At 32.7% G+C, this 72,089-nt stretch overlaps 1 protein-coding gene across 1 annotated transcript; it reads left to right on the top strand.

Annotated features, from left to right (window-relative positions):
- The first annotated feature begins 16,192 nt into the window (after positions 1–16,192).
- LOC126891802 (double-stranded RNA-specific editase Adar-like) lies at positions 16,193–60,984 on the top strand. The gene is made up of 3 exons (XM_050661081.1): positions 16,193–16,758; positions 25,990–26,607; positions 59,872–60,984. The coding sequence occupies exons 1-3, from the start codon at positions 16,218–16,220 to the stop codon at positions 60,849–60,851; spliced, it is 2,139 nt and encodes a 712-aa protein (XP_050517038.1). The 5' UTR covers positions 16,193–16,217; the 3' UTR covers positions 60,852–60,984.
- The last annotated feature ends 11,105 nt before the right edge of the window (positions 60,985–72,089 follow it).

Below are 72,089 nucleotides of genomic sequence, written 5' to 3'. Positions count from 1 at the left end.
ATATGTCTTCTGTCTTGGTATGCAAAATTGTGGTACCAGGGGAGTTTATCTATCTGACCTACAATTTTAGGATAAAATGAATTATTTCGATTTTTCCCCTGCCATTCTTGCTTCCACCGATTCCAGATGGAATGCTTGATGTCTGGTAGAAAGTTGGAATAGTGAAGAGTGATATCAGCAGCTACATTTAAGGTTCTACCTATATTAGCTAGTTTATCAGCCACCATGTTCCCTTTAATATTCGAGTGTCCTGGAATCCATGCCAGACTAATATTAACGTTATTTTCTTTCGCTTCAATGATGCCTCTCTTGGTCATGAACGATAAATGTTCTGTTTCCATAGAATAGGTTGATCTGCCTATTTTCTGTAAGGCACTTTTAGAGTCCGAGCAGATGATTGCTTGTTTAATCCCATTTTTCAAAATAATTTGGAGGGCATGATTAATTGCGACAATCTCAGCCGTACATATTTGGGTATACTTAGGTAGTTTACTGGTATAAGAATAGTTGATCTCTCGGCTAAAGACACCAAAGCCTGCTGATCCTTCATCATCAACCGAGCCGTCCGTGAAGAATTTGGTGTGACTAGGTTTATTTAGAATTATTTTTTGGAGTTGAACTGAGGCAAGTTCATCTGAACGATTAGATTGGATATTTATGATTGGAATTGTTGATAATTGATGGTCTAGTTCAAAGTTATGGCATGGGTATAAGTCACTTAAATATAAGTTGGGATAAGTACTTTTAAATTTGTTTTTTAAAAGCACTAGAAATGGAATACTTCTGTTTTTCCAATGATTTTGGTTCCTTTGAATTGCCAAGTCTAACAGGTCGAGAGCGGAAATAATTGGGTTGCCAATTAACATTAAATTTTTTAATATAAATTTAGAGCTAAGCCATTCCCATCTAGATTTAAGCGAGATCTGACCACTTTCACTTAAGAGAGCATGAATTGGGGTAGATTTCATGCATCCAGTTATAATTCGGATACTTTTGTATTTTAGTTTCTCCAATCTTTTAATTAAGGAAGTTGGACAATCGAAAATTACCTGGCAGCCAAAGTCCAGATGGCTCTGAATCAGACCATTGTGTACAATTTGTAAGGTTTTTGGATCACTTCTCCAATAAGTCCCACAAAGAGCTCTCATCACATTCAGGCCACGATTTACTTTTAGTTCTATTGAGTTTACATACGAATTCCACTTTAAGTTTTTTTGAATATTTACCCCCAGGTATTTGACTGAATCCACCCAACCAATATTCTGGTTACAAAATATTACGTTAGGGGGAGAGATTTTCGTGTTTCCTTTTGTAAATAATATTGCAGAAGATTTGTTCTTAGACAGATTTAAATTGTGGTCTAGCAACCATGATTCCATCTGAATCAATAATTTATTTACATTAATTACCAATTCATTAATATCACTCCCTCTAATCAGAAGAACCAAATCGTCTGCATACTGAATTAGTTTGCATGAAGAGGGGATTAAATTATACAGGGAAAGACAATATAGGTTGAAGAGGATAGGGCTTAATGGGGAACCTTGGGGTAGTCCCAGACCTGATTTTCTTGGGCCATGGGTTTGTCCCAGTTTGTCTTTGACAAATAGCTCTCTATCATTTAGAAGGCAGAAAATCAAATTAGCCAGTTGGGTTGGAATGTTATACTTTAATAATTTGGAATACAAGAGTGATATATTGACATTATCATAAGCAGAAGAGATATCTAGAAATATGCCAACAGTGTATTGATTTTGAGCGAAGCCTATTTGAATTGTTGAGGTGAGGTATGTAAGGCATTCCGTACAACCTCTACCCCTTCTAAATCCTAGTTGTAGTGGATTAAAAATCTTATTATGTTCCACAATCCACTCTATTCTATTCTTTATAAGAGTTTCGAGCATTTTGCCTACACATGAAGAAAGAGCTATTGGTCTAAAGTTTAACGGATTATTACAATCTTTATCTTTTTTGATTATAGGTAAAATTACTGATTGTTTCCACTGAACAGGAACTATACCCGTTCTAAGACTTTCATTGAAAAGTTGAATTAATAACAAAGATCCAACAACGGGAAGATTTTTTAACATTGAGTAGGAAATCTGATCCAAACCAGGAGCCGAGTCAGATTTAATTGAGAGGGAGTTCTGATACTCGTCGAGAGCAAATGGCGGTTCTAGGGCTTGAGGAGATCTAACCAATACTTTATTGACAGCGGAAAGGGGGGTTAAGCAACATAGAATTTCGTGGGATATAGGAGTAGAGGGCAATTGTGTATATATTGATGGTTTCGAAGCCGATACCTTATTAATTTTCTCCCACACAACTTTTAGAGGAGTGTTTCTATTTAATTTACTGCAAAATAGTCTGAAACTATTTTTACGTTTTGATTTTAGGAATTTTCTTGATTTGGCTATATTCTTTTTAGCCTCGATATAGTTTTCCATTGAGGGGATATTTTTAAATTTTTTTAAGGCAGACACTCTCGCAGAGACGACTTCAGCACATGAGTCATCCCACCATGGAATGTGGTATTTGGAATTATTAGGAGGGTGAAGCCAAGGTATTGTTTCATCAGCTACCGATGATATGGAGTTAGTAAAAAATTCGTAATCTTCCCTGGGAGAAGCTAAGAAAATGCTGTTTAAATTGTTATGATAAGTAGACCAATCAGCTTTCTTTAGATTTCTTCTTTTACATGAATGCGGGGGAGATTGAGGACATACACCTATCTGACATATTATGGGGAAGTGGTCACTAGTTCCAGTATCTGAAATAGTGGACCACTTGCCCACACTGGCTGCCACATCGACTGATGCCATTGTTAGATCTACTACCGACTTACTGCCTCCTGGGGCCACCAGTCTAGTTGGGGACCCATCATTGAGAAATACTAGCTCAAGTTCCTCCAAAGAATCAAAAATAATCCTACCATTGTGACTGTCTCTAGAACTACCCCATGCCTTATGATTACAATTTAGATCACCCATGATTAAAAATGGCTTATTAAGTAATTTAACAAGGGAAAACCAGTTGGATTTGGAGATAGAGTTGTCTTGTGGACAGTATATATTAAGAATATTCAAATTAAAGTTAGGGAGAAATGTGAGTTGGAATTGGACATCATGATTGAAGCCTGGATTGGCAATTTGAATTTCCCTATAATCAATATTATTTTTGATAAGAGTAATTAATCCGCCATAGCCATCCTCTCGATCTTTTCTGATTATTTGATACCCTCTACATCTTATAACATGTTGGTTTGAGAGCCAAGATTCGCTAATAAGGATTATATCTGGGTTAAGGTTTTTTATAAGGATTTTTAGATTGTCAGAATTAGTGTTATACGAACGTATATTCCACTGAATAATAGTTATCGGAGTGTTAGGATTCATTATAAAGAGTATGTTTGCTAAACCAAGGAGTCAAAAGATCTCGAATCCTCAGGCTCGAGATCCTCTATTCCCCTCCGACCCTGGTTTACATTTGTATTGAAAGGTGATACACTTTTGTTTATGCTAGTCTTTAGATCTGCCATATTGTAAGGAATGGAGTATGATTTTGAGTTTATTAAGTCCCCAATGAAGGTCATGACGAGCTCCCTGTGAGATTGGTTCAGCATAGACATGGCCTGATTGAAATCCAAATGAAGTTGGGATAAAGATTGTGAGTTAGTGATTTGAGAATCAGAGTGAGCAGGATTGAATTTTGAAGTCGAAGGCTCATTTATTCTTCTACCTGATGGATTAATAAGTAGTCTTTGGTGGGAGATTTTATCATAACCTGTATTTTCTTGTATTGAAGGTCTTCTTCTTTTTGGTGGAGATTGAGTGACTTGACTAAAAGGTTTTGAATATTGAGCTGAGGCTGCAGACCTCCTCTCCTGTGGTAAGATGCCATTAGAATTATTCTGATCGCTATGTAAGGGGGGGAAATCGTTTATGTTTAAAGATGAAATATTATGGATCCTAGGAACCTGCTGACTTGCCTCATAGAAAGATAGATTAGAAAAGGACATTAGATCCTTAATATCTTTTTGTCTGACTCTCTCTCTCTACAATTACGACTATTTGATTCATGGTCAGAAGATTTGCAGAAAATGCAATATTTTGTACACGTATTAGATGAAGAATCCTCATGAGAAGTTCCGCATCTAGCACATTTCTTTTTTCCTCTACATTGGTTCGTAGAATGGCCATAAAGTAAGCAATTTCCACATTGAAGAACAGGGCTGATGAATGGTGTGACCCTCATTGGTAGTTGATATATGGAAATTTCTTTAGGAATAGTTTTTCCTGAAAAAGTTATGCTAATAGTTCCCGTGGAGACAAATTCAACCTTTGAATCCACTTGTACTCTCCGGTTCATTCGCTTTACACTTAATATCTTACATAAAGCCAAGTTGGTTTCTGATGCCTCCTTTATTTCTTCCTCTGTGAATCTTTTATTAACTCCCCTTACTATACCCCTACAAGAAATCTGATGAAATGGAATGAACACGTCATACCCTAGGGCTTCCCAATCTTTCCTCACAACGAAATCGTTGGCTGCTTTTCTAGTGGCAAATAATACCCCTATCCTGTTTTTACCTTTTCTACTGATTTTCGTGATGTCTTTAATTTTTAAAACAGAAATAGATTTAGCTATACTTAACACGTGGTAATCTCCAATATTTTTATCCTGACCCTGGACAAATACTTCATAAGGACCTATGTCGGTCTCCGAAAATAGTATTTGTTTTTTTCCTTTAAGACTTTTCTGAATAATTGGAGGTTGAGATTGACATTCATGTTGGTTGATTTTATTAGGAGGGTCAGGTGGTGGAGGAGGATCGGGAGGAACTTCTTCCTCCATCTTATGCGGCAGATTGACGAATTTAAAATCTATGCCAGTCGATGCAAATTAGAAATTAACAGGGAAATATAGATAGTTTTGGCCCTTACCCTTTGGATGAGTCGTCCGTTCACCTCGAACGATAATCACAGATTTGTCTATTTTAAGTTTTCTTCCAAAAAATCAAATGTCAAACACAACAAAATTCACAACAGATATTCACTGCGAAAAGAAGCCGAGGCTGTTCATCCCAGCGGACCTCGACTTCTTATCAACGATAAATAAAAAATTAACAAGAATTAGCAACTGTTTTCACACTAAATTAGGTTTGATAAGGTTTTTTTAGCAAAAATTAAAAACTGTCAACTGTGACGTTTTTCTATTTTTATATTTTTCCAACAAACATAATTAATGAAAACGTAAAAAATGACATTGACAATCATGGGGTTAAGTTAATAATTTCAAACACGCCATGTCTTGTTGCGTGTTTAAGGGTGGCTTCAAAAGAAATATGGATAATGCCTCCTTGATGCTGAGTTCTGTTGGAGAACTTGCATGACCAATGATTGAGAAGTCCTTAGGACTAATCGGGTGGTCAGAATCAGTAATATGTTGGAATACTGCTGAATTTGGAACTGTTCTTGATCGTCTTCCTAAGTGAGGAGTGATACCTAAGTGTTCGCAACATCTGACATTAAAGTGACGTCGAGTCTTCCCGACGTACGTAGCTGCACAGCTACTACATTCGAATTGGTATATAATGTTAGATGCGAGATCACTAGGAATCATGTCTTTCACATGGAAACGAGATCCTATCCTTTCCAAAGTCGTGAAAGCAAATCTTAATTCTATAGAGGGAAATGCTTTTTTAATTATTCTACGGATGTTGCGTCGGATTTGTAAGCTGTGGTAACCACCATATGGAAGTTTGATATAGATCTTTTCTTTGATTTCTTCTACTTTGTTGTTTGGTTGGAATTTGTTATTGAAAAAACGTCTGATGTATCTTTCTAAGAAGTTCAACGAAAAACCATTTTTACTTAAGATCATCTTTATGTTTTCTAATTCTTCATGTAGGAATTGCCAGGTTGAACAGATAGTGAAAGCGCGGTGGACAAGTATATTGATTAAACTTGTTTTGTATTTGTTGGGAATGAAGCTATCTGCGTTTATATACAGGCCGGTGAAGGTTGGTTTTCTGTATATTGAAGTGGAAAAACCTGAAGGTGATCTGAATATGTTAATTCCTAAGAAGGGCAGATTTCCATTGATTTCAATTTCACTAGTAAATTTCATATTGTGGTGTTTCTGGTTGAGATAATCTAAAAAATGTTGAATGTGATCGGTATGTTTGAAGATGAGAAAAATATCATCCACGTATCGTTTATAAAGAAGTGGCTTAAAATCAATTGGACAGTCAGCTAACCATGTTTTCTCATGGTGACATAGAAAAGTGTTCGCGAAAACTGGTCCTAAAGGAGAGCCCATTGCAACGCCATCTATTTGTCTATACACTTTTCCGTCAAAAAATCTTTTTTCTGCCAAAGAATGTCTATTCAGTTTTAAAATTATTCAAAAGCATCCGCTCAAGAAGCTTATTATTGTGACGATGATTAAAGTAATAATTGAAACGTCACCATGAATTTTAATTTAGTTATGGGTTTTATCTTTAAGTTTATTATTTTTATAAATGATTTATCAAATTTTTGAACTAGTGTTCTGCTAGCTTGATTATCAAGTTAGCACAACATGGAATAATTTTAAAGAAGAAGAGGAATACATTTTTTCTTGGAACATTAAATTTGCATTTAATTCAGAGAATACTTTGGCTTTCAATTATAACTGATTTATCAAATTTTTGAACTACCCTTCTGCTAGCTTGATAATCAAGCTAGCAGAACATGCAATAACTTTTAAAGCAGAAGAGGAATAAATTTTTTCTTGAAACATTAAATTTGCATTTAATTCAGAGAATACTTTGGCATTCAATTATAAATCATTTATCAATTTTTGAACTACTGCTCTGCTAGCTTGATTATAAGTTACTTTTAAAGAAGAAGAGCAATAAATTTTTTCTTGGAACATTAATTTTGCATTTAATTCAGAGAATATTTTGGCATTCAATTATAAATTATTTATCAATTTTTGAACTACTGTTCTGCTAGCTTGATTATCAAGTTAGCAGAACATGCTATAACTTTTAAAGAAGAGGAGCAATAAATTTTTCTTGGAACATTAAATTAGCATTTAATTCAGAGAATTCTTTGGCATTCAATTATAAATGATTTATCAAATTTTTGAACTACTGTTCTGCTAGCTTGATTATCTAGTCAGCAGAACATGCTATAACTTTTAAAGAAGAGGAGCAATACATTTTTTCTTGGAACATTAAATTAGCATTTAATTCAGAGAATTCTTTGGCATTCTAAATAAAAATTCTAATAAAGCATAAATGATTTATCAAATTTTTGAACTACTGTTCTGCTAGCTTGATTATCAAGTTAACAGAACATGCTATAACTTTTAAAGAAGAGGAGCAATAAATTTTTTCTTGGAACATTAAATTAGCATTTAATTCAGAGAATTCTTTGGCATTCCATTATAAATGATTTATCAAATTTTTTAACTAGTGTTCTGTTAGCTTGATTATCAAGTTAGCAGAACACGCGATAACTTTTAAAGAAGAAGAGCAGTAAATTTTTTCTTGGAACATTAAATTAGCATTTAATTTACACTTAATTATGATATAAGAATAACTGTGTTCTGCTGACTTTGTTCTGCTAACTTGATGGACGTAATAAGAAAATCCCAAAATAGAGAAGACTTTGCAGAAGTCATCGCCAACCTTCGCTAAGAAGACGACACCCAAAGAAGAAGAAGTCGGAGCGACAGTTACTCGAGCGCGTCAGAAAATCACATAAGGACAAACCTTGTACCCTGCAGATGTACCTCTGCCATATATTGGCTCTTAATACAGGGCAGTTCGTTAAGGGGGGTCCGAAAAAATCTATCCTTATAAAACTCAAAATCGTCGAATTAAGATAAGGTAAGTTAAGTAAAAATGCAAAACAGTGTATATTTCAATAATCTTACAAGATTTGAGCGGAGCGTAAGGAAATGGGTGAGTCACAAAGATTCACAAAAAAAAGCGAATATTTTGCGAAATGAACGTCAGATTGAAAAACTGAAAAATACGTGTTCAATACCAATACCAAAACGATCACCCACGAAGGGGTGGGGGTAACTTTAAAATTTTAAATAGGAACCCGGCTATATTTCGCGAAATGAACATCAGATCAAAAAATTGAAAAATACGTGTTCAATTTTTTTAAACATCTATCGAATGACATCAAACACGACCATTTTTTATTGCAGATTTGGACTCCTTATGTAAAAATAAGTAACTTTTATTCTATACATTTTTTCGAATTATAGATAGATGGCGCTATAATCGAAAAAAAAACGATTGTTGGAAATCTAAAATTAAATTAAAAAATGGAAAGTCCACTCTAAAATGGAAAACTTAACTTAACTTTTTTTGGTTTTAGGACCTACTCTTCACAACCCAATAGGTCCCCATACCGCTCGAGTAACTTCAAATTTAGCATACTTGCCTGCCTTACTATCAAGATGTAGGGAAATTAAAAAGTTATTAAACTGATCTTACTCGTAAATACAATTTTACTAACAATTAATTTGGTACAGGAAAGTTGCTAGGGTAAAAAAAATCACTAAGGTAGATTTTAAAAATTGGTAGTTTGTTTAATTTAATAATTAATTCATGCATACTAATTACATTTATTAGTAGCTATGGTAAAATATGTTTTGTAACATAATTTAAAGTTATTAAATTCAAATAAGTTTTACTAGCATAGTAGTGCAATAACTGAAGGTTTTCATCTCCGATTTCGTTGAACCTTAATCGATTTTCATGAAAATTGGTGAGTAGTTAGAGGATACCTCAAAGAACAAAAATGACATGATATCAACTTGCGCTTTTACCCTGGGGTGGATGCCACCCCTTCCCGGGTGTGAAAATTATTTTGCTAAAAATAATACCACTAATCGATAAAGGGACAAATTATTAATATAAATCAATACTTTTTGAGTTATTAAAGATCGAAGATTTGATTTTTTCGTAAAAAAATGCATGTTTAAAAGCTGTTTTTCACGTATATATCAAAACTATAAGCTTTTACAAAAAAGTTATTATTACTAAAATTTAAGATAATAAAATGTTTAATACACTCATCATTTGAAGAACTAAACTAATGTTAATTCAAAGTGAGTTATCTCTTCTTCTTCTTCTTCTCCTTATACTTGTTGTATATCTGTCGATCTGTTAATTCCGACGTTGAAGTATTTCTTGAGAGGTAGACTGCCAGCTATCTCTCCATCTTTTTGGTGGTCTCCCCGGTGAACGCTTGCCAGCTGGTTTTCCTTCTAGAGCAATTCTTGGTAGTCTGTGCTCCTCCATTCTTTTTACATGACTGAACCATTCTCTTCGTCTTTGCCTGCCCCATCTGACTACATCTTGTACGCCACATTGTTCCCTGATGATGTTGTTTCGTATTCTATCTCTTCTTGTCTTCCCTGCTATTGCTCTTAGTGCCTTCATTTCGGCTGTTCGTAGCATGCTTTTGGTTTTATTTGTGTCTTCTCTTGATTCAATGCCATATGTCGTAACAGGTCTGATGCAAGTTTTATAAATTCTAACTTTGCTGTCCATTCTCATATATTATGGGTTATTCCAGACCACATCTCTCAAACATCCGGACAAGACAGCGGGCTTGTTAATTTGTCCTGTTAGGTCTCTGGCTGGGTCATAATAACTTGATAACTCTACGCCTAGATATTTGAACTGGTTCAGCTGTTCTATGGGTTTCCCCTCTACCACTAGCTTGCATATAATTGGGTCTTTCGCAATGGTAATGCATTTTGTTTTCTGCGTGGATATGTTCATGTTGAGTCGTCGACATGCTTGATAGAATCGATAAAGTTGTCTTTGTAGGTCATTCTCGTCCTCTGCAATCAGGGCTGCGTCATCCGCATAGCACACTATACTGATTCTACTGTGGCCGAGTCTGTATCCTAGTTGTAGCGATTCCACATCTTCTATTATTTCATCCAAAATGAGTTATGGGAAATTTAATGTATATTTTTTTCGACGAGTACTCCAATCTAAGTATTCAATCTTAAATAACGGGAAAACTATGCATTTTATAAAATATACCTACTAAACACTTGTCAAAGTACTTCGAAATACCTATCAAATGAGCTCCAGAAGAAGTTAATAGCATTAAAATTACGCAAGTTATGATGAAAATAAGAGAACCGTATTAAATTTTTTAGGAAAAAGTGAAAAATAACACATACGCCATTTCCACAAAAATTAAAATTTATAGTAATTGTTACTATAATTTCTTTATATTAGCATAAGTAATGATTTCAACAATTTTGACCGGTTTAGAATGCATATTTTTGAAAAAAGGTATAATTTAAAAATAATCAGAATTTTTAAAATTATCGTAATTTTCATTTTCTTTGGATAATCACTCCAAAAATACTCAATGTACGTAAAGTATGATATATAGCCAAATTTTAGTTTTTTCTGTATTGAATGTTTTAGTTTTATGTAGGGTAAACAATAACCGAGATAGAAACGTTTAAAGTTTAAATTTTGCTTCGAGAACCATGCAACCGGGGCCATTTAACCTTTTATTTTTAAAAAAGTAAAGGGTTTTAAGATTAAATTTAACACAGTTTAATAGCTCTTGGAATTATGTTTCAAAGGGTTTTCAGGTGAACCTGATGTCGTTAAAATTAACGGAGTTATTTAAAGAAACACAATAACATTTTTTTGGAAAACATTTTAAAAGATAAATTTTGAAATATTTTTGGAGCATAAATTTTAATGCGATCAACTTGTTCGGGGCTCAGTTGATAGATATTTCTAAGTACTTTGACAAATGTTTAATAAGGTTATGTTATAAAATGCATCATTTTCCGATTTTCCCGTTATTTAAGCTTGATTACTTAGATTTGGGTACTCGCCGAAAAAAATATACATTCAATTACCTATAACTCACTTTTAGTTAACACTAACAGGTTTTTCTAGTAAGAAGTAACAATAATTTTTTTGTTAAAACTTATAGTTTTTGAGTTATTTATCAAAAATCGATTAAAAACATGCATTTTTCTCACGAAAAATTAAAATTTTTGATCTTTAATAACTCAAAAAATTCTCACTCCCGAGTAGGGGTGGCATCCACCCCCAAGGTGAAAGCGCAAGTTGGCACCATGTCACCTTTGTTCCTTGAAACATCCTCTAACCACTCACCAATTTTCATGCAAATCGATAGAGGTTCAACGAAATCGGAGGTAATAGCTCATATCCACCTTCAGTGACTGTGTATGTTTCACAAACCTGATTATAATTTTTATACTTCTTTACGATCGAGGGTGAAATTTTATAATTCCCTGGCGCATGCGCAGACAGACAGTATGTAGTTCGTTGCTAATCTTTCAAATTATATATGTATCAGCGCAAATAAGTCATTAAAAGAATATATTAATGTTTTTAGTAAATGTATTATTTATTATAATTTTTGTGTCTTTGGATTTGTCTTCCTCGGGAATAAAATATTTTATAATAATAGTAAGTATATTTACTTTAAATTTTAAAGTATTTTTATACTTCACTTGGTCTATTAAATTTGTCAGTATGTATGAGAAATCTTGTAACCTGTCAAAGCAAAGGGAGTATAGCTCAGTGGTAGAGCGTTCGACCGGAGATCGAGAGGTCCCCGGTTCAACTCCGTGTGTTATCTAACTTTTTTTTTACTTTTAGTATTGTTTTAATAAAAATTTTTGGAAAGTAGTAAGTAAAAATTAGTTTAATCTTTAAATACAAATAACCTGTTGAAATTATATATATTTCGTTAAAATCATATAATAGAAGTATAACTTCTTACGTGCGTACAAAGTACACACACATTCTTTTTTTTTAAATAGCTACAAAACGAAACATGCTAGGTACACAAAAAACCTTATATAAAAAATGTTTGTAATATTTATTACATAATGCAATACTAATTTTGTATTTTCAAATAGTGATCCCACTGTATATTATATGTCAAAGATATTATTATAATTATTTAAAAATGACACTGTGCTAGAAAACTTTGAAATGTCGTTTAAATTTTTATTAGCTTGAAAACCTAATCCACAGCCCTTTGAATATTGTCATTTTTCTCAATAAAAGTGTAAATATTTCAAAAATTATTAATTTTAGCACTATAAAATATACAACCTCTCCATATTTTTATAAAATATACTCAAAAATGATTTAATATATGTATTAGGATGCTCCATTTAAAAAACAAAACTTTGATTCATACCGTCATTCAGACTGACTCTGTATAATCTAAAATAATTTTAAATTATAGACATCTTTGTCATCTTTGTCATCTTTGACAAGTGAAAACTCCTTTAGGGACGTTGTGCGATTTTTGGATAGGGGAAAAGCATTGAATTCGCGACCGCCATTGCGACCGTCATCGCGACCGTCGTCGCTTATGCTATATATTATTTGTATGTATATATAAATTGTATAGAAGTATTTAAATTTAAAATAAATGTAAAACCTATTTTAGGATGGGGAAAAAAGATTTATTTCGCGACCGTCATAGCGACCGTCATCTCTTCGACGAAATAAATTTTGTACGTATCTATATTATGTGTAACTATACATAAATTGTATAGAAGTATTTAAATTTAAAATAAATGTAAAACCTATTTTTCGATAGGGAAAAAGGATTTATTTCGCAACCGTCATCGCGACTGTCATCTCTCCGGCGAAATAAATTTTGTACGTATATGTATTGAAGTGAAAACTTCTTCAGGGACGTTGTGCACTTTTTGGATGGGAAAAAGTATTAAATTTGCGACCGTCATCGCTTCGAAGAAATAAATTTTTGAAGTGGAAACTTCTTGAGGGTCGTTGTGCACTTTTTGGATGGGGAAAAATTATTAAATTAGCGACCGTTATCGTTTCGACGAAATAAATTTTTTAAGTGAAAATTTCTTTAGGGACGTTGTTCACTTTTTAGATAGGGAAAAAGTATTGAATTAGCGAACGTCATCGCGACCGTCATCGCTTCGGCAAAATAAATTTTTAAAGTGAAAACTTCTTTTGGGGACGTTGTGCACTTTTTAGATGGGGAAGAAGTATTGAATTAGCGACCGTCATCGCTTCGGCGAAATAAATTTTTGAAGTGAAAACTTCTTTAGGGACGTTGTGCACTTTTTAGATGGGGAAAAATTATTAAATTTGGAAGGGGAGAAAGTAATAAATAAGCATCCGTCATCGCTTCGATGAAATAAACATTTGAAGTAAAAACTTCTTTAGGGACGTTGTGCTGTTTTTGGATGGAAAAAAGTATTAAATTATCGACCGTCATCGCGACCGTCATCGCTTCGATGAAATAAATTCGTGAAGTGAAAACTTCTTGGGGGACGTAGTTCACTTTTTGGATGGGGGAAAAGTATTGAATTATGGACCGTCATCGCTTCGACGAAATAAATATTTGAAGTGAAACTTCTTTAGGGACGTTGTGCACTTTTTCGATGGAAAAAAGCATTAAATTAGCGACCGTCATCGCTTCGATGAAATCAATTTTGGAAGTGGGAACTTCTTGAGGGACGTTGTGCACTTTCTGGATGGAGAAAAATATAAATTAGCGACCTTTATCGCTTCGATGAAATAAATTTTTGAAGTGAAAACTTCTATAGGGACGTTGTGCACTTTTTGGATGGGGAAAAATTATTAAATTAGCGATCGTCATCGCTTCGACGAAATACATTTTTGAAGTGAAAACTTCTTTAGGAACGTTGTGCACTTTTTGGATGGGGGAAAAGTATTGAATTAGGGACCGTCATCGCTTCGACGAAATAAATATTTGAAGTGAAACTTATTTAGGGATGTTGTGCACTTTTTCGATGTAAAAAAGTATTAAATTAGCGACCGTCATCGCTTCGAATTAAATTTAAAAATAGAAAAGCACCTGGTCCTGATAAGATAAATAATGAACTGCTAAAATATGGAGGAAGAACACTACTCAAATGGCTCCTAAAATTATTTGTCGATATAATAAATATCGGAGTAGTACCAGCGGAATGGAAGGAAAGTCTTCTGCTACCGATACTCAAAAAGGGAGACTCGAAAAATCCTGAAAATTATAGAGGCATTAGTCTGATGAACAGCACATTAAAATTGTTGACGGCAGTCATAAAAGATAAAATCGAGGAAAAAGCGAATATGGCAGATGAACAGCAAGGCTTCCGGAAGAACCGTAGCACAATAGATGCCATTTTTATTATCAGGCAAATAGTAGAAAAGTCTATTGAATATGGAAAACCAGCATACATGTGCTTTGTAGATTTAAAAAGTGCTTTTGACAGGGTGAGGCGAAATGATATCTTAAATTTATTACAAGCTGAACAAATAGACCACCAGATAATAAGGCTAATTAAGGAAATTAACAAGAACAACAAGACCAGAGTTATAATGTCAACAGGAGAAACAGAACGCATAGAACTAAAAGGAGGAATCCGCCAAGGAGACTCGCTCAGCCCATTGTTATTCAATATGATGATGAATCAAATAATTCACGAAGTCAGAAAACGACATGGATACCACATGGGAGCGCATAAAATCACGATACTATGCTATGCCGATGATGCAGTACTAATTGCTGATAACGAGGATGACCTACAAAGGCAGCTCCACACTTTAAATCTCACAGCAAATAAATTTAATATGAGAATATCGGTAGAAAAAACTAAATGTATAGTGATAAGTGAAGAGCCGCGTAGATGCAAGTTAGAAATAGACGGCAAAATTGTAGAACAAGTAATGAAATTTAATTACCTAGGAGTAGAGATCACTAGTGACAGGAATATAAGAACAGAGACCACAACACAAGCAACAAAAGCGGCAAGAGTAAGTGGTTGCCTCCGAGAAACCATATGGAGAAACAAATATCTGACCACGGAAAGCAAAATAAAAGTATACAAGACAACAGTAAGACCTATCCTAACATATGCAGCGGAGACAAGGACCGATACAAGAAAGACGAAACAACAAATCAACAATATCGAAATAAAAGTATTAAGATCAATAGCGGGCATATCATTAAGATACAGACAAAGCAACAGAAGTATACGAGAACGTTTCAAAATTCAAAATATTAACAGGTGGATAAAAACAAGAAAGAAAAACTGGAACGAACATGTAAATCGAATGGAACCAGATAGATTAGCGAACATCTGTAAAAACAACAAGCCGTATAGCAGAAGACCCGTTGGAAGGCCGCCGAAAAGGTGGAAAGACAATGTACAGTCAACAACAACTGAAACGGAATAAGAGGCAGACAAGCAGGAGTAATCCTAGTCGCGCGAAGAAGAAGAAGAAGAAGAAGATCGCTTCGATGAAATCAATTTTTGAAGTGGAAACTTCTTGAGGGACGTTTTGCACTTTTTGGATGGGGAAAATATTATATTAGCGAACCTTCATCGCTTCGAAGAAATAAATTTTTGAAGTGAAAACTTCTTGGGGGACGTTGTGCACTTTTTGGATAAGGAACAATTATTAAATTAGCAACCGTCATCGCTTCGACGAAATAAATTTTTTAAGTGAAAACTTTTAGAGGGACATTGTGCACTTTTTGTATGGAGGAAAAGTATTGAATTAGGGCCGTAATCGCTTCAACGAAATAAATATTTGAAGTGAAACTTATTTAGGGACGTTGTGCACTTTTTCGATGTAAAAAAGTATTAAATTAGCGACAATCATCGCTTCGACGAAATACATTTTTGAATTGAAAATTTCTTTAGGGACGTTGTGCACTTCTTGGATGGGGGAAAAGTATTGAATTTGCGACCGTCATCATTTCGCTGAAATAAATTTTGTACATATATAAATTATGTGTATGTATACATAAATAGCACAGGGCATACGCATCGCGTATATCGTATATGATATAGGTATAGCACTTCTTTTAAGATGGGGTAAAAGCATTGAGCTCGTAATTTATATACTATAAGAAGTTTTCACTTCTGTCGGCACTCCCACGAGTGCCTTTAATTTTTTTTATATATCCCATATTTTAGCCGTAATCAAAGAAAACCAGAGGTTTAGCGCACCCTGTATTGCGTCAATATTGCATATCAATAATGTTGACCGTGTAAGGTACGCTTTACATAATATTATGTTTATCGCGATGTAGACATTTTTTTAAACTAAACAAGATCGTGACAAATTTCAATCAGGCATGTGCGTCGGTGTACTCCGCTCTAAGTAGATGACACACTCTTAAGTATGTATGTGGTCTGAGTCAGCTGTCTGCTCAGTACAGTACCAGTACAGTACAGTAACTGCGATTTGTCTGTCTAGGCTAGGAATTACAGGAACTATGAATCCAGTTAAAATGCTCGAGTTACTTAAAGGTGAGCTCGAATTTACAATTACCGAATATCCTTCGGTAACAGTATGTTTAGAAGTCGATGACAATAAGTACCACAGCACAGCAAAATCCAAAGCTATTGCCAATCGCGACGCTGCAATTTTAGCTATAAAGTATTGGCATCAATGCGACTATTCACTTGTGAAGCATTCATTTGATAGATCTCCAAGAATCTTACGAAAGCATTATCCGGACCTTAAGTTTACTGATGTTTCCAATGGAGAAAATTCCTTGGTTTATTTAAATATAGGGGATAAAGTGTTTACGGGATATGGAGCAGACCCGAAGTTGGCGAAAAAAGGTGCGTGCATTATGGGTATGCGTTATCTACTTACTTCAAAGGTTGAAAGTTTTTTGTCCAAACGTTTAGAAGACATTAAAGTAGACGACGCTTTTGAAGGTAAGAAATATTTTAAATACATCTCTGTCTGTGTCTCCTCTGTCTCTCTTTCTTTTTCTCTCTCTTTCCCTCTCTCTCTCTTCTAAGCCAAATGTGTAAGATTGCTGACCGGCCGGATCAACACATCTTTCTTTTTTATCCTCTAATCCTCTGAATAAACTGTGTATAGTTCCTTCCATTTCCATTCTTTTCGAATTCTTGCTGTTTTTTGACCTCGCTCCATCTTTGTCCAATTTTTGTCGTGTTTTCTCTTCTTCTTTTTGTGTAGGTAGACATGACTATATTATGTTTTTCAATATGACTTCAGTAACAGTAAGTTGTCATTCCATCGTTGTTGTGGTGTTCCTACCGATCGTCTTCGTCTTCCTAGTGGGGAACCGTCTCCCGCCGTCCTTGCTACTCTATTTGTTGTCATTCGGCTTATGTGGTTGTTTCATTCCTCTCTTCTGTTTCTTACCCAGTTATTAATATTCTCCACCTTGCATCTGGTCATATATCTCAGCTCTGTCCCATAATGTCTTACCATCGATTTTTCAAAGGGTTTTCATCTCTGCTGTTTCTAGCATTATTTTTATCCTTTCAGGTCGTGTTTCTGCCACTTATGTCAATAATATTATTAGACTGATGATGACTGTTTTGTAAATTCTGCCTTTCCTTTTTTGTGCGATATTTGTATTTCTCCATATTGTTTCAATCAGATAATATGCGGCACTGTTTGATTTATTCACTTTTCACTTGATCTTCCACTTCTGTTTCGAGCTTTCCGTAGCTCTATAGTGTGAAACTCCATGACTTGTTCTAGGTATTATCTGAACCTCCAGCTCTAATTTACATCTTACTAGATTTGCTGTTATAACCATTAGCTCGATCAAAGAACAATCTGACCCCCAAAAAAAATAAAGGAAGGATGAAAATTTGGGAATCGGTAGTTGAAATTGTCTATTATTATATAAGAAAACGTTTACAATTCTACATCCCCTCCATTTTACAAAAATGGAGGGGAATACCCCCCTCTCGAAGGTGAAAAATAAACATTCAAAATAAGACCGGAATTGGATAAAATGACTAATTCTAAGCAACTTTTGTTCTATAGAGATTTTTCCCTAAGTCAATATTTTTCGAGTTATTTGCAAGTGAATATGTTCATTTTTAACAGAAAAAAACATGTTTTTGGACGGGTTTTCGGAGATAACTCAAAAAGTAAGTATTTCAGCGAAAAAAATATTCTTAGCAAAAATATAGCTTATAAAAAACTGAAAAAATGGTGTATACATGAGGTCTGTAGACGCAGTAGAAGCAGAGTTGTAGCTAATGAAAAGTAGGTTCTTCTTCATCAGATTCCAAATCGAATATTTCAATGTGAAATAACCTAAAAACGGAGCTCTTTTCTGGGAAAATTCATTTCAACTTTTTTAAAGTGTTTAAAAAAGGTTTATTTTTGTTTTTTAAAAAAACTTATAACATTAAAAGTAAGTGAGTTACGCTCAAAATATTGTTGGTCCCTTTTATTTTTTGGTAAAAAAATCGCGAAAATGACCCCCTAATTAGCATCACAAATAAATTTTATCATTACCACTTCACGAGTTACTTTGGTATGTATTATATATATGATCTGTAAGTTTCATCGGTTCAAAGTGCTTATTTTTGAAAAAGCTGTAGTTAAAATGGCTTGAACGAGTAACTAATCACGAGCTTAGGCAAATTTTGAACAGCCATAGCATAACCAATTTTTGTCTAACAAGAAAACAAAAGAGAAAATATTCAGAAAAGCAAAACATACACTTTATTACCCTTTAAGATTTTTGGTATTACTAATAACTTTTAAGTTAATTCCATGAACAATTCCATTTTTTTTCAAAATAAAAAATGTTTTATTTTAAACCCATTTTTTTTTCAAAAAGGAGCACTTTGAACCAATGAAACTTATAGATAATATAAATAATACATAAGTAAAGTAACTTGTGAAGCGGTAACGATTAATTTTATTTGGGAGCTAATTAGGGGGTGATTTTCGCGATTTTTGTACCAAAAAATAAAAGGGACCAACAATATTTTGAGCGTAACTCACTTATTTTTAATGTTAGAAGTTCTTTAAGAAACAAAAATAAACCTTTTTTTTTAACACTTTAAAAAGGTTATACTGAATTTTCCCCGAAAAATGCCCTGTTTTTGGTTATTTCACATTGAAATGTTCGATTTGGAATTTGACGAAGAAGAACCTACTTTTCATTAGCTACAACTCTGCTTCTACTGGATCTGCAAACATCACGCGTACACCATTTTTTTTTCAGTTTTTTATAAGCTATATTTTCACTAAGAATATTTTTTTCGCTAGAATACTTACTTTTTGAGTTATCTGCGAAAAACCGTCAAAAAACATGTTTTTTTGTTAAAAATGAACATATTCACTCGCAAATAACTCGAAAAGTATTGACTTAGTGAAAAAACTCTATGGAACAAAAGTTGCTTAGAATTAGTCATTTTATCCAATTCCGGGCCTATTTTGAACGTACATTTTTTCACTCCCGAGAAAATATTTTTCACCCCATATTTTCCAATGCTTGTTAAATGGAGGGGATGTAGAATTGTAAACTTTTTCTTATATAATAATAGACAATTTCAACTGCCTATTTCCAAATTTTCAACCTTCCTTTATTTTTTTGGAGGTTTTCGTAAAATTTTGTGTTTCCTGATCGGGCTACATGCATTTGGTCTTTTTGGGGAAATTAAGAATGTTAAATTTTCTAGCGGTCATATTAAATTGATGCAGCATATGTATGTTGTAAATCATCTTCACTTTGAGAGATTAGTATTGCGTCGTCTGTATATACATACACCAGTTTTTTTATAATTTATATTTAATATATATATGACCTCATACATACACCAGTTTTTTTATAATTTTTTCATAGGTTATATTTTTGTAAAGAATATTTTTTTTCGATAAAATACTTACTTTTTGAGTTATTTACGAAAAAACCGCCGAAAAACGTGTTTTTTTTGTTGAGAAATGAACATATTCACTCGCAAATAACTCAAAAATATTGACTTATTGTACCCCGTCAAAATAGCCCCGTCGAAAAAGCTTCAACCAAATAGCCCCAACATAATATCCCGCACACAAAACAGTTCCGACAAAATAGCCTGCAGACAAAATAGCCGCGGAACAATAGCTTGCCCACAAAATAGCCCCGACAAAATAGTCTCGACAAAACAGCTCCCTTCAGAATTCATCATGAAATTAATAATCCCTTAAAAATACATTTTTTCGGAAATGGTAATTATTTATCCTCTATTCAGATGTTTATCTTAACCACATAAAATAAAAATGGTCTTTTCAGAAAACTCGAACTCTCTGTCTTGTGTTAGAACAAATCAGGAAAAAAATTCCTGGTTTTTCCTCGTGATTTACTATGGAATCACACGAGAATTTTACTGTCACCATTGCGTGTGGTTGTCTTTTTAAAGACGGATCACATGCTATGATTTTTTTCATGTTTTTTTTCACGATTTCATGTAATCGAATGAAATGTCTTTCAATAAAGTCGTCCCAGGAACGCAACTCATAAATATTGGCAATATAATTTCAAAGTTTTTTACAACTTAGTAAATCTAAGGATTTTATTTTTGCTGATAGTTTGCACCATTTTAGTTACGAATGTACTTTAAACCTATTTTCTAACAATCAAGACTCTAGTACCTTATATCTACATGATTTTTACTATGATTTTAAGAATGCAAACTATTTTGGTCTTAATAATTTTTTAGCAAGTGTGCAGTGGGAACAATGTTTCTCAAATAATATTAATGATTCAGTTAACAATTTTTGTGAAATCATGGCTATGGGAATTGCTCTTTTTGTACCTTTGAAAAAATATATATCTAGCAGTTTTCCTAAATGGTTTTCACCAGAATTGCGATACATAACATCTCAAAAGAGAAAAATGCATAAAACTTACAGTAAATCACAATTACATTCAGATTACCTAAGATTTTGTCAACTACGTACAGAATGCAAACGAGTCAGAGAAGTATGTTGGTCTCAGTATATATCTCATGTAAATAATGAGTTCAAAACTAATCCTAGGTACTTTTGGAAGTATGTGCGCGACTTAAAGTCTAATCACTCACTACCACACTCAATGCAGTATAATGAAGAGTCAGAGCCGTGCGGTACACATTTTCAATATGATGCAAGTCTTTGAAATGCCGCCCCATATAGAGGGTGTTTTTAAATAAGTATCACAAACTTTAATGAGTAATTTTAAATGAAAAAATAATGACAGCTTGCTCGATAAACATAATATGTAAGCAAATGCTTCGTTTCCGAGATACGGGATGTTGAAATTTTGATTACAAGCTGACGATTTATTTGTTGCTCTAAAACCGGTTGAGATATGCAAATTAAATTTGGTGGGTTATAAGAGGTAGTTATTGTGCATTTTTTGACATACAATTAAGAATTTTATACGCACCATTGGCGCGCATTTATAGAAAAAAATAGTACGCCACTGAGATATTTCAAATTAAAAATAATTTTTGAATTCCTTGTTTAATTTGTGACAAAAATATATGTTCCGTTCTTTTCATACAACGCACCGTTTTTATGCAAAAAATATCTTAACGCTTACAAAGTTATGAGTTTTTAGAAGGGAAAATCGATGAATCAAAGAATTAAGAGCATAGGCGCAAATTTGCTTGCAATGCTTTTTTAAACGCATTCATTTCTTTTCGAATCCTGAAAAAACTATTAAATATTTTTTTAAAATTTAAACGCAGATTGAATGACTGAAAGACAGAAACCGAGGGCCGAAAGTCCCTTAGAATAAACAAGTGTTTCTTTGGAATAAGATATTTGAAATTAAAAAGTTGACTGAATTTTCTCTTTTTTTTTGCACCCCTGTAACTTGTTCAAATATACATTATAGAGGTTTTCATGGACTTCCGGCCCTCGGTAATAAGGTAGTCTTTTATTCTGCTTTTAAATTTTTCAAAAATACTAATTAGTTTTCTCAGGATTCGAAAAAAAATGAATGCATTTAAACAGCATTACAAGCAAATTTTGCGCCTAGCCACTTAACGGCAATGTCTAAAGCCGGCTGCGGCCGGCTTTACTTCGGCGTCGTTCAATGTTGCCGAATTCGACCTAATCGGCAAACATTTTGATCGTGTGTGATCGTGCATCCAACGAAATAGTACAATTTTACCGCAGACAGACAGCCTATCTTCTGCAGTACTGCAGAATTGATATCATCGACGATTTTGTCGAACGACACCGTAGTACCGTGACTGGCCGGATTAAAATATAGATGAACAAATTCATTTTAAATTTAGCTCCATCTGTTAAGAGCTCGTCCACAGATTTTTCTTAATCAAATAAACGCTTTTCCTCCTGGCTCTAATTTTCTTTTTCAGCTGGAAATTCGGAACTTATATCAAGATTTTCTGCAATTTTATTAAATTTTCATTTGTTCATTAGCCATATTGTCTCTAACTTTTCAGTTTTTCTATAGTTTCTGACAACATTTTTACACAATCTGACACTCTAATTTTTGATTGTACTGATTATGCCGCCCCCTTGTAATGCCGCCTGATGCGACTGCCTCGCCGCATCATAGCACGGCACGGCCCTGTGAAGAGTTGGCAGAAAATGGCCAAGACATTGTGAACCTTTTTAAGGAATACTTTCAGACAGTCTACACTCCTGGAGACCAAAATAGTTCTGTGGATAATTTAGTTTTACCTGTAAATTGTTCACAAAATATTGACTTTGCAGACATTTCTATACAAGAAATTTATAATAAAATTTTGCGTTTACCTAGTAAAACTACATTAGGTCCTGATGGAATACCCAATATTCTACTTAACAGGTGTATCTGTACTCTTACAAAACCATTGCATGTTTTATATAATTTGTCCCTAACAACATCTGTTTTTCCTGATTACTGGAAAAATAGTTATATTATGCCTATTTACAAGAACGGAGATAAAAGCAATATTAAGAACTATAGAAGTGTTTGCATACAGTCATCTATTCCCAAACTTTTTGACAGATTGGTTTGTGGTCAGTTAAGTTGGTTATGTCGAAATTTAATAAATAAGAATCAGCATGGGTTTTTTTCGGGTCGATCTACTATTACCAATTTAGTTTTATATCAGAATAGATTAATAAATGCTATGGAAGACTTTAAATAAATTGATACAGTGTATACAGACTTTTCTAAAGCTTTTGATCGAGTTGACCATAGCATTTTCCTTAAGAGGCTCATCGATATTGGTTTTGGCATGACCACAGTCACCTGGGTCAAGAGTTTTCTGTCTGGCCACCAACAGAAGGTTAAGGTTGGATCCTTTCTGTCAAACTCTATTGCAGTTACATCGGGCGTTCCTCAGGGCGGGCACTGCTCACCGATTTTCTTTGATCTGTTTGTGAATTCTATTTTCGACTGCTTTGAAAACAGTGATGGTTTAGCTTTTGCTGACGATTTTAAAATATCAAAGATAATTTCTAGTCCTTAAGACCAACACCTTCTGCAGGAAGACCTGGATAGATTGACACATTGGTGTACAGTAAACAAACTCAACCTAAATGTCTCAAAATGCTGTTACATTAGTTTTTTCAAAGGTAATAAGAAGATCAATACTTCATATAAAATAAATAATGAAGATCTGAAATATGTTTCAAAAGTTAAAGATTTAGGAGTGATTTTTGACGAAAGTTTGAGTTTTGTTGAACACATTAATTACGTAACAGTTCAGTCTTCAAAAATGTTAGGATTTATTTTGAGACACTGTAGTAATTTTTCAGTTGACACTGTAAGAGGAGTTTATTGTTCTTTGGTGCGATCTAAACTTGAATATGGCTCTATAGTATGGTCTCCATATCATGCAGTTCATAATATGACTGTTGAAAAAATTCAACACAAATTTTTGAGGTTCTGTGCATTTAAATTAGCTGAAACTATTGTAGATCACGATTATTCATTAATAGAAAACAGTTTAAAACTTAATACATTGGAAAATAGACGTAATCAAGTAGGATTAGTATTTTTGTACATATAAGTTAATAAATGGAAATTTAGATTGCTGTGGTCTATTAGGCAAGCCGCACACCAAAGAAACATGAAACGAAAAACATGAAACATGAAACGAAAAACATGTTTCATGAAAAGAAAACACTGCTAAACAAATCTCAAAGTCCGCCTATCAATAAAACGAGTGTGATTCATGCTAATGACACATTTTTATATTCGGAGAGTCTCATAAATGGCCGTACGTATATTTGTTTAGCAGTGGTTTATTTCCATGAAACGTAATTTACGTTTCATGTTTCTTTGATGTGCGGCCTGGCTTACAGTGTATTAATGTTGATATACAAACTAGAAATCGAAGAGGTGATTTTATAACATTTTATATTCCTTTCCATCGCACAAGTTATGGCCAAAATTCACCTATAGATCGTTACTGTAAACTTATAAATGACAAACACATTGAAATTTTTGATATATCTTTGAATATGTTTAAAAATAATTTAAATAGAGTATTTATTTAAACTTTTTTTGTTAGTTCTAAGGTTACAAGTACCTACCTATTCTTATTCTAATACTTGTTTTCTAATTATAATGTTGTTAAAGTATTATTAGTACATATTTAGCTCGTAAACTTATTATTGTTAATTGTATAACTTTTAATGGGGTAATCTCGTCAATAAATAAATACTAAAGTCTTTTATTTTAAAATGTATAATATATAGCCCGTCCGCTATAACTTTTCCCATGCGGTACGATTCATTTTCAGTAGTAATAACCCAAGGACATTGATAATTGTTCGAAAAATTTTTATAACATATTTCGAAAGCTTGTTGCTTGGAAACAGACCGACGCCGTAGGCGGAGGTCTGTTGCCTGTAAGCAACAAGCTTGAGAAAGTTGTTAAAAAAATTTTGAGCATTTATCAATGTTCGAGGGTTATTCGGATAGAAAATTTTTTGCTGGTTATGAAAAAAAAAAATACAGAGCAGAAACAATTTATTTAAATGTGCAATTAACAATTCTTCCACCGTCCGATTTCCATCTAATTCATATTTCCTATCATTGCAAAAGTCCATAAACGCTTTCCATACAAATTTTTTACTGTAAACAGTATTCTTTGGTATATTTGATTCGATAATTTCATTAATATTCTCATCAGTATTACAACCAAATCGTGACATTTTGAAATATTGAATATTTGAAATGTCAAAATCGAAATGAAACGAAATGTAGGTATCCATAGCTACATGATTGAGTGAAAACAGCCCATGGGATCTGTTTTCAGTATAATGTTGGTTTTATTGGTTGTATTCAATCAGATGACCACAAATTAATTGATTTCATTGGATTTCTAACTGAGCAAAAAATTTTCAATCAAATTAAGTCAAAACAGAAGTGAAACGTACGCCGATGTGTGTAGTATATAGTATACAGTATACAAAGTGTATATACATATCGACGTTCGTTTCAATTTATGTTTTGACTTAATTTGATTGAAGATGAATCGTACCGCTTGGGGAAAGTTATAGCGGACGGACTATATTTGTGTCTGAATTGCGGATAAGAATGAGTCAGATTAAATTAAATTATTAGAAGAATTTTTTTACTAAGCAACAACATTTTTGTTTATTTTATTAATATATTGTACATATTTTGACAACGACGTCCGAAGTGGAAGTCGAAACGTTAATAAAATCATTTTTTTAAGTTAAACTGAGGCTTATTTCCCAATAATTATAATAGTGATTTAAAATGAATAGTACTCCGTTAAAAGGTAAAACATTTTATTGGGGGCGTTTTCGTTGGGGCTGTTTTAGCCAGGGCTGTATTGACCGGGGCCATTTTGTGTGCGATCTATTTTGTCGGGGCTATTTTGTTTACGGGCTATTTTGTATCCGGGCTATTTTGACGGGCTTTTTTGACGGGGCTGTTTGGACCGAGCCGTTTTGACGGGTCACGTTGACTTAGCGAAAAAACTCTGTAGAACAAAAGTTGCTTAGAATTAGCCAATTTATCCACTTCCGGACTTATTTTGAACGTATTGAAACTTACCTTCAGGTCACAAGCGCACAATAATTTGTTTCTTTGGCATGTTAGCTATATTTATGATGTATGCCAAATTCCATGTCAATCCAAGCAGTTCTTTAAAATTTGGAGTAAAAATTGAGTAAATGGACCATAATATTTGTTTTCTTTTTCAGTAATACGATTACTTAATTGTAGTCTCAATTCTACAGTGGTAAGGAAGAACTTATATACAATGTGCCTTGAAGTTGATAATCAGCAATACTATGGCTCAGGGAAATCAAAACGTTTTGCACAATTTGAAGCAGCGATGGAAGCACTTAAAGATATTCTCCCATTATATGGCACAAGCACTTCCAAATTTGTCGCACAAAATAATACCTTGAAAAAGGCACTAGGAAGATCTCGCAGATTGGAAGATAACATTATAAACACAAATCTAAATTGTCACAAAAGTGTTCTTCAAGAATTTAATAATTTATATTACGGATCAACTTTTACCTGTACCAAGTCAACGAATTCGACAGATAATTCACAATGTAGATTTACAGCATCAGTGAGAGTAAATGATCAGGTTTATACAGGAACTGGACCTAATAAACAATTAGCAAAACGATCTGCTGCTGTTGCTGCCTTAGGTAAACTTGAGGACATTATTCCATCGGAGATGGGGAATCATCTGCTCCTTCAAAAAGACCAGCGCTTTTCTGATTTAATTGGGCGCTTAGTTAACGATAAATTTAACACCATAATGGTCAACGATAAAGTCCACATGAAACGAAAAATTTTAGCAGGTAGACATATCATTATTTAGTCTAGGCGCCAGAGGAGTCACCGTGTCCTTTTCAATTCTGATGGACAAACTTAATGGTTTCTTATGGATTTTTGGCTGCTGATTACGAATTTCGAGGGTGGATTTCGATCTGAGTGTCAAAAAAATTGTTATAAACAATGTAATTGTTTATAAGGCTCTGACTCATAAACTAAAAGAGATAAAAAAATGTTTCAAATAAAATTAGTTCCTTAATAAAAACGAAGAACAAAACGTTTACTAAGCTCAAATGCAACAATTAGAACTCAAGATATTGTAAAATTAATACACAACGCAAATTGCAAAATAATTGAAGCTTTATCGATCGTAACTCGGCTCCTACGCATGCAAATGAGCCTTAGAAGCTCTCATTTTAAAGCTTAATTAATAGACTTCGAAACAAAGTTTGTTAAATTACCTTATCTTCATTTACACGTTTGAAATTATAATATTCTTAAAAAAATTGTACATTAATTTGTTTATAAGGGTTTCAAGCAAATTTGAGCAAAAACATTTATACTTTAATTACCAATATGATATAAAAACTCAAAAGGAATAATTTGAGCTTATGAAAATGTTCGTAAGTTTATTTTTGGCCAAGATATCGACATTTTAATGGCACGCTATGAGGCGCAAGATCGGCTCATAGTCAACTAAGTGACGAAATTCTTAGCCATAATATCGATATCTTGGCCAAAAAAAAACTTACGAACATTTTCATAAGCTTAAATTGTTTCTTTTGAGTTCTTCTATCATTATTGTTAATTAAAGTATAAATGTTTATAGGTCAAATTTGCTTGAAACCCTTATAACAGATTAATGTGCAATTTTTTAAAGAAAATTATAACTACAAACGGGTATATCTTTGAAACAAATGAAGATAAAGTAATTTAACAAACGTTGTTTGGAAGCCTAATAGTTAAACTTTAATATGAGACCAATAAGGCTAATTTGCATGCGTAGAAGCCGAGTTACGATCGATAAAGCTTCGAAAAATACTTTTACTGCACTGATTTTACAATATCTTGACTTTTAATTGTTGGATTTAAGTTTAGTAAAAGTGTTTTTCTTCGTTTTTTATTAAGGAACAGATTTTATTTGAAACATTTTTTTATCTCTGTTGTTTATTAGCAATTGTTTATTAACAATTAAAACAATTAAATTGTTTATAACCATTGTTTGACCACTTGGATCGAAATCCACCCTCGAAATTCGTAATCAGCAGTAAAAAAATCCATAAGAAACCGTTAAGTTTGTCCATCAGAATTGAAAAAGGACACGGTGACCTCTATTTGACAGAGAGAGAGAGAGAGAGAGAGAGGAGAGAGAGAGAGAGAGAGAGAGAGAGAGAGAGAGAGAGAGAAGAGAGAGAGAGAGAGAGAAGAGAGAGAGAGAGAGAGAGAGAGAGAGAGAGTGAGAGAGAGAGAGGTGAGAGAGAGAGAGAGAGAGAGAGAGAGAGAACAGAAGGCTACATTGCATGTCAGCGTTGAACATTCTGGACTCTTACAATACTAATTGCGACGTACTGGAACAGCATTATCAGCAATTGTAATAAAAAAATATGAAAAAACAATTTTTAAGAAACGCTTTTCTTTAGTTATGAGTAGGGTTACCATACGTCCGGATTTCGTCCGGACAGTCCGGATTTGAAAGACATGTCCGGATTGGCGTCCGGATATGAGAAATGTCCTGATTTTTTCTTTCCTAAAAAAATGGAAAATACTAGGCCAAACGGTGGGAAATTTCATTCTGCGCAGCACCTTAGGTCAATCGCAATCATGCGATGCTTAGGTCTAAAGTATGTTAAAACATAGGTGTATATGTATTTAAAACTGGTAGAGATTTTCGATGTTAGTTGCATATTGTAGCGAAACAGCTGTACTTTTAATTGTGCCATATGCATTTCGCATATATTTACAATGTAGAGGTAGCAACACAGTCAAATTCACATTTTACATTTCTACAACCCCTTGGACTAGCCCTGTCCGGATTTGGCCTTAATAAATTATGGTAACCTTAGTTATGAGTGACTAAAATTAAAAAAATTATAATTAAAAATAATCAACAAAGACAATTATAAAAAAATCAACTGAAAAGCAAAAAATAAAAAAAAATTGAAAAAATCTAACACATTCGTCCAAAGAAAAGCGTGGCGCGTCTCATCGAATAAACGGTTGTCGCCCCACGCTTTTCTTTAAAGAATGTGTTAGATTTTTTCAATTTTTTTTTATTTTTTGCTTTTCAGTTGATTTTTTTATAATTATCTTTGTTGATTATTTTTTTAATTATAATTTTTAATTTTAGTCACTCGTAACTAAAGAAAAGCGTTTCTTAAAAATTGTTTTTTCATATTTTTTTATTTTTTACTTTTTAGTCTTACACTTTTCAAACATTAGAATATATCGTCATGTTTATTAAATATGTATAAAACATATGATGTACTAACATGAAAAGTAGTCGGAATCAGCAAAAAATTTGAAATTTTATTGTTTATTTATGAAGCATAACGTAAACAATTAACGTAAAAAGTGAAATTATGTATAGTTCATATCATTAGCTACAATCCGTAAAAGTTTCAAGTTTTTACATTGTAAAAAACTAGAGAATTTAAGCATTTTCCACGAAAATCGTCTTTTTCTTATTTAACAATTAATAAACATAAAAAAAAATTATTGACTATTCGTGTATTGTTCCCGCTAATGCATATGTCTGAAAATTTTCACTCATTTGCATTGGAGAAAAGGCAGTCAAATTAACGTCTAAAGATTTGACGCAAACTATTGAACTAAATAAAAGCGTTTAAAAATTATAAAAGCTCATGTAAAAACCAATCTTATTTCAGTCCCTCGCAATTTTTACAGAATGGATCGATTTGCTTGCAAATTTGAGAATAAGTAGTGGATAGTCCAAGGATCAAAATCTATATGATGCCGAAAGGCGCTTTTACCATGGGAGTGGTTGCCACCCCATCTCGGGGGTGGAAATCTTTTATTATATTTTAACCACAAAAGTTGATAAAAACATTCACTCCAAGCAAAAAATGTTCTATTCATTTTTTTGATAAAATTAATTGTTTTCGATTTATTCGCTATCGAAAGTGTTAATTTTATATCGAAAAAATCAATGTTTTTCGATAGGTATACTCATTTACGATTCACTCAATTTTTGCCGTAGATAAAATTTTTTCACACCAAGTTCTTGGAAATTAAATAACCTACAATTTCATATTAAAAGATTTTTTCGTATCTCTAATGCTAATCTTTCTATTTTGAAGAAAATGGCATTTTTCTCCAAACTACAAAAATTCGTTATTCGCTTTTAACTCCAGTTTTTTTAAAACTATTCATTCTAAGCCAGTCAAACTTCTAGAATCTATTAATAATACCTAAATAAAGAAGAATAAATAAGGCCAATGACTAACAACACCGTTAACTTACAGTATTACGCTTCCAATTGGATTTCTCCTTTTTTTAATATTATTTTGATTTTTTAACCGTAAATTTTTTATTTTTTATCTTAGAAAGTTTGGTAAAAAAGAATTTTGTAGGATTTTACAAGATCTATAAGTCTATTAATATTACATCTTTTTAAAATCCTCAGTCGAAAAATGAGATGACTTTGAAAGGGTTGGTAAAGGTGGTTTTTGCATGTTATTACCGTGCAATTTTTACCGTAGAAAAATTTTTTGCAAATCAAGTTGTTGGAAATGAAATAAGCTAAAATTTCATATTTAAACATTTTTTCGTATCTCTGATGCTCTAATCTTTCTATTCTGAAGGAAAGTCCGTTTTTTTCAAACTGTAAAAATTCGTTATTCGCTTTTAACTCTATTTTTTAAAAACTAATAATTGTAAGCCGGTCAAACTTCTGCAACATACACAAGTAAAGAAGACCAAATAAGATGAATGACTAATTTAAATTAGGGTGGTGATTAGGGGGTTGCTTCCGATAACTTTTTTAATGAAAAAATTGAGACTGACATTGTTTTCATTATCTATAAGTCACTTAATTTTTGAGCTAGAGACGTTTTTTTTTTATTTCTGGAGATAGATATTTTTAAATACTTTAAATTAGTTTGAACGAGTTATCCTCGAAAAATGCATAGTTTTCCCGTCTTTTGACTTTGAAACTACAATATTTAGCGTTTGACGAAGAAGAGCTAACATAATATAATAAAGTACGGCTCGATTACTAATGGTCTTATAGAAAATTAAAAAAATGTTTTGTTTATTTTTTCAAAAGGTATATAAGTAAATTTATTTTGATAAAACGAAAACTTTTGGAGTTATTAGCCGAAAACTTATTAAAAACATTGATTTTTTTTCGATATCAAACTAACATTTTCGATTGCGAATAAATCGAAAACTATTAAATTTATCAAAAAATGTATACAACATTATTTGCTAAGAATTAATGTTTTACCAACTTTTGCGGTCAAAATATAATAAAAAATTTCCACCCCCGAGATGGGGTGGCAACCACCCCCATGGTAAAAGCGCCTTTCGGCATCATATAGATTTTGATCCTTGGACTATCCACTACTTATTCTCAAATTTTCAAGCAAATCGATCTATTCTGTAAAAATTGCGAGGTTTTGTCCTATTTTAAGCTTCATTACTTGGACTATAATAAACGTTATATTTTAAAGTCTGATAAAAATCTCATAATTAAAGTCTGATTTAAGTGTAGGTATAATAAAAGTCTGACTAAATAGGAAAATAAAGTCTGATTTTTATTTAATTGAATTCTAACTAAAAAATCTTTGCTAGTCGAAATAAAAGTTTTAAATTGTAAGTTCAGTTTTAAAAAAAGTGTTTTCTCAAAGAACATTAATAATTATTCGCGAAAGCCTGCTTGGTTGCTTCTGATCTCTTGTCTAGCTCTGGTTTCAGTCTGTTCAATATACAGGGTGTTTGGTAAAGGTCGATTTAAGCTAACTTACCTTAGTACAAAAGTTGATAATAACCTAAATAAAGGGTGTCAAAGTTAAACATTTATTTTATTTATTTTTAAATACTTACTGACAGGCATGGGCATGGGACAACAATACGAAATTTGGTAAGTGGTGCTGGTATTGTACAATCTACTATATTATGTTAAACAAACGTTTCTGGTTACTACCAGAGGCGTACGACGGGGGAACGTGAATGGTTGACCCTTCCCAAATTCTACGCCACTGGCTGAATTGCTATTTTAGTGCAATTTTTTGATTCTCCATTACTTTCTATGTAAAAAACATACTCTCCACATACAATGAAGAGTATATTATTTGCATAAAAAGTATTGGAGAATCTAAAAATTATGCTAAAATAGCAGTTTCATCAGTGGCGTAGAGTTCGGGAAGGGTCAACCATTCATTTTCCCCTGTCGTACGCCTCTGGTAGTAGTCATAAACGATTATTTAACATAATTAAGTAGGGTGTGCAGTGCCTACACTTTCTGCCAAGTATCACACGGATATATCATGTTATTTTAAAGTATTCTTTTTTTTTAATTAAATAATTTATTCTTTATTTAGAACTTTAAGACCTATGTCTTTCAGGTACTATAAAACTATTTGACATATCCTTATGGTACTAGGCAGAAAGTGTAGGTACTATACACCCTACTAAATTATGTTAAATAATCGTTTGTGGTTAATACCAGAGACGTTCGACAGGGGAAAGTGAATGGTTGACTCTTCCCAAATTCTACGCCACTGGCGGAATTGCTATTTTAGTACAATTATTTGATTCTCCAATACTTTCTATGCAAATAATATACTCTTCATTCGTAACGATAAAGTCATTAGTTTTCTAGATATTTGAAGTTAAAAATGAAAAGGCACACTTATTTTGATTAATGTATGCTCCTTCGTTTTTAGCTTCAAATATCTCGAAAACTAATGGCTTTATCGTTACGAATGAAGAGTGTGTTATTTACATAGAAAGTATTGGAGAATCATAAAATTGCACTAAAATAGAAATTCCGGCAGTGGCGTAGAATTTGGGAAGGGTCAACCATTCACGTTCCCCCGTCGTACGCCTCTCGTAGAAGCCGGAAACGTTCGTTTAATATAATTTAGTAGGGTGTATAGTACCAGCACCACTTACCAAATTTCGTGTTGTTGTCCCATGCCTGTCAGGAAATATTCAAAAATAAATAAAATAAAAGTTTAACTTTGACACCCTGTTTTTCGGTTATTATCAACTTTTGTACTAAGGTAAGATAGCTTAAATAGACCTATTTTAACCTCAGAATTCTAAGGTTAAGCTATGGCCCATTCTTTACCAAACATCCTGTATATGATCTCGGACATTATTTTAGTTGTGGCGCTCAGTTAGCAGTTCAGCAGTGGTATTGCTCGCGAATTCTAGCATCTACTTAGACCGCCCTTTTTTGGCATCTTACTGGTTACACCCACACATACATTCCATTCTTTTGGTAGCTCGTCGGCTCATATTATTGTGAATGAGTTTGTGTAACATTTCTACTGATTAGCTTGCATCAGCCTTTATTAAATCTATCGGAAGCTTTTCCCTACAGCGGCTTTGAAAGTTTTTAGTTTAAGTGTGTTTTGTATTTTTTCTCTTTGTAATTTTACCTCAGTGGCCCTGGTCACATCCTAAAAATATTACAGATAGTAATAGAATTGAGGATGGTTGATGATTTCTGACCATATGACATCCAGATAAAAGCCTGAAGTACCTTTTCAAGTGGATATTTGCCCACGAGACGAATGGGATAGAGGGAACTCTCGACCCAGACTGCAGGGTTACACCTGGTATACGGACGGGTCTAAAACTGCACAAGGTTCGAGCACAGAAATATTCTGTAGTGGTGGAAATTTCAATATTTCTATTCTACTGGGGAATATACCTTCGTATTTCAGGCAGAGATTTTTGCAATCTGCAGTCTGCAAGAGAAAACAACCTGAGGGCCTTCGAACTGCAGCCGGTTAAAATATGCACAGATAGTCCAGCAGTCATTGGGCTCTTGTAAGCCCTAAGGTAAACTCTAGGCTAGTGTGGGAATGTCGACAAGAACTTGACAGACTGGCGCAACATAACAGTGTTATACTATGGGTTCCAGGTCATCGGGGCATATACGACAATGAAAGAGCTGATGCACTTGCCAGAACAACATCAGCTACAAAATACCTGGGTCAAAAAGTGGCAAAAACCTCCGGTCAAACACATGACAAGATCTATATCGGACGGACATGTGCTAGTAGGGCTGAATTACTGCTGAAAACAAGCAGGAATCAGCTCAGAGTCATAACAGGTTTCCTCACTGGACATGCGTCAGTTAAGGGTCACCTGCATACAATGGGGCTGTTTCATGGAGACTTGAGCTGCAGACTCTGTAACAGAGAACCTGAAACAGTCAACCATATTTTGCATGACTGTGAGGCATTGGATCGAAGGCGGCAAACACTTTTAGGAGACATGGAAGTGACTCCAAATATATATGGCACCCGCCCACTAGACCTTTATAAGCTGGTACAGGGTTCCAGAATTCTGGATTGGGTTTCATAAAGGAATGGAAGATGTACAATAAGCTTCGGTACGACCGATTTACAACAGACGGCTTCCAGGAAAAAAAACAAAAAAATAGAATCGAAACATCTGATAAGACTTTGGTTCAACAACAGATGCAATTTTCATTATAAGACAGTTGTTGAAAAAAATACAGGGATAAGACACAAACGCTCATATGGAATTAATTGATCTGGAGGAAGCTAGCTTAAACATGGTTTACACATTTATTATTATATTCGAAGTTGCTGGACCGTCATTCAGTATGGTTTAGCTTTTAACCCTTAAGTACTAACATCTTAAATCAATGGCGTAAACACTAACTAACCGCCTGGCCTGACAGACGGGTTTAACATTTTAGTGCTAATTTTTGTTTTTGTTAAACATTTTAATGCAAAAAATTATCTCGATGACTTACTGAAAGTATTGATTAACTAAAAAACACAGTAATTAATCTCGTTTTTCTGTATTTATTAAAATAAAAGACATTATAACAAGAATGGAAGGATTGTTTGTGTAATTTTTTACTCCTGACAAAAAGTGTGATAAAAATTAAACAAATTAAAGAATCTTAATAAAAATTTATAATCGAGTTAAACAAATAGTAAGAAAAAGAAAATAATAAGGTTTTTAAAAAATGTTAAAACAAAAAAAACCGACAGGTACTACACTTAGTACAGTGTAGCAATGGTAGTCAGTGACAACATTTTCATCACAAATTGATTCCACTTCGCTTATGTCGTCTTCTACCCCATAAAACCCTTTCAAAAGAGTTTCCTCAGGGTATTTATTCCCTTATTTGATGTTTTTTGACGAACTGGGGCACATTATGTGTAATGATGAACTGGGCACAAACACTAACGCCCCGTTTATTAGACGGAAATCACACTTTGAGCCTAAATATCTTTCGAATAAAAACCTGCAGCAACTTGCCGAATTCAGTACTACGAACAACCCAACTTGAAAAGTCATAAACGGGTGACCTTCAAAATTTTCTAGGAATAGAAATATCCCACTTTCGATAAGCGATGCCGTCTGAGAGACGGGGTGTTAGTACTTAAGGGTTAAATCACGATTTAAATTTTTATAATATTTAAGGACATGTTTTCTTTTAATTTTATCAGTCAAAATTCCCATCAAATCATGTCCAGCAAAATATTAATATTTTTTCAATTTATTGTTGATAAATTAATTTTGTAATATGTATATTAACTGGCAGAATAATTAAGTATTTTAGTTGACAAGTTAACAATAGACGCAATAAAAATTAGAATGTTATTAAAATTTGATGGCCAATAAATTATTAGTTTCTCCACTTCAATTCCTCGAAAACAAATCTATGCAGAAGGTTATTTGAAGTAACTCGATACTTTAAGCGATAAGCGATTATTCATTAATAGTGCTATGTGAAAAATATAGTAGAATCAACGGTAGAATGATTCACAAGGAGTCATGGAATTTATTTCTTTTATTTATGGACCATTTATTTACATTCCACAGATTGTGCAGGAAAGGGGACAGGTTAGTACTGACCTATATGGGCTATATGAAATACAAGAAGAAATGAATGAACATTGGGGTATGATACCTATATTAATTATTCTTTTTTCCGTGAATCCTTATAGTCTAAAAACATCCATTATTATTCCTCTTCATAAGGGTGGTGAAAAATTTGATGCCTGCATCTATAGACCTATTGCCTTACTACCGGTACTCTCCAAAATTATTGAGAGACTCATTAAAACTCGACTTATGTCCTTTATCGTTGATAACAACATTTTATCACAAAATCAGTTCGGCTTTTTAATTAATAAATGTACCACTGATGCCATGTTTTCTGTACTACATGAGGTTTACCAAGCACTAAACAATAATCTTTATACTGCCACTGTTTTCTGTGACCCTGCCAAAGCTTTTGATTGTGTAAATCACGACATCTTGATTAAGAAACTAAATTTCTATGGAATTCGAGGTATTTCTTTGAATTGGTTCCAATCCTACTTGAATAATAGGAAACAACTAGTTAGAGCAAATGATAGTCTCTAGCCTCAAAAACATTATATGTGGGGTACCACAAGGTTCAGTATTGGATGGAAAAATTTTTTGTTGTTGCTGATGATACCAGTATCATTTGGAGCAACTCAACTATTGCGTCTCTTCATGAAACTATAACTTCGGATCTACTGACGATAAAGACCTGTTGTTCTGAAGCTATTTCCTTGTGGCATTTTTATAATTAATTATTTATATGGGAAATAAGCCACAATTAAAATGAAAAAAATAATTTTATTAACGTTTCGACGCCCAAATCGGGTGCCGTTGTCAAAATACAAAATATTACTAGAATAAACAAAAGTGTTGTTGCTAAGCAAAAAAATTCTTCTAATAATTTATTTAATCTGACTCATTTATATTGGCAATTCATACATATATTATACATTTTAAAGTAGAAGACTTTAAAATGATATTGCCAATATTTATGAGTTGCGTTCCTGGGACGACTTACTGAAAGATAGTTCATTCGATTACATGAAATCAACCCTAACTCAAGAATATCCGTCACAAAAAAATTATAGCATGTGATCTGTCTTTAAAAAGACAACCAAATGCAACGACAGTAAAATTCTCGCGTTAGAGACTTCATAGTAAATCACAAGGGAAAACCAGGAAAAAACCTTGTGATACTATCCCGACATCGTAAGTATTTGGTCTTACATTTAATTTACTCTCAAAAAATAATACCAAATTCTGACTTGTAACAGGTTTAAATTATAAATATATTAATAATACTAGATATATATATATATATATATATATATATATATATATATATATATATATATATATATATAAGTAATATGTACTAAAATATAAAATATGTACTAGCTCGATATTATTGACTTACTAATCTTGGTATTTTCTTTCTATTGACTTCCTCTTTCAGTATGGGTAACCACATCCTACTGCATTCTATCGAGGAATTTGCGACACAATTGGTTTCATTTAGCATAATTAGAGCCGCTTCTTTGATTTTTCTCTTTTTACTATCTGATTCTTTCAGGACTATACTTGAATCTGTCAACTGAACTCTATGCTCATTATCCTATGCGTGTTGACATATTTGAGATCTATCAAATTCTCTATTTTTAATATAAGATTGATGTTCACTTATTCTAACGTCTAATGGTCTTGATGTCTCACCTAAATAAAATTGTTCGCATTCACAAGGTATTTTATAAATGCAATTCTTTGTTCTTTCTTGATCATTGTTAGGTTTAGTTTTAGATAGAATAGATGTCAATGTGTTTGTTGTTTTGAATGTTGTTGAAATGTTGAATTTATTTCCTATTGTTTTAAGTTTCTCGGATAGTCCTTTTATATATGGTATTGATATTTTCCTCGTATTATTTCTTGTGAATGTTGTAGGATCCCGTTCTAAGTTGTTCTGTTCCATTCGATCCAATCTTGACAACTCCTTATTTATAAACGATAAAGGATAATCATTTTTTAATAAAACAGATGTTAATAATTGTTTTTCTGCTAAAAAGGAATTTTCGTTAGAACAAGTAATTTTGGCTCTATCATATAAGGATTTAATGATTCCTTTTTAACGTTGATGTTGTGATTTGACTTGTAATTGAGATATCTGTTGGTGTGTGTGTTGGTTTTCTATACACTTGAGTCTTATATCCAATATCCTTCTTTGAGATATAAAAATATATATATAAAAATATACGAAACGTTAATAAAATTATTTTTTTCATTTTAATTGTGGCTTATTTCCCATATAAATAATTAATGATAAAGACCTGGTCTGACTCTAATTTAACTTTAATACTCTCTTTTAACGTAGATAAAACAGTAGCATTATCCTATAAAGGAGCTCTTCAACATTTGCCTCTTAATAACAGCCAGATCAGTACCGTTGATTCTGTAAAACTTCTCGGTATTTTTTTAGACAGCAACCTCAAATGGTTCCTTCATATCGATTCGTTAAGTAAGAAACTCGCCTCAGCTTGCTATGCAATAAGATCTGTCTCAAGGGAATTCAATTTAGCATTTTCTAAAATAACATATTTTTCGTTGTTCGAGTATCATCTTCGAAAAGGTCTTCCTTTTTGTGGGTTCTAGTACAGCTGCTCAATTTTATATTATTTTTAAATTGCAAAAAAGAGCAATAAGATGTCTGTTTGGCCTCAGAAGATCTACTACACATTGCAGAAGCTTCTTCAGAGATCACGGAATTTTAATACTTCCATCTTTATACATTATATTCTAGAAACGGTTTGTTTAATTCGTAAACACCTTCATGTCTTTCCAGCAAGACCCAATCATCTTTAGTCCACCAGAAATTCAATCTTTGATATTTATTTACCGATCCCATCCACTGAGTTAGTAAAGAAATCTATATTATATTCCGCAAAAAAAACTTTACAACCATCTCCCTTTACAACTTAAATCTGCAACATCGTTCCCAAAGTTCCGTAAAATGACAAAAGCCTATCTATCTAAAATATTAAAGACCATATTATTCAATAAGAAAATTGGGTTTCATACGCAGTAGCTTAAACTTATCAGTCCCTAATATTGTATTTTATTTGTTGTAAGTATGTTCAATTTGCAATTTATACATATAAATTTTGCAATAAATTCTTTTTGTCTTTGCTTTTATTTCTTATACAGGGTGTCCAGAAACTCTACCGACAAACGAAGACAGCAGATTCCTCAGATAATTTTAAGACAATTTAACCCAATTCACCTAGTCCGAAAATGTTTCTTAAGGGAGCTAGAGCTCTTTGAAGATGGCGTCATGTAAAATTAGTTTTTCTTAAATACCTCCAGAACGCTTCTATTTAGAAAAACGAAAATTGGTACGCATATTTATTTTCCAGAGATCAATCGATTCTATCCATTGCGAATTTCTAGTACCGGTCATAGGCGTCCGTTTTGGGTAGGGCAACGGGTATTTTATCGCATAACTTTTTTGTCTTTAACTTTTATGCATTTTTGATACTGGATTATTAAATTGTGAGGTATTCTAGTACTAAAAGGTACTCTTGCTTTATGGTAGGGGAGCCCAAGCGGGGATTTTTGCAGTTACTTGAGCGCGTCAGATTAGCATATGGGAGAAACCTGGTACCATGCAGATGTACCTCTACCATATATTGGCTCTTAACACAGGGGAGTTCGTTAAGGGGGGCCCGAAAAAAAAAATCTATCCTTAAAAAAACTCGAAATTGTCAGATTAAGATAAGGTAAGTTAAGTACATGCAAAAGAGTGTATATTTCAAAAATCTGACGATTTGAGCCGGGCGTAAGGAAATGGGTGAGTCCCAAAGTTTCACAAGAAAAAAAACGAATATTTCGCGAAATGAATGACAGATCGAAAAACTAAAAAATATGTGCCCAATATTTTTTAAAAATCTATCGAATGATACCAAACACGACTTCCCACGGAGAGGGGTGGGGGGTAAATTTAATATTTTAAATACGAATCCCGCGATATTTCGCGAAATGAACATCAGATCGAAAAACTGTAAAATACACTTATTCAATATTTTTTAAAAATCTATCGAATGGTACTAAACACGACCCTCCATGGATGTGTGGTGGGGGGTTACTTTAAAATCTTAAATAGGAGCCCTCATTTTTTATTGCAGATTTGGATTCCTTACGTAAAAATAAGTAACTTTTATTCGAAACATTTTTTCGAATTATGGACAGATGGCGTTATAATCGGAAAAAACGATTGTTGGAAATGGAAAATTAAATTAAAAAATGGCAAGCGCCCACTAAAATGGAAAACTTTACTTAACTTTTTTTGGTTTTAGGACCTACTCTTCACAACCCAATAGGTGCCCAAAGCGCTCGAGTGACTGCACATTTAGCATACTTAGCTCCCCTACCATTAAATCGGTAGGACACACCGTTTTCTAGAAAAATCGATTTGAAAGTTTTTCGTTTTTGGAATTTGAAAAAAAAAGAACTTTTCAACAAAAAACGAAGTATTTTACCAACATAAAGTAAGAGTAGCTTTTAGTACTCGAATACCTCATTATTTAATAATCTAGTGCCAAAAATTCTCAAAAATTAAAGACAAAAAAGTTATGCTATGTAAAATAACTGTTGACCTACCCAAAACGGACGCCTATGGCCAGTACTAGAAATTTGCAATTAATGAAATCGATTTGTCTCTGGAATATAAATAAATGTACCAGTTTTCGTCTTTCTAAACAGTTTTTTTTAACTTTTTTTTTTAAATTCAAAAAGCGAAAAATTTTCTAATCGATTTTTCTAGAAAACGGTTTGTCATACCGACTTAAAACAAGAGTACCTTTTAGTACTACAATACCTCACAATTTAATAATTTAGTATCAAAAATGCATAATAGTTAAAGATAAAAAAGTTATGCGATAAAATAACCGTTGCCCTACCCAAAACTGACGCCTATGATCGGTACTAGAAATTCGTAATGGATGGATTAGATTTATATCTGGAAGATAAATGTGCGTACCAATTTTTGTTTTTCTAAATAGAAGCGTTTAAGCGTTAGAAGTACTAGAATACTTCAAAATTTCATAATCCAGTGTCAGAAATGCATAAAAGTTAAAGATAAAAAGTTATGCGATAAAATAACCGTTGCCCTACCCAAAACGGACGCCTATGATCGGTACTAGAAATATGCAATGAATGGATTAGATTTATATCTTGTAGATAAATACGCGTACCAATTTTTGTTTTTCTAGATTGAAGCGTTCTGGAGGTATTTAAGAAAAACTAATTGCAAGACGCCATCTTTAAAGAGCTCTAGCTCCCTTAGGAAGCATTGTCGGACTAAGTGAATTGGTTTAAATTATCTTAAAATTATCTGAAGAATCTCCTGTCTTCGTTTGTCGGTAGAGTTTCTGGACACCCTGTATACTAATATTGACGATTTATCTAATTTTAGTAAATTATAATTGTTATAAGTTATTGATATTATTTTTGTTTTGAGTGTATGCAAGCTTTGTCCATAAAAGTAAAAATTTTCAGTGACAATAAAGCATATTTCTATTCTATTCTATTCTATAGAAATAAGATTTTTGTCGGGATCCAACTAGGTTGCAAATGGGATTTTGGGGTATAGTAGGCGCGCGAATCGGTTGGAAAATTTACACCGAATATAACAAAATTTAGTTTGGCAACACTGTGTGAATGTTGATGTTAACATATCCCTTCTAAGATAAACAGAACTGTAATTTAGTCCAGACAAATTAATAAGTTTTTTTGCCAACAAAAATGAGATGTTTTAAGCAAATAATTTTGAATTCGTTCCGCTAATGAATTTGCTTTTTGTTATTAACGTAGAAAAATCGTTAAATTTCTCTTGCACAATCATTATCGTCCATTTATCGTCTGATTATTTTAACTGTCCTACTAATATCCGTCGACTAATTCAAAATAATTAATGGGGTGTTAAAATATATTATCTTTAGCGGCTTCTGGAGTGTCTTAGACATATCGAATTTCATTGATAAAATGCGCATTCCCACCGATTTGCGTTTCGACTATCCTATAGCTATACCTAATACACACATTATAAATACAAAAATATCCGACACAGTTCGGAGGCATATAATAGTTATTAACAAATAAGGATAAAAAATGACAGTTCTTTGTTTAAATTGCTACAGTTAGTACAATAGAGTAATTTAGTATATTCAGAGTAATTATCTTTTAGTAGATGAGCAAAGGTTTAGAATAGCAGTTTTTGAATTTTTACCCGATCATTTGTTGCTTCTAAAATTGCAAAATAAGGCTAAAATTTCGAAAATGAAAAATTAGCTGTAACTCTTGCAAAAATTAACTTAGGACATTGATATTGCATAAAAAGTTGAGTTAACTAATTCTTATGCACAAACAATTTCAAGGCGATTTGTCAATTAGTTTAAATTTTATTCAATTTGTTGATTCCACAGAGCTTTTTTGCATTGGTATTTCTCAAAAAATAATAATGATAGAGCTATTCTGCGGGAACCGCATAAAGAATAAGACTCATATTTTCAATGTACATGTTAAAAAAAAACTAAATCAAAGTATTTTATCTTTTTTATCTAAATCAAAGTAATTTTTACAATTGTAAAAAGCAGTAAGTCTACTAAAGTAGGGTCATTTTTGGTTTATAAATAATTTTAATAACTTTGCATATCTATTAAAAGATAAATATTTTAAATGTCTAAATCAAGGCTATTGATTATGTATTTTAGAAAGGAACTACAACGTTAACAAGGTTTTATTGTTTCATATAGTCAATGGACTTCTATATTTGAAAAAATCGCGGAGTGCTACCATTTAAATGGGTGCGTTTTTGAGAAAGGGGTGAATTAGTCCCTAGGCACAGGGCGAATTAGGGTGAGTTTTATGCACATTTAGTGCAAACACGTCTATAGGAAAATTGTTCCAGGTTAAATTTACTATCGAAATATCACATTTTAAAGTCAAAAACATGTTTTTTTACAAAAATATATCCAAAAGAAAAGCAAGAAAAAAACATGAAAGATAGCAATTTTGTTTTTCGTCCCATAACTTTTTTCCACGGGGATATAGGTATAGACATTGCGTCACAGAAAAATAACTTCCGTCCTTTCTCTTTAAAAATGGCGTTTGGTAGAAGTCTCTGTGATTTACAATTTCCAAAATATGATTTTTCAACTTTCGCCACTCACAGCGATTTTGGGATATTTTCCTTGTTACTTCGCAAACATTGTTCTGTAACTTTTTTCTACGCATCTCTAGGTATACGCAATGATACATTTAGTAGAAAGAGAAGTCAATTACCTTTAAAATGTTCTATCGCAGAAGGCCGTACGGCTATATTTAAGCAAGATATAATTTTTCAAAATTTAATACTTTTAATGATTTTTGATATATTTTACGATTATTTTTAAATTTATTATAACTTTTTTTATTGTATAATAATATACAGAGAGAGTCTGTAAAGTGGAATAAATTCAATATCTCAAATACTAATTGGTTTTTTGGAAAATGCTCAGACCCGTCGATTAGTATTTCAAATTGTCCTTTTTGACATTCAATAATAATTTATACAGGGTGTCCCAATTTAGAGATATAACGTCATCGTCGATTTTCTTAAATGGCAACACTGTCATTTTGATAGCTAATTTGATAGGGTTTGTAAAGTTATACATAACTGCAAAATATCAAATTTTTATTCTCTACCATTTACAAGATAATAGAAAATAACAAAGTTATATCTGTAATTTGGAATATATTCAATAATTAAAATACTAACTGTTTTTTTGAAAAATGCTCAGACCCGTCGATTAGTATATCAAATTGTCCTTTTTGACATATAATAATAATGTATACAGGGTGTCCCAATTTAGAGATATGACGTCATCGTTGATTTTCTTAAATGGCAACACTGTCATTTTGATAGCTATTTTGATAGGGTGTGTAAAGTTATACACAACTGCAAAATTTCAAATTTGTATTCTCTACCATTTAGATGATAATAAAAAATAACAAAGTTATGAAAAAGAAGTAATCAACTAATAATTGAATTTAATTATTTCAATAAATTAAGCAAAAACTCATAATGTTGCCCTCAATTATTGTCAAATTGTCAATGGGCAACGTTATGAGCATTTGCTTAATTGAAATAAATAAATTCAATTATTATTTGATTACTTCTTGTTCTTCATAACTTTGTTATTTTTTATTATCTTGTAAATGGTATGGAATAAAATTTTGAAATTTTTCAGATGTGTATAACTTTACACACGCTATCAAAATAGCTATCAAAATGATAGTGTTGCCATTTAAGAAAATCAACGATGACGTCATATCTCTAAATTGGGACACCCTGTATACATTATTATTATATGTCAAAAATGACAATTTGATATACTAATCGACGGGTCTGAGCATTTTTCAAAAAAACAGTTAGTATTTTAATTATTGAATATATTCCAAATTACAGATATAACTTTGTTATTTTCTATTATCTTGTAAATGGTAGAGAATAAAAATTTGATATTTTGCAGTTATGTATAACTTTACAAACCCTATCAAATTAGCTATCAAAATGACAGTGTTGCCATTTAAGAAAATCGACGATGACGTCATATCTCTAAATTGGGACACTCTGTATACATTATTATTGAATGTCAAAAAGGACAATTTGAAATACTAATCGACGGGTCTGAGCATTTTCCAAAAAAACAATTAGTATTTGAGATATTGAATTTATTCCACTTTACAGACTCTCTCTCTATATATTGTGTAATAAAAAGGGAAGCTCATTTTCTTTACTTTAAAATGGTGTACTGTAAAAAATTCTAGGACTATTTGTAAACAAGATATGCTTTTTCAAAATGTGACATAGGTATACACATGCAAAAGTGGGAACCATATGAAAAACTTTTGTAGTATTAATTTTATGATTCTTTATAAAATGCTCTGCCTAGTGTGAAACCTAAAATGCAATCATCAGATATAAAATTTTACTAATAGTGTACGAGGTATGTTAAAAAATATAAATTTGCTCAGGAGTAAAGTACCTTTATATTTCGCAATATCGAAAAGAGTTATTAAGAAAAATTAATTGGAATTAAAAATTACATTATAATATGCCATTATATTCTTCTAATTAAAAAAAATAAAAAAATTTGAATTTTTTTCAAATTACGGATACTCTTGGATATCTTGTTTAAAAATAGTCCTAGATTTTTATGGAATACACCATTTTAGAGTAAAGAAAATATACTGTTTTCTATAATATATAATGTATATCCCTAAATGTACAAGAAAAAAGTCATAATGATAAATTTAAATAATAATCATAAAAAATATGAAAAATCAATAAAAGTATAATAACTTGAAAAAGCAGAACTTGCTTCAAAATAGTCAAGCAACCTTATAAAATAGAACATTTTAAAGGTAATTGACTCCTCTTTCTAATAAATGTTATTGCATGTACCTAGAAATGCGTAAAAAAAGTTACAGAACAATGTTTGCGAAATAATGGGGAAAATGATCCAAAAATGCTTTGAGCGGCGAAATTTGAAAAATCCTATTTCGGAAAATATAAATCCTAGTGACTTCTGCTAAACGTCATTTTAAACAAAAAGAATGTATGTTATTTTTTGCTAAAGCGATGTCTATACCTATATCCCCGTGGAAAAAAGTTATGGGGCAAAAAACAAAATTGCTTTCTTTCGTGTTGTTTTTTTGCTTTTATTTTGAATATATCTTTGTAAATAAAAATATTTTTGAATTTAAAATGTAATATTTCGATAGTAAATTTAACCTGGAATAATTTTCCTGTAGACGTCTCTGTACCAAAAGTGCATAGTACTCACCCTAATTCACCCTGTGCCTAGGGACTAATTCACCCATTTCTCAAAAACGCACCCATTTAAATGGTAGCACTCCGCGGTTTTTTCAAACTTAGAGATCCATTGACTATATGAGACAATAAGACCCCGTTAACGTTGTAGTTCCTTTTAGCTCTCTTATTTTGAACATAATCAATAGCCACTAAATTCATTTTCTCGAGAATGGGCTATTTTGGAGATAAATCCCGAAACATATCGATTTTTAGTTTTAAATTACGATTTTTTGGCATATACATATATCATACTAATGACGTCGTCCAACTGGGCGTGATGACCTAATCGATGATTTTTTAAATAAGAATAGGGGTCGTGTGATAGCTCATTTGAAATGTAATATAAACATTAACATAATTATTTATACAAGGTTTCCAAAAACATTTTATTTAAATAAATTGAGACAAAAAGAAGAATGTATATAATTTATTTTATTCAAAATACATTTTACTGTTGTCACAAAACAGAAAAAAATGTTTATTTGACAAATAAACAATGTTTTTCGCTTAAATTCGATGTTACAGTTTAAAGTTGCCACCCAACTGGCTTTTAGCAGACTGAACATTTTTTCTGTTTTCTGACAGCAGTAAAATCAATATACCTACAGTGTGTCCACGAATAGGGTGCCCAAGAGGAAATTTTTTTTTTATTTACAATTTTAGCGAAAAACGTAATTCTTGATAAAAAGTTTTGCTTGTTTTAATACCCCATAAAACGAAATAAAATTCAAGTTTTTCAAAACTTGCTTAATTTTGTAGCCAATTTTATATGGAGATCCCTATAAATTTTTGCACTAAATTCTAAATCGTAACAATAATCTCTTGTTGCTAAGCTACAATGTAGCTTAGTAACTGTCAACTTCGATAAATTATTTGCCAATAGTAATTTTTTTCGACAATGCTTTCAACAAAGAATTTATGTCATTAAAAAAAATTTTAAATTTATTTCGAAAAAAAATGACAACTCGCAAACTATTTATGTTAGTTGACATTTACTAAGCTACATTGTAGCTTAGCAACACTAGATTATTGTTACAATATCGAACTTAGCGCAAACATTTATAGGGATTTACGTAAAATTGGCTACAAAATTGAGCAGGCTTTGAAAAACTTGAATTTTATTTAGTTTTATGGAGTTTTAAAACAAGCAGAACTTTTTACCAAGAATGACATTTTTCGTTAAAATGGAAAATAAAAAAGTTTTTCCTCTGGGCACCTCATCCGTGGACACACTGTATATGCCAATTGAGTTCAAAAAATTTTTTGGACACCATCTATAAATAATTATGTTGTTTATATTACTGAATAGATAATTGAATAACCTTTTAAATGAGCTATAATGCGACCCCTATTTTTATTTAAAAAAATCATCGATTACGTCATCACGCACAGATGAATGACGTCACTATGGATTTAAATTTGATTTATCTCTAAAATTGCCCATTCTCGAGAAAATGAATTTATGCCAACCTCACTGTATCCAGTCAACCAGTCCTCACTGTATATTAAAGTACTATTTTTTCCTGTAGCGATTTAAACGAAAAACTACCATTTTTAGTGGTACCATCAAAACACAATCCTAACTGTGATATGCAGTGACGAGTGCGATAATAACCGTCAAAATAATATAAAAGACGGAAAACATAATACGTTGTGAAATAAAGAGATGAAACTAGTAGAGATGGGAAATTATCAATAGAAACCTATACATTTGCATTATATTGACGGATTCCCACCTTTAAACGTATCTGAGGAGTTTGGCAACTACCACTGTGACAGTCACAGTTTTAGTTGGCATACTTCTCCGATACGTCTAAAGGTGTGAAACTATTAATATAATTAATTAATTAATATTTATTGACGGAAACCTCCATTTTACAATTAAAATTAAAAGTCAAAATTAAACATTGAACACAAGTTAACTTACATTACTTACAATTAAACTAACGACATCAAAAAATTAAAATCAAATTAAAATAATTCACGTGAAATAGTCCTTTTAAAAACATTTAGTGTGACTCCCATAAAGTCTATATTTGGAAACTCATTTACACTAAATAGAAACAATTCTATTTAAAGGCATATTTTCTGCATGACGTGTATTGCACGATCTAGCGGATAGCAAGGGACATCTTCTCAAATTCCTAGCTGGAACATAAAAATCTATTCGACCCAGAATGCTAGGTGCAACAATAATACCATTTAACACCTTAAATACGAAATTAAGGTCAAAGTATCGCCTGCGATCCTCTAGACTCTAGACGGTGCAAATGAAACATCTGCATGACCTGACTGGAATTCAATTGCATTCCTCTAGTACCTAATCTATACCGCAGATATCTAACGAATTTATTTTGAATCAATTCAATTCGATATTTGTGATTCTCATAACTTGGACTCCAAATCACTGAACAATACTCTAGTAATGAACGAACATAACTCAAAAACAATCTCACAATTACAAACAAATTATTAAAATCATATGACATTCTGATGACTAGCCCTAATGTCGGATTAGCACGCGCAATAATGGCATCATAATGGTCCAGGAAACTTAGCTTACTATCCAGTAACACACCTAAATCCTTAATTACCTGAACCCTAGATAAATCCACATCTCCTATCTTGTATTTAAAATTACTGGTGGTCTTATTACGTGAAAAAATAATATATGAGCATTTCGAAGCATTCAATCTAAGATTATTTTCCTGGCACCAATGTACTAAAGAATCCAAGTCTCTCTGCAAACCCTCACAATCAGATTCTGACCTAATGCATTTAAATATCTTTAAGTCGTCTGCAAATATCAGATATTCAGATTTAAAGTTCCTACCAATATCATTTACCAACAACAGAAAAAGCTTACGACCCAAATGGGAACCCTGCGGAACCCCTGACACGGCTTCAAATCCATTAGAAACACATCCTACTGATCTTACTTGCAATGTTCTTCCTTGAAAATACGAAGTAAACCAAGCTAATAAAGAACCAGTGATACCAAAGTTTCTCAGCTTTGTAATTAAGATATTATGATCTAGTAGGTCAAAGGCCTTACTGAAATCGGTGTATATAGAGTGCACCTCGTAACTCTCATCCATTGCTGTACCTATACTATCGATATACAAAAAGAGGTTAGTGAGAGTAGAACGTCCGCCTACAAATCCATGTTGGTTGTCCGTAATAATGTTCCTAAAACAATTATCCAAACTTGGCAAAACCATTTTTTCAAATACTTTAGATAAGGCTGACTGAATACAAACTGGCCGATAATTTTTGATATCACTATGATCTCCTGCCTTAGGAGAAAATAGGACAAACAAAGGAATGTTTCCATCTGTTCGGGAAAATTCCCGTCTGGAGAGATTTATTAAGAACATATACTAATGGTTCACACAAGGACACTGCACTTTCTCTTAGGAACAAATTCGGTATCAAATCAGGGCCAGCCCCTTTATTGACATTTAATGACAACAACACATTCAGTAAATTGTCAAAAGTGACTTCGAGGTTACTAATTTCCACCTCCAGCTGTTGTGAGAAAATTTCATTACTCTCCAGGTTATCCAGAGATTTACCATTAAAAGTGCTGTATACAGTACCAAAATGTTTCGCAAACAACTCTGTTATTTTTTGTTTGTCATTCTCACTTTCCTCACCTAGAAACATAGAGCCAGGGAGAGCACCATGTTCGTTGGTTTTATTTTTGATGAACTTCCAAAATTCACCGGCGTTCTCATTTATTCTCACTTCCATCTTTGAAACGTAAGCTTTGTAAGACTGCTCAGTGAGTGATGAGCATTCATCTCTCAAATTTTTAAATTCAATATAGTGGTGATACTTATTTGTAGTTTTATATTTTTTATGCGCAATCTTTTTGGCAATGACTTTACTCTTAAGTTCAGATGAGAACCAAACAGGAAAATTCGATCTTTTTACAGATATCTTTGGTACAAAAAGTTCAATTGCGTTCCAAATAATGGAATAAGAAGCATCTAAAATGTCATTTACATCCTCTAAACAGTACAACTCAATCCAATTGATCTGAAGCAAATAATTATTCAAGACACCATAATCCGCCTTGTGAAAGTTATAATAAATATTAGTTTCCAAACTGATATATTCATTATCAAATAATATTAATGCTTCAAGTGAGGGATGATACCTGTCACACGTCATTAAAGCTTCCGCTTTTTTAGATTTAAATAAGTATCAGAGAAACACAGATCAAGAATTGAGTCATACTGGTTTTTAAAATAATTATATTGACCTAATCCTAAAAAATTGAACTCATCACAAAATAATGTAAATTTATAGGTTTCTATTGATCATTTTCCATCTCTACTAGTTTCATCTCTTTTTATTTTACAACGTATTATGTTTCCCGTCTTTTGTGTTATTTATGGTGCACTCATCACATAAGTATACAGTGACGAGTGCTCTAAGAACCGGCAACATAACGCAAAAGATGTAAAACATAATACGTTGTGACATAAAAAGAGATGAAACTAGACGAGTTCTAAAATTATCGATAGAAACTTATAAATTTACATTGCATAGTTTCCCACCTTGAGACGTCTGTGTGTGTGACGTGTTAATTGTCATACTCCTCCGATACGTCTAATACCGGCTTTATATGCCGGATTTATACTCAGCCTTTGCCACTGCCGCTGCCGTTGACGGAAATATTGCCCGAAATATAATATCAACGCGAGTGAGGTGTTTACATCAGTTCCTCACCAATGTCCCGACAACTCATTACCGAACGACTCACAAGAAAGGAATGTGACAACAACATCGTCTTGCTCCCTCGTACGTTCAGAGTGGACGAGCAAAGAGCAAAGAGCAAAGAGCAAAGCTGAGAAATCAAACTCATACTGGCAAACGGAGGTGCACAGAGTGCTAGCAAAGAGCAAAGCGGCGAAACCAAACAAGTTTGATTTCTTTGGTCCATGTAGTGAGACCGCTCCCGTCTGAAAAAATTTTTGATTCGGTTTCTTTGTCAATTCCTATTCAAAAATGTCCCCTTTAAACAAATCTGAAGAGCACCGGGCGGAATTTTTGGGCAGAAATTGTTTAAACAATTTTATCTACTCTATGTTATATTATGTGTAAGTTTTTAGTTTGTGAAAACTGTCATTATAGATAGCAGTGCGTGAAGTGTTTAAAGTGAGCGTGAAGTAACAATGTATTTTAAATGGGACTTACTTTTTCGCACTGTTTTTAACACACTTTCATATAATCAAATATCTTTAACTTTGGCGTTGTCATGGTGATGACATAATGAGCAATAAATTACGACAAAAGTTTTTACAGTTTTGTGGTTTGAAAGAAGTTAGAATTTTTAAATATCAAAGTTCTAAAAATTGTAGAATAGAAATGAATTCCAGTGACGAAGAGTTACAGTTTTTTTATTTGTTTATGGTAGAGTAGATAAAATATTGTATGAAACTGTGCATGAAGTACTTTTTGCGAACTTAGCGATGTATAGCACTCGCTCCGCTGTCGCTCGTGCTCTAAATATCGCGTGCGTTCGCAAAAAGCATACTTCACGAACTGTTTCATAAATAACTATTTTTAAACAAATACAAAAGATCACGTTTTTTTGCTCCGGAACATATATTTTTAGACGAAGTAGTTTTCAATCCTAATAGTAAATTATTAATATTGAAAATATTAAAAATATTACTAAAAGATTTTTAAATTGAAAACTTATTGGTACACTTTCCTGGTGACACCACCAAGACTTCTACAATTTGCAAGTCAAATGGATGCTGCAGTGAAGACGAGAGGGAAGGAATTCTACACTATGCAATTCACATCCCCCGTCTGCAGCTGGTAAAGTTCCAACGGAAAAATGCACCTAGTTAGGCCGCACCTACATTGGATCCGATTTTCTCCGATCAGATCAGATCCGACGTCGGCCGACGTCGGAATAGAAAATAAACCCATAGTATTAAATGGAGGTGCCTACATCGGATCCGTTTTTCTCCGATCCGATCAGATCAGATCAGATCCGACGTCGGAATAAAAAATAAACCCATAGTATTAAATGGGAGTGCCTACATTGGATCCGTTTTTCTCCGATCCGATCAGATCAGATCAGATCCGATATCGGGCGACGTCGGGAGTAGCTTCTCCTATTCTCATCGAGAAGTGTTTGGTTTCATTCCGATTGGTTGCACGTTGAGTTGCAATTTTAGTTGCAAGTTGGTTGCAAATTGGTTGCAAGTTGGTTGCAAACTGGTTGCAAACTGGTTGCAAACTGGTTGCAAACTGGTTGCAAACTGGTTGCAAGTTGGTTGCAAGTTGGGGGTTGCAAGCTAACATGTTTAAATATATTCAATGTCATCATCTCAACACTTCATCGCAACTTATTGTCGGTGGTCGGTGGTCGGAAGATTACTGAACCAATGTAGGCACCCTCGCCGGAAAACCGGTCTGATCGGATCTGATCTGATCGGAGAAAGACGGATCTAATAGGGCTTTTCATCGACTGTCATTTGTTTCGAGCTTCTGTCATGTGTCACATAATATTGATATATCTACGCCATACGTCTTTGGTTTGTATTGTTTATATACCAATAACGTATGACGTAGATAAATTATTATGTGACACATGACAGAAGCTCGAAACAAATGACTGAATGAAAAGCCCTATGTAGGCACCGCCTGTCGGATCGGATCGGATCTGATCTAATCTGATCTGATCTGATCTGATCGGAGAAAATCGGATCCAATGTAGGTGTGCACTTACTCTACGGAGTAATACGACTATAAAATAAAAATGTATACCATTTTTATTCAGTTCGCATTTTTATTATTATATATTTTTAGGTTTTTTGGGTTATTCTAAACAAAAAAGGTATCTTGTAGTTTTTCCCAAAAATTAATAGTGTTCGAGTTATAGGCGATTTAAAATCTGAAAAATGCGAAAATACGCATTTTCGAGGCTTAAAAATTCATATTTCAATTAGTATTTTTGAGGTTACCAGATACTTAAATTGATGATTAAACATTCAGCTTCGATTCTGAAGAGTGATCGCGTCTAACCTTAATTTATACCGTTGTTTTTTAATTGTTAAATATGCGTGTTTATCAGATTTTTTTTGCCGGTGCGGCGCGCTCTATTTCAAAAATCTCCTATTTCCTCCGAAAATTATTTTGTCTAGATTTTTTGGGATATTCTAAATAGAATAAGTTTCTTGACATTTTTCTCAAAAGTTAATAGTTTTAAAGTTATAAGTTAATAAAAAACTCATTTTTGGATTTTAAATCGCTTATAACTTTAAAACTGTTAACTTTTGAGAAAAATGTCAAGAAACTTATTTTATTTAGAAAATCCCAAACAATCTAGAAAAAATAATTTTCGGAGGAAAATAGGAGATTTTTGAAATAGAGCGCTCCACACCGGCAAAAAATCGGATAAACACGCATATGTAACAATTAAAAAACAACGGTATAAATTAAGGTTAAACGCGATCACTCTTCAGAGTCTTGAGGCTCAATGTTTAAACTTCAATTTAAGTATCTGGCAACCTCAAAAATACTAATTTAAATATGAGTTTTTAGGCCTCGAAAATGCGTATTTTCGCATTTTTCAGATTTTAAATTGCCTATAACTCGAAAACTATCAATTTTTGAGAACATTTACAAGATACCTTTGTTGTTTAGAATGACCCACAAAACTTAAAAATATATGTTCCAGAGCAAAAAAAGTGATCTTTTGTATTTGTTTAAAAAAAATTGTTTAAACAATTTCTGCCCAAAAATTCCGCCCGGCACCCTTCAGATTTGTTTAAAGAAAATTTTAAAATATTTTTAAATAGGAATCCACAAAGAGACCGAATCGGAAATTTTTTCAGACGGGAGCGGTCTCACTACATGGACTACTGTGAGAGTAAAGAGCAAATATCCTACCGCTCCTATCCATACTGCCGAGTGGAAAAAAACTTAACTCTCGTCTAGCGTAACAGCGTAACTACCCGCTATTAGCACTTCTTTGCTCTTTGCTCGTCCACTCTGAACGTGCACTTTTTGCTCTTTGCTCTTTGCTCGTTGCTCTTTGCTCTTTGCTCTTTGCTCGTCCACTCTGAACGCGGCCTTACTCACTTGCCGCTTTGCCGGCGGCGAAGCCGCCTTTGACTTCTCTCCTTTGACTTCCGTCACTACTAGAACCGACTTTTTGGGTATGTAGGTGCAATGGCAGTAGCATGACGAGGAGCAGCGCGAGTGAGCTATTTACACATTCACGCTGCCCACTTCCCTGTCCAATTCCCTGTCGAACAGGGCTGAGTATAAATCCGGTACAAAAAGTCGGTTCTAGTGACGGAAGTCAAAGGGAGGCAGCGCGAGGACGAGTGTGTATTCACATTCAACTACTCTCTCTCTCTCTCTCACTTGCCGCAAATTATGTATTTGATGTTCGAGAAAGAGTTTTTAAAAAAGGTATTTTATTTTCAAAATATAAATCAAAATGTGAAACAACAGAAGTGTTAAACAAAACTGAACTAAGTTAAGCAAAAGTTGAATACAAGTAGCAAAAAGTTATAACGATCTGAAAGTCCCTCTATTTATATGGTATTGTATTATTGCGCAGATTCTAGTATCCTAGAATCTGCAGAATCCAGTGGCGAAAACTCTCACTGAGTCCGAAAAATAATAGGAGTTATTTTTGGGATGCTGGTTGCTGGATCTTCTTCTTCAAAGCCGGAATCTTCTTGTAATTCTATTTCATTCTCGTTCCGTTGCTTTGGTCTTCTTTGTTTAATAATATATAGAATTATCAGGATTAGGATAACTGCTATGACTGAGGTTGTCACTAATGGAGTTGTATGCAATGTAGTATTTGTTTCTCTTATTGGTACTAATTGTTTCGCCATATTATTAATTGCGTAAAGATTTTCAAAATCAATTTTGGTAATACATATTATGGTTTTGGAATTTTCGTAGATTTTCTGTAGAAAAATATTTTATTTTTGGTAATATTAGAGCTTTCCCTCTGTGTATTTTGATATTATTATTGAATTTCAATTTATTGATTGTCACTTCACAATTTTCTGGTATACTGATTAGAGATGGACTGTGGACTTCGAAAATTTGGTCTCTCTTGCACTTTGATTGGACTCGTTCAGATGTGGATGGCATTATCAATACTTCATTATTGGTTACTTGTTCGATAATGGATTCTTGAAGAGTGACTTCTGTGGTAAAACATTGGGTTAAACTTTGACCATTGAGGAAACGTAAGGTACAATTGTCTTGTAGTATGGTGTCTTCTTTACAATAATATATTTCTTCTAAAATTGGGCATTCGTCTTTTTGTAGGTGCATTTCGTCGGAGGTTCGTGCCAAATAAGGGTATGTGGGAGTATACATTTTGTTCTTTTGGATTATTGGGTATATTTGATAAAAATCAAGGACTTTTGGTTTTAGGATAGGAATGTGAGTAGCAAAGATCAGTTTTGAACTTGAAAAAGTTACTTGTGTCCCTAATAGCATGTAATATGTTACAATATTTGTAAATTTTGGGATTTGAGAAGGTTGATAAATACTGTGTAAATATTCAATCATGTCTTGAATTTCCTTATTTGAAATAATTGAACTATGCAATGAGTTTCATTTGGAGAACATAATTCCGTTTGCGATATTCTCAATAAAATCTATCATATTTTGGCAATCTAAATTTATCTGACTTATGGTACCTTGAAAAGTAATATAGTTTCCTAAACTATTTATAGTGTTTTGGATTTCTAATTGGAATTACTGTAAGTTACGTTGCAGTTTTTCTTGGTTTTGCCAAAGTGTGGCTAAAGATTTGTTGTAGTGATCGATTAGTTTTTTATACAAATATATGTGTAAGTTCGTCTCATGGATAATATGTTTTTGATTATTTTCCAGGACTTCTATCGCTTTATCATATCTATCTCCGTCATCTGAATCTAAGTTTCCAAATAAATATTTATTAACTTTACCTATGCCATCAATTAGGCCTCTTTTTGATCGAATATGGGGATAGATATTTTCTAATTTTTTGTCTAATGTATTAATTAAAACTTCTGTTCTTTCTAACATGTTTTCTGCCAATCCATGGTATGAAATAGGATTTGAGGCATTAACTTTTACTACACTAGTTTTTATTATTTGATAATTATCTTGAACAGATTCGACTTGCCTAACTATTTCGTTTAATTAATATAATGGATAAATGTATGTTTACTATAAATTAATCTACATGTGCCTAATTTAATTGGGAGTAAAAGGTTTTCAAGGGGCGTTATATTGATATCGATGTCATCTCCTTTAACCTGGTGAGACGTCCGGTATATCACTTGTATCAGAGTCAACACGATTATCGTCTTCATTTTGTTGAACCTGCAAAAAGTTTTTTCTATTAGATCTTGGTTTGCGAGCTGTGTTTTTGTGATAAACCCCTTTATCAGTCTGTAATGTCAGCTTAGCGTCTTTAAGAATAGTTGTTTGTTTAAACTTAGAAAGTGCCTTGCTACGGTTTCCACTTTTAATATAGGCTTTGTCTTCATTTGTGTATTCATCAGGTTCTGACCTCGATAAATTGCGTTTATCTATCTGCTGACTTTTCACGTTGGCATTCCTTTCATGTATTTTCCCGTATAATATCTTGCATTGTTCTTTATGATTTTGCTCGTATTGTGATAAAATAAGATGATCATTGTTATCGAATGGATCTGGGTTATTTATATGCCCTTTTATAATTTCGAACGGCGTAAATTTAGTTACAGAATGAATGGAATTATTATATGAAAATATACGATGTTTCATTAATTGTTCAACTGACATGTCTTTATTTGTTTCTTTAAGGCATCTAAAATGTTCTATTAAGGAATAATGAAAACGTTCTACCGGAGAATTCGAATTACTATTCTTAGGAGTGGTACAATATAATTCTATTTTATGTAATTTGCAAAAATCTTCTAAATCATAGTTTTTGAATTCAGTGCCGGAGTCAGTTGTTATTTTATAGGGTAATCCATGATGTGTGATGTAGTTTAATAAACCATCGACTATTGAAATTCCACTAATGCTGGGAATTTGATATGCTTGTCCGTATCGAGAAAATGTGTCGATTATTGTAAGAAATGGTGTAGGTACTGGATATTCTAAATACATCCATGTGAATATGATCAAATGGCTTAGAAGCCGTTGGCGTAAGATTAAATTTAATGACTGGTGGGTTTCTATCATATTTATTTTTTAAACAAACTTCACAATTATTGACATATTGTTCTATATCTTCTGACATATTGGGCCAGTAGTATCGTGAACTTAATGACATTTTTAGCTCATTCATGCCACGATGTCCTTTTTTATAAACATGATAATAATTAAGTTTTTTTTTGTTCGTCGGTAGTCTCAATATCATATAATATTTTTGTACAGTGTACAAATTTAAATGTAGAATTTTTAAAATAATTTTGTAATGAAACTACAAATGTTTCAGGTGATAGCGGTGCTCTAAAATACAAGGCGTATAATTTTCTTGGGTCTATATAATCTTTTACAAAATTTATTATTTCTTTTTGTAAATCTCTTTGGGGTAAGATAACAAATAGTCTTGTGTTGTCGAATATCTTTTCTCTTTTAGTTTTTATTTTGTTAATTTCTCCATAAGTTAGTAAGATTTAGTTCTTGTATTATTCCATTTTTAACATGTCGTTTATTTGTCTGCTAACTTCTTTCTTATAAACTTCTGGATATTTATAGTTTCTTGTATAAAATGGGGATCATTAGTTAAATTTATTTTATGCTTTATTTTAATCGTAAAACCTAGGGCGTTCCAAGTTTGTATAAACAATATCTGTCCTTATTACATAATTTACTTATGGCTTCGTATTCTTCGTTGCAATGATAGTCCTTGAAGTTTGGTCTAGAAAATTTTCATGATTATATATGTTTCTTTTATTTTCATTATATCTTCTATATGTTCTTCTCGTATTTTTGTTATATCGTCTATATATTCTTCTTTTATTTTCGTTATACCTTCTATCATTATTATTATAATATCTTCTTCCATTATCGTTATATTTACCATAATTTTGATTATATATTCCTTCATTATAATTATTATACCCTCTATATGTTCTGCTTTTATTTCCATTATTTCTTCTATGTTGATTTTTATTGTATCTTCTGTTCTCATTATTATACATTTCTTCTCTTATATTATTACTCGTCATTTTGTGATGATATAAATTAATCGGTATCATTACATTGTTGTTATAAATTAGTTTATTAGTTAAATCTATAACTAAATTCATTCTCATCATATATCTTCTAATCCTAAGATTCCATCAAAATATTCGTGAAAATCATATAGGACATAATTGATATAAAAGTCACTTCCGAATTCTGGAAATGCTGGTATTTCGGCTTGATATTTGATAGTCTTACTATTAAGAACAGTTTTTATATCTACATTTGACTGGTAGATGCAATTAGGAAAATATTTTTTGGCAATACTTGGTCGTAGAAAGGACCTGGAACTACCGGTATCAATCAATAATTTTATTTTTGAATTTCCTACTTCAATATATGGTAGGGGATTATTGAAATATATTTCTGTTGACGGTTTTCTTTCCAATGCTCCCATATAAATTTTCAAAATTATGAAACTCGTCGACATATGCAATGGCATCTTCAAGAGAATTTGGTTTCTTAAGGTGCATATTATTTTTAAGAACACCTGTACATCCCGCAATAAAAGTGTTTAGTGCGATCTTGTCACAATGGTTAATTTGGCATACTTTATCTGCAAGTTCTATACTAGTATCGTTACTTATTCTTTGGGCTACATTACTTCTTAAGAGTTGTATCCTTGTTCCAAAATTATGGAGGCTTTCGCTTTTATATGGTTTTTTTCGTGTCAGTTCTTGCGTTAAACAGTCTAAATCACGTCTATCTGCGAAGCATTGTTGTAATGCTTTCTTTATACTATCCCATGTCGTTAATTCCATGCGATTTCCTACTAGTGTTTCTGCTTTTCCAACTAGTTTATCCTGTATGCATTCCAAAATATGTTTATTTAAATCTGCATCCTTATATACAGAATATGTTCGCATTAATTCATCGCATCTTGAGATAAATTTGTTCAGATTATTAGAATCTCCGTCGTAGGGTCTAATATTTTTTAGTTTTGATTTGAGAAAATCCAAATTAAGGGGAGTTTGTGTTTGAGCTTGAGCTGCAGTAGCCATATTATCAGATAAAATATAAATTAAATTCAAAATATCTAACAAAATAATACGTATGTAAATAAATAAAAAATATATATGCAATATAAATATTTTTCAAATATTTCAAAAAATTATTCAATAAAATTCAATATTTGCAACAGTATATAAATATATCAAAAATGTATCAGAAATATATCAAAAATATATTATTTTTCAAAATTCAAAAAATTAATCTATCTTTCCTCACAAAGATATGAAAGGAAAGGTGAAAAGGAAAGGCACTTACAGTTATCTGGAGCACCTGGTTCTCTTCTCCGAACTTTTGCTTCTTCCGGAACTATGCTTCTCGCTGGATACCACTGTAGGGTAGAGATTCGTTTCGATACGCGCTACGATGTAGAAACACCAAAGACCGAAAAAGTTCTATCACTGTATGGGTAAAATTGTCTTTTCCGATCCCGCACGTATCCTACTGACTGCGCCAATTATGTATTTGATGTTCGAGAAAGAGTTTTTAAAAAAGGTATTTTATTTTCAAAATATAAATCAAAATGTGAAACAACAGAAGTGTTAAACAAAACTTAACTAAGTTAAGCAAAAGTTGAATACAAGTAGCAAAAAGTTATAACGATCTGAAAGTCCCTCTATTTATATGGTATTATTGCGCAGATTCTAGTATCCTAGAATCTGCAGAATCCAGTGGCGTAACTCGCCGGCAAAGCGTCAAGTGAGTAAGGGAGCAAGACGATGCTGTCATCACATTCCTTTCTTGTGAGTCATTCGGTAATGAGTTGTGAGGACATTGACGAGGAACGGCGAGGAACTGATGTAAACACCTCACTCGCATCTATATCGTATTTCGGGCAATATTTCCGTCAACGACAGCAGCAGTGGCAATAGCTGAGTATAAATCCAGCATAAAGGTGGGAAATCATGTAATACATACCATGTAAATTTGTTTCTATGGATAATTTGCGCCTCTACTAGTTTCATCTCTTTTTATTTCACAACGTATTATGTTTTCTATCTTTTACGTTATTTTGCCGGTTCTTATAGCGCACTCATCACTGTATATTAATTTAATGTTTAAAAAAGTTGAGACATAATAATCATAAGTGAAATATTTTCAGGCATTGTCATGACGAAAAATGCAGACCTTTCAACTGCAGAAGTAGTATGTGTAACAACTGGTACCAAGTGCATCTCTAAAAACAACACTGCAAATGGAAACTCACTACATGATATGCACGCGGAAGTTCTAGCCCGAAGGTGTTTGCTATTGTACTTCTACAACCAGCTAGAATTGCTGCTGTCAAAGAGAAAACAGAAAACATCAATATTCATACCAAAAAGCTGCGGACGGGGATACCAACTAAAGCAAGGAATTGAGTTTCACCTGTACATCAGCCATACACCATGTGGTGATGCAAGCATTAAATGCGATGATGACATGAATCCCAGTACGATACTCCGTGGTTTACTAAGATGCAAGATAGAAGCTTCACAAGGGACTATACCTACGAAAACTTGCTTTACCTCAACTTGGGACAGTGTTTTAAAAAAACATCCTGTCAAAATGATGTCCTGCTCAGACAAAATTTGCAAGTGGAATATATTGGGCTTGCAAGGATCTCTGTTGCTCAATTTTATTGATCCGGTTTACTTAAGTTCAGTCGTAGTAGGAAGAAGAGTACCTGAAACTCAACTAAAAAGAGCTCTTTACGGAAGAATAGAAAATACTTTACAAAATATACCCTCAGAATTTCATTTAAATAAGCCTAAATTATTAACAGTGCCATGTACTGAAGTGAGAATACCAAGAATCAGTCTTAACTTTGCCGTGATTTGGTTCTTGGGCATGGAACACCCTGAAGTAGTTCTGAGTACAAATGGTAAAACAGAATACGGCTCTTCGGTAATTTCTACAGAGAGTTTGGTAAACCGATATGCGTCATTACTTCAAAAATCTGTTATAGGTCGTAAGATGTTGCATCCAACTCGATTTGAGGACACCAACATGTTAACTAGTTACACCGTTGCCAAAGAAAAAATTTATAAAGCGTTTTCAGAAGCTGGTTTAGGTGACTGGAAATCTAAGTCAAAAAGCTAAATTCTCGTTTCACAAATTAATATACCCAAAACACTATTTTGACATCACCTTTTGAGATTACCTTGATTCTTATAGAATGTGTCCCTTTTTGTTGGTTCAAATATTATGAATGTAATATAGGTCCAATAATAAAACGAAAATTCACAAAAAATTGTTGTTTTTTAAGACACAGTAACAAAGTGTACCCCTTTCTCTTTCCCTTTCCCTTTCTCAATAGGGGAAAGCAAAAGGAAAGGGATACAGCACAACAGATCACATGCTAACAATGAAAATACTCATTTAACGCGCTAATGAGTACAGAATACTGATATATATTGCTTTTGTGGATTTATTTTGAAAAGGCTTTCGACAGTATTGAACACTGGGTCATTCAACACTCGCTAGTAAATGGAAGGATCGACTATCGATACACAGAACTGTTGAAAAACATCTACAAAAAAACAAAAATCACAATAAAACATCAACACCAAAACATCAAACCAATAAACATAAATAGAGGAATTAGGCAAGGGGGCACAATATCCCCAAAATTATTTACACAAGCACTAGAAGATATATTCAAAAAACTTAAATGGCACACCAAACTAATCAACATCAATGAACAACTGCTGAATAACCTGACGTAGCGGTGATATCAGACAGTATAAAAGATTTTAACGAAATGATGACACAATTGGACAAGAAAGCAAACGAGATAGCTCTGAAAATGAACTACACAAAAACAAAATATATGACAAACGTAGAAGATGACAACGAACCCATGCAAATAGGAACAAGTACAATACAGAAAGTCAAGGAGGACATATACCTAAGGCAAATAATGAAACTGAGTAAAGAAAACCAAACAGCAGAGATAAAAAGGAGAATGAAGGCCGCGTCCCACCATCAAATAATTTGAGCAAACTGAAAGTGACAGTTAGTGACGTCACATCCTGAGTGTTCATTGTGGATAATAATGAAAAATTTTAATTTTAAATAAAGTACAAACAAGTTAGACAACTCAATACAAAAAATTTGATCAAACTAGACTGATAGTGAGAGCACATATTTTTAGAATTTAAAAAAAAACTGCAATTGTGACGTCACTTTGACGTACTTCCGGAGTTTGCTCAAACTGTTTGATCAAATTATTTGATGGTGAGACGCGGCCTTGAGACTCGCATGGGTGACATTGGGTGACAAAATGAGGTATATCCTGAAAAACCAGAAATATGCCTAATACCTCCGCATAAAAGTATATAATCAATGTGTTCTACCAGTACATACATATGGAGCACAGACATGGACCTTCACAAAGGAAAATATAGAAAAGATGGCCAAGACTCAAAGGGCAATGGAAAGGCAGATGCTGGGTATCAAGCTAAGTGATAGAAAGAATAACACATGGATCAGAAATAAAACCAAAGTGAAAGGCGTAAACAAACATGCAGCTAATCTCAAATGGAAATTTACAGGACACAACAGCAGACAAAGAGACGGAAGATGGAATCAAGCGATAACTCACTGAAGACCTTGGGACTACAAAAGAGGAAGGAGCACACCACAGATGAGATGGTCGGATGACCTAAAAAGATACGCAGGGATCAGATGTGCAGGATTAGCACTGAACCGAGAGAAGTGGAAAAATAAGGGGGAGGCCTACGTTCAACTTTGGACAAATGAAGGGACATAGATAGACAAAAGGTGCCTATCTTTTAGAGATATGGGCGACCACATTGACTCATCTTATTCTATTCACAGCAGCTCGAAATGGATCAGTTGACGTTAGACCAATCCACTTTCTAAGATTGGCCAGCCAGGATATACGTCTACGTCCTGGGCCTCTCTTGACCTCAATATTGCCTTGTGGAATTAATATTAATATACGCATAATATTATTCTGACGTCACATTTTGAGATTACTTTGATTCTTATACAATGTGCCCCTTATCGTTAAATAATAATCATCAATCATCATTATAGCATCTACACTCCTAGAGGAGTGATATGCCGCCCTCTTTGGACTCTTCTGATTCATTTTTCGCGGGGAATCGGTGCTCATTACAATTTGGTTTTACAATTGGTTGTGCCACTTTGCATTATCTACAATTTTTCTCCCTATCTTAGTAGTGGGTCACTATAGTTCCTCGACTATCTGGTTCTCCCGTCTTCCTCGTAATCTGCCTGACACAGATCTCCGTTTGGTAATTTTCTTGATAACGGCTTCTGGATTTCTCCTTTATGTATGTCCCATCCATTTTAGTCTATGTGCCTTGATAAATCTAATAATGTCTTCTTTCAAAAGTTTTTTTACTTCATGGTTTATCAGTTTTCTAAATTCATTATTACTTAAGCTTAGTGAGCCTGCTATCTTCAATATCTTCAATCTCGCTTCATTTTTCTGTGTCAGACACATTTCAGCGCCATATTGATTACTGGTCTAATTGCTGCTCTGTAAATTTTCAGTTGTTTAGTATTCTGAGTAAGCTTCTTATCTTTGAGGAAGTTGTATTTCCAGTAACTTCTGTTTCCTGCCTGGATTCTTTCATTGATTACTATGCTTCTATCATTGAATTATATTCTGTATAAAATGATGTGTGTTCGTTGGAGAATTAATAAGTGACGAAACTCTGAAGGAAATTGCAAAGTGTATTGAGATGTTTACAGCTTAGGGTACAAAATGATAATAACTAAATTTTATTAATTACAAATGCTTTTAAAACTATTCCCACTGACATTGGCAAAATAATAATTAATAACGTGGTCGTCGATATCCGATGTTACCAGTCTAAACAAACTCAACACAACATACAACACAGTGGCGTATCGGGCCATATTGTTTGACGATGATGTAACACCTCCCTCCTGAAGACCGAAGCTGGGGTGTCCAAGAATGGCTACTTTCGGCAGCTTCGTAGTTTCGGCTTGTAGTGTAGAATCCCTCTGGACAAGCTCCGCACAGGACAGGTAGGACCACATGAAAAGGGCCACATGAAAGAAAGAAACCAACAGACAATAACTCATTCTACTTTGGTTGTTACGAAAAGGCCGTATAGACCAGTAAGGATCTGCGAAAAAACGTATATTTTGGATGTGAGAGGTGGCATTCGGATTTTTGCAGATAAAGTTAGGTGACACGTTCAGTAATAATAATTAACTTATGCTCCTTCTCAAGCCCGGAACATTAATAAAAAAATTAAAATATTTAAAAATTTCGAAAAACATCGATTTTTTTCTGCTTTCTTTGCTTATAACTTTAAAACGATTCGTTTTGGAACAAAGTCGTACAGAAATAAAATAAAGATAAATGAATTTTGTATGATATACGATTAGTAAAAAATGTCTTAAGGTATTACCTTTTCTGCAATATAGCAATAAATACAAAATAACGGGGCAAAATAAGTCTGTTGTTATTCAATATTTTTTAACCACTTTTGTGGCACCTAGAACCTTAGTAATTCGCTTAGGAAATTCTTTGTAACATACTTAACACGTGTACCAAATTTCATTAAAATCAACCTAATAAATTTTGCATAATAAATTTGCAATCTAAATGTTTTTAGAAAAGTTTAAAATCTTTCTGAACAAAAAGTAGACCATTTAGAAGTTGGCTAATTTTTGAAGTTATACTTCTTTAGGCGCGATTGAGATTAAGGGTGAATTTATATTAATCTGCGCGCATGCGCACACCGACAGTATGGTATTAGTCGTTATGCGGGCTCTGATTGGGTGTTGAAATGATCTGTCAGTAATAAATAATTGTTCAATATGAAGGTAAACAAATGTATAATAGATTAGTTTTATTGTTGAGGATAGAAACAAAAAAGTTTATAATTGTAGTGACTTTTAAAAAGTTTTTAAAGCAACAGGTACGTAATAATTGTAAATGTATCATAGGTACCTACCTATTTGAACCTACCAAAATACATAATATGTAATACTTTTATTTACATAATTTGATTAACCATCAAAATTTCTATCAATATTCACCTAATATATTGTTTTCTTATTCTATGTTTTGTTGTATTTTTTCAATATCATTTCAATTCAAAATCAAAATAATTTGATTTAATTCAAAAATGAATCCGTTTAGTTAGTCGATCTTCGCACATATGACACATTGTCTCCGTGGCGAAGCGTTTAAGGCGAATGAACCCCAATACAACGCCAATACCAACCGCGCTGATAAGCTGGTTCGAATCCCAATAGAAACTTTTATTATTTTATTTTTTTTATACATTTTATGATTGTAAGTATATTTATTATATAATTTTATTTTCAGAAAATACGTATTTATTTAAAAAATTAGACTCAGAAATTATTTGTGGCATTTTTAATGTGTTTGTGTGTTTTATTCTTTTATTATTTTAATTTTTGGCACTGTTTTAATAAAAATGTTTGAGAAGTAGTAAGTATAAATTAGTTTAATATTTAAATAAAATATAAATAAAAAGTATATTAATTTCGTTTAAATCATATAATAGAAGTATAACTTCTTACGTGCTTACAAAGTACACACACATTCTTTTTTTTACATATAAAGAGGTGCTCTACCTATCTAATACACTTTACAGAATTAAAATCGGATTATTTAAGGAGCCCCAGCAATGTTTTAAATTTATAAATAATGTTTTGGCTTATAAACAAATAGCTTTGTTTAATAATAAAAAAATTAATTTTTAGCAATGCAAATAATTAAAACCGGTATAATTTGACTTAAACTTTCAAATGCTGTCAGCAGAATTGCTATTTTATTTTTTAATCAAACGTTATTCGCGTTCAAAAATTGCAATTTATTGATTTTTTGAAAGTTCCACCGCCTTTATCTCGAAAACTATGCATCCTACGAAAAAAACTCGTAAGAACATTTTTTAATTAGAATTACCCAAGAAATACAAAAAAATGTTTTATTTTGCGAAAAATCGATTTTATGTAATTCCTTAAGTTCTTTGTTTATAATAATCTTATCGACATCCGGATCAACTGTTACCCAAAAAATTCGTGTTCTACGGGTCAAAATACATAAAAAAAATGTGTGTGTACTTTGTACGCACGTAAGAAGATATTCTTCTATTATATAATAGGTAATTTAAACGAAGTAAATATACTTAAAAGGTTATTTGTACTTATTTTATTTAAAAATCAAACTAACTTTCTTATCTACCACTTTCAAAAAAGAAGAATATCTTCAAAAATTATATAATAATATACTTACAATCATAAAATCTATAAAAAAAAAATAATAACTTGCTTGGGGCTTGAACCCACTTCACGTACCGCGCCGTACGAAAGTTGACGGTATTTCAAACTGCACCACATTCGCGTATACGTCATGTGGGAATATACACAAACTAAACGTTTACACCATAAATTTATATGAATTTAATAAAATTATTAGTTTGATTTTTGTCGAAATAAAATACAACAAAATATAGAGTAAGAAAACGATATATGAGATGAAGATTTGTAGAAAGTTTGTTCGTAATCAGATTATGTAAATTAAAGCATTGCCTACTAATAGGTAACTACATTATTTTGTTTACATTTTTCAAATAGATAGGTATTGAAACTATTAGGTATTTCCAACTGAAACATTTAGAATTACGTACCTGCGGCTTTTCAAAACTATTTAAAAAGTCACTATAATTATAAATTTGATCTTATTTCTGTCCACACATCAATAAAAACTAATAGGGGAAAGTCGGATAAAATGGTCCCCTGGGTAAAATGGTCCCCTAACATATTTCTCATAATTTTCATAAAACCATCGTTTATCTTTCTTTATTATATTCAGTACCACTAGCGCCACCTATGTACGAAGCTGTGAAGATGTGCGAAGCATATTAAGCTAGTTTTAATATAACCTATAAAAACACACGTGATATTGTTAATTTCGTGGTCGCAAAAATTGTGTTTTTAGGCGTTTTAATTAAAGTAAGTAGAATTTTTTTTAATGGAGTTTAAAAAGGTATCTTTTTTGTTTATATCAGATATGTTACAATTTCTCTAATTATCAGAAATCACTCATGTAAATTAGTTTTTATATTTGATCAGATTTTGAGGTAAAATGGTCCCTCCATGTTGAGGCAAAATGACCCCGGGGACCATTTTACCCTTGCTATATAAAGTTTTGAGCTATACAGAAATATTTTTTATAACAATCAAATGTAGTTATATTATCTTTACAGAAATAATGGTTAGAACTTATGTTCGGAAGACGACAAGACAACAATGGGATTCAAATTCAATGAAACTGCCTTAGAAAATATTTCTAACGGTATGCCTTTTAAAAGAGCTGCTAGGATTTATAATCTGCCTTTAAGTACTTTAAAAAGAAGGGCCAAAAATCAAAATGTATTGGTAAGTGAACTAAAAGTAGACTAGTTTATTTATAAAGGAGATGTCAGAAAATGATCGTTACTTTCTTTTAGGCAACAGGTTATTCGAAAATACTTGGTCGATTCACTACAACATTGCCCGAAAAATTGGAGACTTCCTTAAAGGAGTATCTTTTAGATATGGAAGACCGACTGTTTGGTATGACGAAGAAAAACACTTGTGAAATGGCGTACTCCCTTGCGGAGAGGAATGGTATTAAACACAGGTTCTCTAAAAACAAAAAGTCAGCTGGAACAGCTTGGTTTAGAGATTTTCTAAAGAGATACCCAGAGATTTCTTTTAGAACTCCTGAGGCTACCTCAGCTGCCAGGGCGAGAGGCTTTAATAAAGAGGCAGTCGCTAAGTTTTTTTCTCTTTTAGATGAAATACAAAATAAAAATAACTTTAACCCCATGAGGATATATAAAATGGATGAGTGTGGCATCCAAACGGTTCCTAACAAGTTACCCAAAATTTTAGCACATAAAGGACGGAAACAGGTTGGTTTCCTAACAAGCGCTGAAAGAGGACAAAATGGCAGCGTTGTTCTCTGTGTAAATGCTGCAGATCAATTCATCCCTCCAGCAATAATATTCCCACGTAAACGAAGGAATGAATTATTTCTAGGCCCCACTTGAAACACTTTTTCTTTACAACGAATCTGGATACATGAAATCTGACACCTTTATTCTGTTCTTAAAGCATTTTCAACAGCATACACAGTGGTCAGTTGGAAATTGGGTTCTATTATTGCTTGATGGTCATTCAAGCCAGAGATCTGTCGAAGCTATAGAATACTGCAGAGAAAATGGCATTATAATGCTGTCGTTTCCTCCACATTGCACGCACGAGATGCAGCCATTGGATGTAGCAGTATTTTCACGTCTAATGACGTATTTTAATGAGGAAATTATTTTATGGCTTAAAGCAAACCCTGAAAAGGTCATAACTCTGTATAACATAGCTAGCTTGCTTGTAAAATCGTACCGACGAGCTGCCACACTTAACAACGGACTCAGTGGATTCGAGAAAACACGCATTTACCCTTTTAATCCGAACATATTCCCAGATTGGAAATTTAAACCATCGTATACGACTGATCGACCTCTAGTAGAAAATGAAACCGTTGATCCCATCGACGAACAAAGAACTCCTTCTCCACAAAGGGATACTTCTTCTCTTGTAAGGGTTTTATCTATAAAGAAAAGAAAAATTCGTAATATATCTCCATCAGATGATTCAGAGGAGTGGGAAGCTAGTGGAAAATCTTCAGATGATGTCAGCCTTTTTGGAAACAGTCCGGAGGAATTATTGGACGATGAAACTTTAGTCACTGCAGCTTCAAATCCGGAAGATGTTACTTCAAATCATAAAATTTACGTTACAAGCTCCGTAGTTGGTAATTCAATCCAAATTTCTGAAGTTAGCACTTCAAAACAAAATGAAATTCCATCATTGCTGGACGATACTTTTGTAACTCCATATGATATATCTCCACTACCTCAGGCACCTCCTCAGACAAGGAGTTCAAGGCCTTCGCAAGGATCGACTGTTTTCACCTCCACACCAAATTATTTTTTGATGAAAGCAAAACAAAAAACACCCAAGCCAACTTCACAATCAGCTAGAAAAGCTGTAAGCAAAAAGGTGTTTGGAAAAAACAAAGAAAATAAGAGATTTGATGATGATGAAGATGACGTTGCCTGTATATTTTGCTCGGAATTATTCAGTAAATCGTAGGCGAAGGAGGTTTGGATCAAGTGCAGTTTGTGCAATAAATGGTGTCATTTATTGTGTGCGGGTGTAACTGGAAAGCAGAAATTGTATATTTGCGATTTTTGTAAATAAAAATGTAGAAAATATGTTTCCTTTACAAAAGAACTATAGGGGCCATTTTACCTCATGGATGGGTTCATTTTACCCTAACCATGGTGTAAAATGGTCTCTTTAGGGCTCTTTAAAAATAATGTTATTTTACTTTTAACTCTATACTTAAATAAAAATTTTTCAAAGAAATATGTTCTGTTATTACGTAACTTCTTGTCTAATTAAACTGTGCTTAAATATTTCGTTTTTTGTTATGTGTAGCCTAAAAAGAAGTTAGAGGGACCATTTTGCCTCACTTTCCCCTATTATACAATATTTTTGTTTACCGATAACCTCCATATTGAACAATTATTGACAGATCATTTCAAAATTTCAACACCCAATCAGAGCCCGTATAACGATTAATACCATACTGTCGGTGTGCGCATGCGCGCGGATCAATCAAATTTTACCCTCAATCGATTCGCCGCTAAAGAAGAATATCTTCAAAAAACTTAATAAGTCCATCTAAATAAAGGAGCCCGTAGCACCCCCTCCTGGCCACAGCACTAATTTGTTTATAAGCCAAAAAATTGTTTATAACTTTAAAGCATTGCTGAGGCTGCTTAAATAATCCGATTTCAATTCTGTAAAGTGAATTAGATAGGTGGAGTACTTCTTTATATGTAAAAAAATTAACAAATATTTGTATGTTCTAGTTTTTGTTGTGCAAGATTTTAAAAAAATTTAATTTTTTTTAAAAAAAGGTAAGATTGCAAAATTATTATGCAAAATCTAGTAAGTCAATTTTAATGAAATTTGGTGTACGGTTTTAGCACATTACAAAAATTTTCTAAGCGAATAAGGAAGGTTCCAAGTGTAACCTAAGTGATGGAAAATCATTGAATAAGGACAGGCTTGTTTTGCCCCCTTATTTTATATTTATTGCTATTTTGAAGCAAGGGTGATAAATTAAGACATTTTTAACCAATCGCATCTGATAGAAAATTTAATTATCTTTGTTTTATTCCTATAGGACTTTGTTCTAAAATGAATAGTTTTTAAGTTATAAGCAAAAAAAGTAGAAAAAAACGAAATTTTTTGAAATTTTTAATTATTTTATTTTTTGTATTAATGTTCCGGGCATATTTGAGAAGCAGCATAAATTAATTATTATTAACGAAGTCATCACCTAACTTTATCAGCAAAAACCTGAATGCCACCTCTCACGTCCACCTAAAAACAGATCCTTACTTGTCTAGTAGGAGAAGTGTACCACAAGGTAATCGAATTATATGTTGCAATAGGGTTTTTCATCGATTGTCATTTGTTTCAAGCTTATGTCATGTGTCACATAATATTAACATATCTACGTCATACGTCTTTGGTTTGTATTATTGTATATACCAATAATAGTCCAGGAACTGAAGCTTTTCACCTCGCAATTTTTACAGAATGGATCGATTTGCTTGAAAATTTGAGAACAAGTAGTGGATAGTCCAAGGATCAAAATGTATATGATGCCGAAAGGCGCTTTTACCATGGGGGTGGTTGCCACCCCATCCCGGGGGTGGAAATTTTTTATTATATTTTTACCGCAAAAGTTGATAAAAACATTCATTCTAAGCAAAAAATATTCTATACATTTTTTTGATGAAATGAACAGTTTTCGATTTATTCGCTATCGAAAGTGTTAGTTTTATATCGAAAAAATAAGTGTTTTTCAATAATATACTAATTTACGATTCACTCAATTTTTGCCGTAGAAAAAATTTTCTCAAACCAATTTCTTGGGAATTAAATAATCTACAATTTCATATTTAAACATTTTTTCGTATCTCTGATGCTAATCTTTCTATTCTGAAAAAATCGACATTTTTACCAAACTACAAAAATTCGTTATTCACTTTTAACTTCAGTTTTTTAAAAACTAATCTTTCTAAGCCAGTCAAACTTCTAGAATCTATTAATAATACATAAATAAAGAAGAATGAATAAGGCCAATGACTAAAAACACCGCTAACTTACAGTATTATGCTTCCAGTTGGATTTCTCCGTCAAAAAAAAATATATTGATTTTTTAACCGTAACTTTTCTATTTTTTATCTTAGAAAGTTTGGCAAAAAATAATTTTGTAGGCTTTTATAAGGTCTATAAGCCTATTAATATCAATTCTTTTTAAAATCCTCAGTTGCAAAAAGAAGTGAATTTGAAAGTGTTGGTAAAGGTGGTTTTTGCATGTTATTACAAGTTTTAATTATCAATAGCTCACTCAATTTTTGCTGTAGTAAAAATTTTTGCAAACCAGTTTCTTGAGAATTAAATAAGCTATAATTTCATATTTAAACATTTTTTCGTATCTCTGATGCTAATCTTTCTATTTTGAAGAAAAGGCCTTTTTTTCCAAACTACAAAAATTCGTTATTTGCTTCTAACTCCATTTTTTTTAAACTAATCATTCTAAGCCGGTCAAACTTCTAGAACCCATTAATAATATAAAAATAAAGAAGATTAAATAAGGTTAATGACTAATTTTAATTAGGGTGGTGATTAGGAGGTTGCTTCGGATCACTTTTTCGCTGAAAAAGTAGGGACTAACATTCTTTTCAATATACGTCACTTAATTTTTGAGCTGAAGACTTTGTTTTTATTTCTGGGGATAGATATTTTAAAATGCTTTAAATTAGTTTGAACAAGTTATCCTCGAAAAATGCATAGTTTTTCCGTCTTTTGACTTTGAAACTACAGTATTTAGCATTTGACGAAGAAGAGCTAACATTTAATAATGTAGGTATAGCTCGATTATTATTGGTCTTAAAAAAATTAAAAGAAATGGTTTTGATTATTGTTTCAAAAGGTACATTTTTGTTAAGTAAAGTTGTTTTGATAAAACGAAAACTTTTGGAGTTACTAGCCGAAAACTTATTAAAAACATTGATTTTTTCGATATAAAACTAACACTTTCGATAGCGAATAAATCGACAACTATTAATTTTATCAAAAAAATGTATAGAACGTTTTTTGCTTAGAATGAATGTTTTTACTAACTTTTGCGGTCAAAATATAATAAAAAAT

Source organism: Diabrotica virgifera, chromosome 9 (genome assembly GCF_917563875.1).
Source record: "Diabrotica virgifera virgifera chromosome 9, PGI_DIABVI_V3a".
NCBI classification, from domain to species: Eukaryota; Metazoa; Arthropoda; class Insecta; order Coleoptera; family Chrysomelidae; genus Diabrotica; species Diabrotica virgifera.
Note: the sequence above shows the minus strand (reverse complement) of the source record. Positions and strands in the feature narration are given on the sequence as shown.

What these genes read in the sequence shown, in the direction of transcription:
- LOC126891802 (XM_050661081.1), top strand. Translation starts at nt 16,218, where the DNA reads ATGTGGTCTGAGTCAGCTGTCTGCTCAGTACAGTACCAGTACAGTACA. An exon ending in AGTAGACGACGCTTTTGAAG is followed by an intron (nt 16,759 to 25,989) that starts GTAAGAAATATT and finishes TTTCTTTTTCAG; the next exon opens with TAATACGATTACTTAATTGT. An exon ending in GAAACGAAAAATTTTAGCAG is followed by an intron (nt 26,608 to 59,871) that starts GTAGACATATCA and finishes AAATATTTTCAG; the next exon opens with GCATTGTCATGACGAAAAAT.